This window comes from Sminthopsis crassicaudata, chromosome 1 (assembly GCF_048593235.1).
Source record: "Sminthopsis crassicaudata isolate SCR6 chromosome 1, ASM4859323v1, whole genome shotgun sequence".
NCBI classification, from domain to species: domain Eukaryota; kingdom Metazoa; phylum Chordata; class Mammalia; order Dasyuromorphia; family Dasyuridae; genus Sminthopsis; species Sminthopsis crassicaudata.
Window position 1 is genome coordinate 408,814,546 of NC_133617.1, and position 72,089 is coordinate 408,886,634.

General features: G+C 36.7%; 1 protein-coding gene across 1 annotated transcript; it reads left to right on the top strand.

Moving 5' to 3' along the window:
• The first annotated feature begins 2,934 nt into the window (after positions 1-2,934).
• PSAT1 (phosphoserine aminotransferase 1) lies at positions 2,935-52,332 on the top strand. Its single transcript, XM_074280112.1, has 9 exons — positions 2,935-3,141; positions 15,781-15,841; positions 16,008-16,077; positions 16,904-17,109; positions 18,004-18,176; positions 18,938-19,107; positions 35,328-35,456; positions 49,976-50,113; positions 50,881-52,332. Exons 1-9 carry the CDS (start codon positions 3,082-3,084, stop codon positions 50,984-50,986), a joined length of 1,113 nt encoding a protein of 370 aa, XP_074136213.1. The 5' UTR covers positions 2,935-3,081; the 3' UTR covers positions 50,987-52,332.
• Positions 52,333-72,089: the final 19,757 nt, after the last annotated feature.

A 72,089-nucleotide genomic window follows, 5' to 3' on the forward strand; every position in this document is an offset into this window, starting at 1 on the left:
GAGCACAGCATTTGGAATCAGGAAAATCTACATTCAAATGTGTGTCAAAAATGTGTCCACATTCAAATGTTTCAGAAGCTTACTAGCTGTTTAAGTCATTTTAGTTTTCTGGGGCCTTGATTCACTCATTTATAAAATAAGTTTAATAATATAACCTACCTCACAGGGTTGTTCCTCACAGAAGGATCAAATGAGATAATGTTTGCACTATAAAGAAATTAACTACTCTTATTAAGAATAGTGAAGAAAATTAAGAATTTTTTATTTCTTTATTAAGAAATTATAGTGTAAAGAAGATAATACTACCTAAATTAATCTATTTATTTAGTGCTATAACAATCAAACTCCCAAGAAACTATTTTACTGATCTAGAAAAAATAACAACAAAATTTATCTGGAAGAACAAAACATCAAGAATTTCAGGGGAACTAATAAAAAAAAAATCAAATAAAGGTGACCTAGCTGTACCAGATCTAAAACTGTATTATAAAGCAATGGTCATCAAAACCATTTGGCACTGGCTAAGAAATAGACTAGTTGATCAGTGGAATAGATTAGATTCATAGGACAAAATAGTCAATAACTATAGCAATCTAGTGTTTGACAATCCCAAAGACCCCAGTTTTTGGGATAAGAACTCACTATTTGACAAAAACTGCTGAGAAAATTGGAAACTAGTATGGCAGAAACTAAACATTAACCCGCACTTAATACCTTATACCAAGATAAGATCAAAATGGATTTATGATATAGACATAAAGAATGAAATTATAAACAAATTAGAAGAAAATAGGATAGTTTACCTCTAAGACCTGTGGAGAAGAAAGGAATTTGTGACCAAAGAAGAACTAGACATCATTATTGATTACAAAATAGATAATTTTAATTATATTAAGTTAAAAAGTTTTTGTACAAACAAAACTAATACAGACAAGATTAGAAGGGAAGCAATAAACTGGGAAAACATTTTTTACATTCAAAGGTTCTGAGAAAAGCTTCATTTCCAAAATATATAGAGAATTGACTCAAATTTATAAGAAATCAAGTCATTCTCCAATTGATAAATGGTCAAAGGATATGAGTAGACAATTTTCAGATGAAGAAATTGAAACTATTTGCAGTCATATGAAAGAGTGTTCCAAATCACTATTGATCAGAGAACAACTCTCAGATTGGCTAGGATGACAGGAAAAGATAACGCTGAATGTTAAAGGGGGTGTAGGAAAACTAGAACACTGATACATTGTTGGTGGAACTGTGAACGGATCTAACCATTCTGTACAGTAATTTGTAACTATGCTCAAAAAATTATCAAATTATGCATACCCTTTGATCCAGCAGTGTTACTACTGGGCTTATATTCCAAAGAGATCTTAAAGAAGGGAAAGGGACCTGTATGTGCAAAAATGTTTGTGGCAGCCCTTTTCATAGTGGCTAGAAACTGGAAATTGAGTGGATGCCCATCAGTTGGAGAATGGTTGGGTAAATTATGGTACATGAATGTTATGGAATATTATTGTTCTATAAGAAATGACCAGCAGGAAGATTTCAGAGACGCCTGGAGAGACTTACATGAACTGATGCTGAGTGAAATGAGCAGGACCAGGAGATCGTTGTACACAGCAACAATAAGACTATATGATGATCAGTTCTGATAGATGTGACTCTCTTCAACAATGAGATGATTCAGACCAGGTCCAATGATCTTGTGATGGAGAGAGCCATCTACACCACAGAGAGGACTGCAGGAACTGAGTATGGATCATAATATAACATTCTCACCCTTTTTGTGGTTCTTCATTTGCATTTTGTTTTCTTATTCATTTTCTTTCCTTTTTGATCTGATCTTTCTTGTGCAGCAAGATAATTTTACAAATATGTTTACACATATTGGATTTAACATATTAACATGTATAACATATTGGATTACTTGCCATCTAGGGGAGAGGGTGGGGGGAAGGAGGGGAAAATTTGGAATACTAAGCTGTGCAAGGATCAATGTTGAAAAATAATCAGTGCATATATTCTGAAAATAAAAGTTTTAATGATGATAATAATAATAATAAAGAAAAAGTCAATAATAAATAAGTATCTAAAAAAATTACAGTGAAATTAAAACGAGTTTACTTCCTGGGCTTCAAAGCAAGAATTTTAGAATTACTTTTCTTTTTATTAATTGCAAACGGAGCACCTTCCAGAAGACAAGTGTTTCTTTTAGGTTGTGTTGTCCTTCATCCATAGCCCTTCCATTCCGCCCCGCCCCCAATTTTTCCAAGAGTTGAGGGTTGAATCGAAGCAATAGAGGCTCTATTACTCCTTCCCCTAAATTCAAAAAGGTGCCGAATTTCTTTAAAAAAAAAGAATACAGACATAGCTCCAAGGTAAGTAAGAGCTTAATAAAGTTAGTTGTGTTATCTAACTATGGGTACAGATCGCTGCCAAAGATCCTGTGAATGCAGGGGAGTTCCCTCATCAACATGTAAACTTATCGGGGGAAAGAACTGTTTTTGCCTTTCCCCCAGCATTTAGCAAAGAGAATGACGTTTAACCAGCGCTTAATAAATGCGCCTTGCAGAGCGACTTATTGACAAACACAAGTTTATAACTCCCCAACCCCCAGAACACATTAAACAACAACAACCAGGGATTAGTTTGCAGCAGTCTGTTTCTCTCGGTTCTTTGGCACAAAGAAACAGTCTGGGAGCTTAAGACGGGAGAACGAGAACAGGACCGCCCCTAACCATGGTCTGATGGTGCAATCTCTAGCCAGCCTTGCACAGAAAAGACACTGGAAACTTAACCGAGGGAGCGGAGGCGATGAAAGCGATCACGCTGTCAGCTCGTGTCTCCTTAGCCAATGAAACGGCGAGCCGCCTCGGATCCCACCAATCCTCGGGAGGCTGTGGATGAGAGGAGCCAATGAAAAAGGAGGGCCGCCGGGGCTGAGCGCTAAGCTCGAGGGGCGCGGACTGGGCACTCGCAGCAGACAGTGAGGAACTCGGTGCCCACATCCTCGTGCGGCGCGCTTTCTCTTGCTGCTCCCTGACTCTCGTGCTTGCAGTTGCCGCTGCGCTCAGCACCATGGACACCCCGAGCCAGGTGGTCAACTTTGGCCCGGGCCCCGCCAAGCTGCCCCGTTCCGTAAGTGTCAGGCGCTCTTGCATGGGAGGAAGGACCGGGGAGGGCAGCTTTAAGCTTCGCTGGCATCTTCATTTGCAGTCGGGAGTCTCTAAAGCGGAGCTTCCCGCCACGTTGCCCCTATGCCCCCCTTTATCCCACGGAGCCCTTGCTCAGAGGAGCTCGAAATGCATAGGAGAGCTAGGCTGGCAGGTCAAGGCCATTGCCAATTCCCGATCGGCGCCGTAGCAGCTGGAGCGATGTTGCAGAACCGCCTCGCGGCCGCTGCTTAACCCGCTGCCCGGGCTCCCCGCCCGGCCGGGCGCGCATTCAGCGTCTGGTCGAGTTGTCTGCAGCCCCCTCCTCTCCCGCCCCCATCCCCCGCCCCCAAACTTCGCCCCCCCCAGGCTGATTTAGGATGGCCTTCAAGCTTCGTTCGCCTGCCTGTGTGAACTTGGGGGGTGGGGTGGCGCGGTACGGATGGTGGCTGAGGAGAGAAGGGGGGAGGACCCGAGAGGTGCGCCAGTGCGGGGCCGCGTGCGAGTGACAAGGGAGGCTCGGTGTAGTGCTGCTAAGGGCGGCGCACGATCGGGACTACTGAGCGTCCGCTTCTCCTCTTTCCCGTCCCGGGCTAGTCGGTTTTGAGCACTTATTAGTGCTGACATGCCTGGCGCTGTGCAGAGTTTGCAGCCGCAGCTCGGAGAGGGGAAGCCACGTGCAAACGGTACCTGTTACAATTGTTGCGAATCTCGGAGCGACTTCCTACCGTGTGCGCGTGGGACAATTCCGCCGCGCTTTGTTTGGATGTAATTTAAAGGGTCCGCAATTTGTTTGATCGAAGATTTCCAAAGGCAAATCTCTCTCTCCGTGAGACTGCCCCACGCCGGGAGGGACGGGTGTTCTCGTGGTCTGGAGGGGGGGTCACACTTGGGTTCCCTTTACCTTCTGAACCCCACTGCCCGGGCTGTTAAGAAAACTGCTTGTAGTTCTTCAGGTAAAGGCCCTGAAGACAAGCCGCTGCTCTTGATAGATTTTTATTATGATTTAAACCGGAGGAGCGGAGATGGGCCCCGAAGTTTGAAAGATTAGACTACGGCAGACTGGCTGGGCAGCTCTGAGAAACCAGAGTTGTTTTAGCAGCATTAGTGAGAGTGCTTCCCCCATTAAGTTGTGGAAATCACTGGTTCTCTCCCTACCTACCCCCACCCCTCACCCCCCCCCCAAAAAAAAAAAGAAGAAAGAAAAAAAGAACAAACGGTCTCTGATGGGCAATTTCTGGTGCGCACTAACGAGTCCCAATATTATTACAATTGGAACCTAGCCAGGTGCTGAGTCTGTTGTTGGGACAAAAACTCTTAACCTCTTGGAGGTGCAGACCAGCCTTTGCTGCGTCCATCTAAAAAACTAAGTGCCTTATTTTCAAACGCTCGCAGTGGTCTTCAGACTTTTTCACTGTTCCTGGGACGTTGGAGGGCCGGACTACAGTAAAAACAGACGCTCACACTCGGTCTCCGCCCCTCGGCCCATTTGCCATAACCCGGCGGGCCGTCATCGGCTGCCTGTGTTTGAGAACCCCTGCCCCAGAGGGTCTGTGATGTCTTCATCACTTGGAACATGAAACGCAGCTGCGCCCACCCATCCTAGCCTATGTAACTGTTCTCCAAGTTCATACTAAAAAAAAAAGCATAAAAACTAGGACACAAAAAAGGAAGGAATAATAGAATTTAAAACGACATTTTAGCAAATGCATGAGTTCTTTTGTGTTGAAGAAGAAAACAGCTAATTCTTTTGCAGTGTTTCAGTATATTAACTCATGTCCAATAGTTGATCATTGATAGTTCTTTTCATTGTTCAGTCTAAGCTTGAGGCCCTGGCTATGAAGCATTCCTCCCCTTTGAGCCACAAGATTTAAAACTATGACAGGTGAGACCCTAGCTTTGTAGTGTCCTCAATTTTGAAAGACCAGAGAATTTGACGCAGAGCGGTTCCTCCGAGGATGACGTCCCGCTAGTGAATGATAAACCCTCCCGGTGGCTAAGATAACAGGCTTTACTTTGTCCTTAGTTTTTACAGTACCTTCAGTGGCTCTGCCAGACTCATGTACTTATTAATTTTTATGTCGAAGTTTTTGCAACATTTTTGTTGAGTGGGACATGACTTCGTTCCAGGGCATTATTTGTATAACAAACTTAATATTTTACTTGTATAATTATTACCAGAATTGTAACCTTATATAAGAAAAAGGGCTTAGCTGCACATAGGAGCATAGAGTTAGAGCTATGAGCACAGATTCAAAGATTTGTGATTTAAATGTGATTTCCACAGATTTTCTTTACCCTATAAATTAGTGGATGGTGTGAGAGCTTGCTTATATCTGAAAAATTCATTCTTATGTGGTTCTGGTCTGTAGCCTCAGATAGGGTTTGGGGCTATACTGGAATACTTCCCAGCCTGGTAGGGCCTATCAGAATATCTGTTCTATCGGCATAGCTGTTTCAACAGTCCAGGGGTCACCCTCATCCCGTGAGGAAGCAAGAAAAATGCTGAATTTCAGAAATTAATAACTTCCTTCCTCAGATACTTAAGGTGCTGAGTATTAGAGTGGTGTGTGCCTCCTTGACCTGGTGAGTCAGAGGGATTACAGTGATGAGGGCTAGAGTAGACCTTAGACCTCACAATGTCCAGTCCACTTACATTGCAGATGAGAAAACTGAGGCTTAGAGAGATAAAAGTTACAAGGGCAAATAGTAGCAAATTTGGAACTTGAACCCCTGCTCTTCTCACCATGTTGTCTGAGTAAATGTTTTTATTTGAAGTTATTCGGTTGAGTTCCCACAGAAAGAAGTTAAACCTGTAAGGGGAGTTCTCTGTGCTTATGTGCATTTTGCACTCTTTATGAAGATAAATTCTAAGTATTGCTTCTAGTCACTTTGCTGCAGTTGGCTTTTTTGTTCTGGTCTTTTTTTCCCTCTAGATCTATGATTTTACCTACATGGGGAACTCTTGGTATGGAAACTCCTTTCCCTAATGTAAATGAAGTTAGAGGAGCAAGACACTTAATTCAGGGAAACTTACTAGTGACATTAATTAAGTGACCAAATCACTTGACATTGAATAGCTTGACTCTGACCATCCTGTCTCTACTTACTCTACTATTTACATCTTTAAAATGTATCAGGGTTACCGTGATAATTTTTAATTGGTCTCAGATATCAAAATAAATTAGTTTTTTGGGTCAAATACTCTGATTCAGAGTTAGAAGACCTCAGAGTTCAGTTCCCATCTTTTTTACATATTAGGTGTCCAAGACTACACAGGAATTTGAACCTATCTGTCTTTCTCTTCTTTCCAGTGTATCAAGTAATCAAGTGCTAGAAATGATGGGAGCTCACTTTGTACAATTGCCTTTTTATACAAATGAGTAAACTCCAGATTTCAGGCAGAGCATACAACTTGGGCAAAGTCACTCAGTAAATGCTCAAAGCTGTCACTTGCCCAAATCAAATTCAGCCACTTTTTTTTTTTTTTTTAAACAGACACAGAAACCACATTATAGTTGATTGGATGATTAGTTTTTAACTTTTGTTCTGGGAAAATTGTGGATTACTTTCCCATTTTAGAATGGGAAGTCTATCATTATATCCCAGTGAATAAAACTTGGGTTGCTTTAGGTTTTTTTTTTTTAAATAGCTTTTTATTTTCAAGATACATGCAAATATAGTTTTCAACATTCACCCTCCAAATTTTTCTTCCTCCCTCTGTCCGGTAGACAGCAAGTAATCTTATATAGGTTAAACATGTACAGTTCTTCTAAATATGTTTATATTTCCGCATTTATCATGCTGCACAAGAAAAATCAACTCAAAAAGTTAAAAAAAAATGAGGGGGAAAAAGCAAGTAAACAACAAAAAAAGAGGAAAAGACCATGTTATAATCCACATTCAGTTCCCAAAGTTCTCTTTCTGGTTCTCTCCATCACAAAACTATTGGAATTGGCCTAAATCACCTCATTGTTGAAAAGAGTTACATCCATCAGAGTTGATCACGTAATCTTGTTGTGTACAATGTTCTCTTGATTATACTCATTTCATTTAGCATCACTTCATGTAAGTTTTTTATAGAATGATAATATTCCATAACACTCATATACCATTACTTATTCAGTTATTCCCCAACTGATGGGCATCCACTTACTTTACTGTTCTTACCTCTACAAAAAGACCTATCAACAAATGTCTATGAGTTTTTTTGTTTTTTTTTTAAGTATTGGTGTCAGTTTGTTAAAAAAACAAAAAACAAAAAAACAATCCAATAAAACCATAGCTTATAGCTAAGTGAATTCATGTCTTTTTTTTATTATAGCTTTTTATTTACAAGAAATATGCATAGGTAATTTTACAACGTTGACAATTGCCAAACCTTTTGTTCCAACTTTTCCCCTCCTCCTCCCCCCCCCCCAGATGGCAGATTGACCAATACATGTTACATGTGTTAAAGTATAATTAATTAATGTGTTAAAGTATAATAATTAAATACAATATATGTATACATGTCCAAACAGTTATTTTGCTGTACAAAGAGAATTAGACTTTGAAATAGTGTACATTTAGCCTGTGAAAGAAATCCAAAATACAGGTGACAAAAATAGAGGAATTGGGAATTCGGTGTAGTGGTTCATAGTCATCTCCCAGAGTAGTGAATTCATGTCTTAAGAAAAATATAGCATCAATGTCATATGAGAATTAAAATGTCAACTTCAGGGTGAATTGTATAAGCAGAAATCAGAGCTAGTCTGCCTTTGGCCACCATGCCCCCATGATAGTTTAGTGTGGTCAGCACTTTTACCACCAGCCCATGTCTTTGTTCCCTGTATCATCAGATCATGTTATGTGGCAAATGAACTCTGGTGAACTCCAAAGTACAGGAGGCAGATACTGCATGTAAGTGATTAGGGAAGATTTTTTTGCTGAACAGGGGACTTTTTTGCTCCAAGTTTACCTGTCTATCAGTATTTTTGGAATGTAGTTCTAGTATTTAGTATTTAGTAGTTCTGTTTGCCTTAAAGAGTACCCTTCCCTACAATGTATAAAATAAAGTGTTAAATCTCTTTTAGTTTAACCGAAATTGTTCACTTTCTTTTTTTAGTGCCTCAGGAATTATTATAATAATTATTATAATAATTATAACATTTTTTGACAGTACATATGCATGGGTAATTTTTTACAACATTATCCCTTGCACTTACTTCTATTCAGATTTTTTCCCTTCCTCCCCCAACCCCCTCCCCCAGATGGCAAGCAGTCTTATATATGTTAAATATATTACAGTATAATTTAGATACAATATATGTGTGTAGAACCGAATTTCCCTTCTCTAGTAGTTCCTTGGGGTATAAGCCCAGTAGTAGTAGGTCAAAGGGTATGCACATTTTGATAACTTTTTGGGCATAATTCCAGATTGCTCTCCAGAATGGTTGGATTCTTTCACAACTCCACCAACAATGCATCAGTGTCCCAGTTTTCCCATAGCCCCTCCAACATTCATCGTTATTTGTTCCTGTCATCTTAGCCAATCTGACAGGTGTGTAATGATACCTCAGAGTTGTCTTAATTTGCATTTCTCTGATCAATAGTGATTTGGAACACTCTTTCATATGAGTGGAAATAGTTTTAATTTCATCATCTGAAAATTGTCTGTTCATATCCTTTGACCATTTATCAATTGGAGAATGGCTTGATTTCTTATAAATTAAAGTCAATTCTCTGTATATTTTGGAGATGAGGCCTTTATCATAACCTTTAACTGTAAAAATGTTTTCCCAATTTGTTACTTCCCTTCTAATCTTGTTTGCATTAGTTTTGTTTGTGCAGAAACTTTTTAATTTGGTGTAATCAAAATGTTCTATTTTGTGATCAATAATGGTCTCTAGTTCTCCCTTGGACACAAACTCCTTCCTCCTCCACAAGTCTGAGAGGTAAACCATCCCATGTTCCTCCAATTTATTTATGATTTCGTTCTTTATGCCTAAATCTTGGACCCATTTTGATCTAATCTTAGTATGTGGTGTTAAATGTGGGTCCAGGTCTAGTTTTTGCCATACTAATTTCCAGTTTTCCCAGCAGTTTTTGTCAAATAATGAATTCTTATCCCAAAATTTGGGATCTTTGGGTTTGTCAAAGATTAGATTGCTATTTTTATTCACTATCTTGTCCTGTGAACCTAACCTATGCCACTGATCAACTAGTCTATATCTTAGCCAATACCAAATGGTTTTGGTGACTGTTGCTTTATAATATAGCTTTAAATCAGGTACACTTAGACCACCTTCCTCTGACTTTTTTTTCATTAGTTCCCTTGCAATTCTCGACCTTTTATTCTTCCATATGAATTTTGTTGTTATTTTTTCTAGGTCATTAAAATAGTTTCTTGGGAGTCTGATTGGTATAGCACTAAATAAATAGATTAGTTTGGGGAGTATTGTCATCTTTATTATATTCGCTCGGCCTATCCAAGAACATTGAATGTCTTTCCAATTATTTAAATCTGACTTTATTTTTGTGGCAAGTGTTTTGTAATTTTGCTCATATAATTCCTGACTCTCCTTTGGTAGATATATTCCCAAATATTTGATACTATCGACTGTTATTTTGAATGGAATTTCTCTTTGTATCTCTTGCTGTTGGATTGTGTTGGTAATGTATAAAAATCCTGAGGATTTATGTGGATTTATTTTGTATCCTGCGACTTTGCTAAAATTCTGAATTATTTCTAATAGCTTTTTAGCAGAGTCTTTGGGGTTCTCTAAGTATACCATCATGTCAAGTGACAATTTGATTTCTTCATTTCCTACTCTAATTCCTTGGATCTCTTTCTCGGCTCTTATTGCCAAGGCTAGCGTTTCTAGTACTATATTGAATAGTAATGGTGATAGTGGGCAACCTTGTTTCACTCCTGATCTTACAGGGAAAGGTTCTAGTTTATCAGCATTACATATGATGTTTACTGAAGGTTTTAAATATATGCTCCTTATTATTTTAAGGAATAGTCCATTTATTCCTATACTCTCAAGCGTTTTTAGTAGGAATGGATGTTGGATTTTATCAAATGCCTTTTCTGCATCTATTGAGATGATCATATGGTTTTTATTAATTTGATTATTAATATGGTCAATTATACTAATAGTTTTCCTAATATTAAACCAGCCCTGCATTCCTGGTATAAATCCCACTTGGTCGTAGTGTATTATCCTGGGGATGATTTTCTGAAGTCTATTTGCTAATATCTTATTTAAGATTTTAGCATCAATATTCATTAAGGAAATTGGTCTATAGTTTTCTTTCTCAGTTTTCGATCTACCTGGTTTAGGTATCAGTACCATGTCTGTGTCATAGAAGGAATTTGGTAGGACTCCTTCAATCCCTATTTTTTCAAATAGTTTACATAGCATTGGAGTTAGTTGTTCTTTAAATGTTTGGTAGAATTCACCTGTAAATCCATCTGGTCCTGGGGACTTTTTCTTAGGAAGTTGGCTAATAGCTTGGTCTATTTCTTTTTCTGAGATGGGACTATTTAGACTACTTACTTCTTCCTCTGTTAATCTGGGCAAGCTATATTTTTGAAGGTATTCTTCCATTTCATTTAAGTTATCGAATTTATCGGCATAAAGTTGAGCAAAGTAGCTCCTAATTATTCTAATTTCCTCTTCATTAGTGGTGAGTTCACCCTTTTCATTTTCAAGACTATCAATTTGCTTTTTCTCTTTCCTTTTTTTAATCAGGTTTACTAAGGGTTTGTCTATTTTGTTGGTTTTTTCATAGAACCAACTCTTAGTTTTATTAATTAATTCAATAGTTTTTTTACTTTCAATTTTATTAATCTCACCTTTTATTTTTTGAATTTCAAGTTTTGTGTTCGTCTGGGGGTTTTTAATTTGTTCCTTTTCTAGCAATTTTAGTTGTAAACCCAATTCGTTGGCCCTCTCTTTCTCTCTTTTATGCAAGTAGGCCTGTAGAGATATAAAACTTCCCCTAATTACTGCTTTGGCTGTATCCCACACATTTTGGTATGATGTCTCATTATTGTCATTTTCTTGGGTGAAGTTATTAATTATGTCTATGGTTTGCTGTTTTACCCAATCATTCTTTAGTATAAGATTATTTAGTTTCCAATTATTTTTTGGTCTATTTTCCCCTGGCTTTTTATTAAATGTTATTTTGATTGCATTATGGTCCGAAAAGGATGCATTTACTATTTCTGCCTTACTGCATTTGATTTTGAGGTTTTTATGCCCTAGTATATGATCAATTTTTGTATAGGTTCCATGAACTGCTGAGAAGAAAGTATATTCCTTTCTGTCTCCATTTAGCTTTCGCCAAAGATCTATCATATTAAACTTTTCTAGTATTCTATTTACCTCTTTGACTTCTTTCTTATTTATTTTGTGGTTTGATTTATCTAATTCTGATAGTGCAAGGTTGAGATCTCCCGCTATTATAGTTTTGCTATCTATTTCCTCTTGCAGCTCTCTTAATTTCTCTTTTAAGAATTTAGATGCTGCACCACTTGGTGCATACATGTTTAATATTGATACTGCTTCACTATTGATGCTTCCCTTTATAATGCCCTTCCTTATCTCTTTTAATTAGATCAATATTTGTTTTTGCTTGATCTGAGATGAGGATGGCTACTCCTGCTTTTTTGGTTTTGCCTGAAGCATAATAGATTCTGCTCCACCCTTTTACTTTTAGTTTGAATGTCTCACCCTGTTTCAGGTGTGTTTCCTGTAAACAACATATAGTAGGATTCTGACTTTTAATCCAGTCTGCTAACTGCTTCCTCTTTATGAGGCAGTTTGCCCCATTCACATTTATGGTTAGAAGGACTAATTCTATATTGCTTGCCATCCTATTAACCCCTGCTTATGCTTTTCCCCTTTCCTTCCCTCTTACCCTCCTATCCAGTATTAAACTGGTAAACACCACTTGCTTTTCACAGCCCTCCCTTTTTAGGATCCCTCCCCCACCTTAAAGATCCTCCCCTTATTTTACCCCTTTTCCTCGAAATTTCTGTATTCCCTTCCCCTTAGCTTACTCCTTCCCTTTCACTTTTCAATGAAGTGGAAGAAGTTTCACCATAAATCGAATATGTCTATTGATACACGCTATGTTCATCTCCCTCCTTTCTTTCTCTCAGATATAATAGGTTACCTTTGCCTCTTCATGAGATGTAGTACCACCACTTTACACTTTTTTATGATATAATCTCCTTTCCACCTCTAGTTTCTAAGACAAATTGTACATATGTTCTTTACATATTTTTTTGACAGAAGTATAGTTCTCAAGATTTCTTTTTACCTTTTTTAGAAGTCTCTTGAGTTCTGTATTTGAAGATCAAACCTTTTATGTAGGTCTGGTTTTTTCATCAAAAATAGATGGAATTCATTTATTTCGTTAAATGTCCATCTTCTTCCCTGGAAAACGATGCTCATTCTTGCTGGGTAAGTTATTCTTGGCTGCATACCAAGTTCCTTAGCCTTTCGGAATATCATGTTCCAGGCCCTGCGTTCTTTTAATGTGGACGCTGCTAGATCCTGTGTTATCCTTATTGTGGATCCTCCATATCTGAATTGTTTTTTTCTAGCAGCTTCCAATATCTTTTCCTTTGTCTGATGGTTCTTGAACTTGGCCACTATATTTCTTGGCGTTTTGATTTTAGGGTCCCTTTCAGTAGGTGATTGATGAATTTTCTCAATGTCTATTTTACCCTCTGTTTCCAGAATGTCTGGGCAGTTCTCTTTGATAATTTCCTCGAAAATGGTGTCCAAGCTCTTTTTTTCCTCCCATTTTTCAGGGAGTCCGATTATTCTCAAATTGTCTCTCCTGGATCTGTTTTCCAGGTCTGTTGTCTTTCTGGTAAGGTACTTGACAGTCTTTTCAATTGTTTCATTTCTCTGGTTTTGCTTGACTCCCTCTTGGTTTCTCCTTGAGTCATTCATTTCCACTTGTTCCAGTCTCATTTTCAATGATGTATTTTCTTCACTCACTTTTTTTATATCTCTTTGTAATTGTCCAATTGAGTTTTTATCTTCTATGGAATTTTTTTCCATTTTATCCATTTTATTTTTTAGAGAGCTGATTTCTTTTTCCAGCTCTCTAATCCTGTTTTCCTTGGAGTTGTTTACCTTTTCCAGCTCACTAATCCTGTTTTCCTTGGAGTTGTTTACCTTTCCAGCTCACTAATCTTGTTTCTCAATGATTTGATTTCTTTATCCACTCTGTCTTTGAATGCATGGGATGACTTCTCCAGGCTCTCTTGCCAAGCTTCCCTTTCCTTTTCCCATGTCTCTTCCAGCTCTCTTGTGAGAGCCTTTTTGATTTCCTCTATGAGGTTCTTTTGTATTGAGGAGCAGCTTATATCCCTCCCAGGGGATACATCTGGGGACAGTCTGTTCCTAGTCTCCTCAGCATTTGAAGTCTGCTCCCTCTCCACACAGAAGCTGTCAATGGTTAGAGCCCTTTTGAATTTTTTGTTCATTTTGTCAGAGTAGGAATCAAAGAAAACAAACTGACAAGAGAAACAATTGGTCTGTTTTGCGGGGGATGGGGCTGGATGGTATTAATGGGCTTCCTCTACAGACTGGGGGTAGGGCAGCAGAGAGCCACTAACAGAACAGCAATGACTGTACTGAGTCTGCGCTCTGAGGCTCTGAGAACGCACCGAGTCAGTCCAGGTGGGGGTTGGGGGTGGCCGGGCTCTGAGAGACGCTGGCTTTCTGGGGTTTTAATCTTCACCTCCGGTGTTTACACCCTCTCCACCACTCCTGGCTTGCTGCCAAGACGGAGCATCCACACTGGGGCAAAAGCCCTTTCACAGAAATGGCAGAGATCGTACCCCTCCCCCTCCGGTCTGAGCTGTGTGAGCTGCCTGTCTTGCTCTGGCTGCCTGCCCTCAGTCTGCGCCCAGTCTGATTGACCCTCCCCCGAACAAACACAGACCTTTTCTGGCGACTTTCAAGGATGTCTTCTCTTGGTGATGATCTGTGGATTTCTTTCTGGGTCAAGCATTAAGTCAGAGGCTTGTCATGAAGTAAGTTCTGAGAGAAAACGAGGAGCTCAAGCAGCTGTCTGCCTCCACGCCGCCATCTTGGCCGGAAGTCCTGTTCACTTTCTTTAGGAAAGTTTTAAAGAATGATCTCCAAGCTTCTTTCTGGTTCTAAATCCTGTAAATTGAAAGGATAGTTCACATGCTGTTCACTTTTTATTGTTGTTTTTTTTAGTCTGTTTTTCCTTTTTCTGATTTTTCTCCTCTTTCAACATGATTCATTAAAAATGTGTATTTAAAAAGTTTATATACATGTATAATCAGAAAAAAAAACAATTAAACTTTAAAAAGGATAGTCAGGATAAAGTGGGAAGGGTTAGCTTCTGGATATTAAGACAAGCTTGGTTTATCCAAGAGTATCCTGGAGCCAACTCAGGCTAGAACAGATTGTTAAAATTTCAGTATGCTCATTTAAAGTCATTGTCCATGTTCAGTTGTTTTGTTGTGCCACAGTTCCCTTTTATTGCCCTGACTCAGTTTCCCTAATTGGTCCTGCCTCAGTTTCCTTAATTGTTCTGCCTCAATCCCCTAACCCTAACCCTCCATCCACTCCAGTTCATTAAGACTGATATAACTCAGGGCTACTTACTCTAAGGTTATAAATTGTCAATGTGTAAACTCAAGATAAGGGGGAGTCTCGACTTCTGGTTCTAAACTGGACACCTCCTTAACTCCCAGTTTGTTAGAATTTATGGTCCTATCCCCCCCCCCCCATCCTGTCATTGTTCTTCTTGGTCCCATCTTATCAGAATGTCCAGTGCCTCCCCCACCCTTTCAGAACCGGATTGATCGTCCCTTCCTGGTTTCAGTGCTCTGACTCCGTCCCTGCCTCAGTCTACCCCTGTAGCTGAGCCACATGTGTGTGTATATACTTCCTTGGAAGCACACGTTAGGTGCTGGCTGCTTTGGACATCAGGCCGGGGGGAAGGGGGGATGCAATCTCTCCCTTTCAAACAAGATATTAAGAATTCTCTAATCTCTGTCTTGCCTCAATTTCTCCGGCTTTACAGTTTTTCAGTGATGTCTGACCTTTAGTGATCCCAATTGGAGTTTTCATTGCTAATATATTGAAATGGTTTGCCATTTCCTTCTCCAGCTCATGTTACAGAGAGGAAACTGAGGCAAAGAAAGTTAAGTGATTGCTCGGAGTCAAACTGCTACTAAGTGTGTGAGGCCAGATTTGATTTCAGGAAGATGGAGTCCTCTTGACTCCAGTCCTGGTGTACTCTCAGCCACATTGAGAGATTGAGGGATAGTGATAATTTATATCTTAAGTGAATTCATGCCTTAAGAAAAAGGTAACATTAATCTCATCTGAAAATTAAAATTTTAACTTTTGGGTGAGTTGCAAAAGTAGAAATCAGCAAATGATATAGATAAGGGTTCTCCACCACTTACATACTATTTAGACACAATCCCTTCTGAGCTAAATGCTTCTTTATTTAAACCAGATATGTTAATATTTTGTATGTCTTCTACATGTGGGTCTTTGAGTCTGTTACTTGATTTAGAGATGTATACATACAGATGCCCTTATGAAGAAATTTTCCATTTTTCCTACAGGTATTGCTAGAAGCACAGAAAGAGTTATTAAACTACAAAGGACTTGGAATTAGTGTTCTTGGTAAGATTCCTCTATTTTTTGAGACTTTTCAGGTTTGGAAAATTGTTAAACTTGAATCCAATTAGGCACAATCTAATTTTTCCATAATTAAAGATGCATTATAGCTGGAATCTTTCATTTGTATGTATTTATCAAAATTTCTTCTGATTTTTTCTACTTTCCACAGAAATGAGCCATAGATCACCTGATTTTGCTAAAATTGTAAAAACAACAGAGAATCTGGCGCGAGAATTGCTGTAAGTTTTATTTTTAAACACTTAATTGTTATTATTTAATGCACTACACATACTTAGTGACTTCTTTTCCCTGTTCTTAACCTTATGAGGATTCTCCAGAGCTGTTTTTCATTTGAGAGAGCTGAGGTTGAACAATATTTTGTTTATTTTCAAATAGGGCCTTATATTTTATGAATTATATAGAATAATTAATAGTTTCACTTATAAAAGTCTTTCACTGTTTCTGGTGTTTTGAAGATTTCTGATGCCATGGAGATTTTTTGTCCTTCAGTAGATTGTTTGAAGAAAGATAATAATATGTATACATACAGTCATTGATTTTCTGGCATATTTTTAACCTGCCAAGATAAAGAGGAATGTTGTAATATTTTATGTAGTATACTGAAACCCCTTGTTTCTCTAGTGAATACAGGGAAATTTGCTTGATATATACACACACACACACACACACACACACACACACACACACACACACATATGTATGCAAGGAATACCTGATGAAATTGAGAATATAACCAAATTAATCACATGGAAGGTAATTTTACTATGCAGATTTTTTTATTCTATTTAATGTGATAAAGGAGAATGGGACCTTAGAAATACTCTCTTAGCTTCCTCATTTTTATAGAGGAAGAAACAGAGGAGAAGGAGCTTAGTGTCTCACAGCTATTTAATGTCACAGAAAGTAGAGTTTATTCTCTCAAATCCCAGTTCAGTGTCCTTTTTATTACATGCATCACACATAAACACTTTATAAGTAACTCAATAATAATCCCTTACCTGATGTTGCTTTGTATTAAATTTTATTACCTCTGCTTTGACACAGAAATATTCCTGACAACTACAAGGTGATTTTTGTGCAAGGAGGTGGATCTGGCCAGTTTAGTGCTGTACCCTTAAACTTGATTGGACTCAAAGAAGGAAGGTGTGCAGATTATGTAGTGACTGGAGCTTGGTCTGCCAAGGCAGCTGAAGAGGCCAAAAAGTTTGCTACTGTTAATATTGTTCATCCCAAACTTGAGAGATATACAAGTAAGTGATTGGGGTTGAGTTCAGGGCAGAAAAGTACAAAAAAACCCTTTACTTCACATGTTGTTTCTGGCCAGTGAATCTTTCATGTTTTAGGACAACCCAGGGATTTTTAATTACTTCTCCTTGTTATCAGATATATTTTCATTAAATTCTGATTGGTGAATGAACCTTTTAAGCTTCTTAAAGCATCTGCTTATTGAAAATTATTCTGTCCTGTAAAGGATGAGTGCAAAGTATTCTTTAGGATGGTGATTATTATTATTTAGGATAGAAATTATTTTAAAATATGAGTATCGTATAATTTGGGTATAGAATGTTTTGTAATAAGGTTCTGACTACATAAACATAAATGAATCCAGTGAAGAAAAATGGAGGTTCATTATTTTTTAAGGAACCAATATGCCTGCATAGGAAGCTCATTATCCAGGTCAGATTTTAAAAATAAATGTATGAAAAATGGAAAGAAGGTAACTAGGATGATTTCAAAAGATTAGAACATTCTTGTAGGAATGACAGGAATGCTAAAGTCTAAAATGAATTGAGCAAGCCCTTTGTATATGCTTGTTTATTCACATATTGTCTTCTCCATTGGAATATGAACTCCTTGAGGGCAGAAACTGTTTTTTGCCTTTCTTTATATCCCTTTTGTACATTTGCTTGTTTACAATATGATAGGTCGTGTACTTTGGAAGGGGTACTAGCTCTGGTTTCCCACCCTAGGGGAAGCATAAATGCTTATTGACTAAATAACACCCCTCATGTTGTAGGAGGTAGATTGACATATTTATACTTACTCTGCTGAAGGATTTGTGAATCTCTCCTTCACCAAAAAGGAAAAAATATGAGCCAATAAAGTAAAAATGGGACCCTATCTTTTTTTTCTTTTAATGTTAGAGATTCCTGATGCAAGTACCTGGAATCTCAACCCAGATGCATCTTATGTGTATTACTGTGCAAATGAAACTGTCCATGGTGTGGAGTTTGATTTTGTACCTGATGTCAAAGGAGCAGTCCTGGTCTGTGACATGTCTTCCAATTTCTTATCTAAACCAGTGGATGTTTCTAAGGTACAGTACCAAAAAATACCATTTTGGGAAGCCCAGTCTTAATGATTTTCTTCTTTTCTTTTTCCTTTTTTTTCTTTCCTCCCTTTATTTTTTCTTTCTTCCCTTTGTTGCTCTCTCTTTTCTTTTTTTCTTCCCTTCCTCCCCTTCGTCTTCCTCTTCTTAGACTAGAAATTCACTGACTATTCATGCTTGGTCCAATACTGATTACCATAAGAGTGTTAAACATCTCTGTTTCTGGCCTGGGCCACTTTAGCCTTAAGCATCCTGGTTGCATAGAACTAATGCTTTTTACACTTGTCTAAAGGGAACACAAAACACTTTTTCTATGAGGAGCAATAAGAAAACATATATAAGCAGAGGAAGGATATTAAAACATTATCAAAAGGAACAAGGCCTCTTTTTGATACTTTGAGGAAGCAGGAAGGTAACATAAAGATATATATTTATAATTAATCTGAGTTCACTTATATAGGTGCTTAGATTATTTGTTGAAAACAAAACACATAGGTCTCTGAAATTTGCTATACATTTACCTTCTGATAATTGGTCATATATAGATGTAATTTGGAAATAAAGGCATACCAATAAAAAGTGGGTTCAGAAATTTACTTAACTTCACAACTGAACAGGGAGAGGCCACCTTGATTTGGTAAATGGAGTGCCATACCATGGAATCAGAAGATCTAGATCAAAAACCTGCTTCAGATTCTTCCATTGCATCATTTCTTATAACTGTCTTTTTTTTTTTTTTTTTTTTAAAGTTTGGTGTGATTTTTGCTGGTGCTCAGAAGAACGTGGGCTCTGCAGGGGTCACCATAGTGATCGTGCGGGAGGACTTACTGGGATTTGCACTGAAAGAATGCCCATCTGTTTTGGACTACAAAGTGCAAGCTGGGAACAGCTCCTTATATAACACTCCTCCATGTTTCAGGTAACTGGTGACTTTGTTATTTAATAGAAGGGATTTAGGGGCAATATTTTAAAAAACAAACATGGAAATAACTTTTTTGAGGAGGGAAATATTTCTGTTGGCTAATGCCTTCTTAGCAACCTCAGATCCTTTTATTAATGACTGTTCCCCCAGTTCCTCTCATCTTCCCTTTCCTGCTCCTCCTGTTCTTTATTTGCCACTGACCAGCATTCACAATTAACTTGTAAATTGTTCAAGGCCTCACTGCTGTGACTTGCATTTAAAATAACCATTTCATTTCTTCCCCTTTCGAAATTACATTAATACATCTTTAGGGAATAAAGCAAACATTTCCACAACATAGTACAATAATAATAATAATAAAAGATTGTACATGAAACTACTAATCTATTATGCACAACTTGTTATTCCTTTTAAATATACAACAATTTTCAGGTAAAGTTGTTTTTTCCCTCCTTTTTTCTATTGTCCCCCGACTCCACTTAATCATTTTATTTTTATGAAGGACTTGAAAAGGATATGAGCCTCCTACCCCTTCCTTCTCTTCTCTACCACATTGAGCTTCTGAAAGCTGGCAGCTCTGTGGAATAAAATTGTTGGCTTCAGATTGCGATTTTACTTTTTTAGCTAAATCTGCAGGGGACCCTTCATCTAAGTGTCAAACTAGCTGAATGAGAGCTCACACAGTGGCACTGTTCAGCAGCAGTTTTTCAACTTTTCAACTCGGTGCTCAAGGGTTTCTCCTTATGGAAATCTCCCAGCACTCAGATTTATTAACTGCCCTCAAGTCTCCAGAAGGACTGGTGAGAGTAAAAGAAAGATTTAGGTCCTTAGTGTGTGGATGGCTGGATTTATCCTTTCATTCCGAGATGCTTTCACTTACTAATAAAATGGATACAATGTTGCCTTTCAGAGAAATGAAGAAGCAGTGAGAAGAAAGTTCCTTGGGGCAGATCTTAAAAGAATTCAGTTGTGGACATTACACTATGTCCTACTGTGTTGTAGACTCTACCTTAGTTGCTGAAGATATGAACACAATTACTTTGTATCCCTACTCATAATGAGCTTTCATTTTAATTAAGGGAATAGAGATAATATGCAGAATAAACATAAAGGTAATAAATGCAAAAAAAAAAAAAAGAAAGAAAAAAGAAAAAAGGTAATTTGGGAGAGAGATCACTCAGGAAAAATTTTAGCCAGAGTATGGCCAAAACAGTGAATAAAATCTCCTTTTATATTTGGCAGGAAGTAGAAGCAGTGTGGTGACCTCTTTGGGAGGATCTCCTCTACTCACTGGGATATTTCTTTTAAAAACAAATGATTATATATAGTGTCAAAGGGTAGATAGATAGAAGGAGGAAAGATTCTGCAAAATCTTAGCAATAGGAGTTTTGGCTTTATGGAACCAGTGACTGTTTTGTCTCAGCATAAACCCATTTTTGTAAAATAAATTCCCAGTGAACCATTTCTTCCTCCCCCTTCACAATGAGCCATCCTTTATAGCAAAAAAAGAAAAAAGAAAAACTTCTGCAAAACATTGAAAAAAGTTTGATATTATATGTAATATTTTATACCTATCTTCCTTATCTCCTTAAGGAACCTGTATTATATAGATGAACCTATCTATAAATGATTATACCTAGCCACCAAATATAGATATAGCTATGGATACACACACATATTGGTGACCAGGCTTAGTCATTACAACTTTACAGCATTCAATTTTGATTGTTATTTCTATTTCCATTGTTGTGATGTGATCTATGGTGTAGGGTTTGGCACTAATTGATGGTAGACATCAAAGTTGGGATTCAGTCATGTGAAGAATTCACAATGGCCATTCTCTTTGGCAAAAGATAGATTTATTTAGGGAAGAGGTTACAGACAAAATGAAGGGATACAATAGACACCAGGAATGTAAATATGAAATCGAGTGGGAGAGAGTATAAAAGACAAGTGTGGGTAGAACTCATAATTACCCAGTAGGAAGGGAGCACCCCAGGAGGCGGGTATGTCCTCCTCAGTTGGCAGGCTAAATCCTGAAAGGGACTTAGCACCCCAAAAGAGTTAGATAGCTGTAAGGGGAAGTGGGGTTGGGAAGCAGAGTGGAGGTAGGAGAGGTACCACAAGGCAAGTGCTGTGGTGGACTGACCTAAAGGAAGATCGTAGCAAAGCCATGGGCTGTAAGTTGTTTTATAGGGAAAATTTAGCCTAACTTGGATTTCTGACAGGATTACCTTTAGAGGGTGGGTCCACAGAACTAAACTGATCTCCATTAGTAGCTTTCTTCCTGCTTGCTTCAGGAATCAATTTTTATCAGTACCTCTGTCAACATAATGATATTGAAAGACGTCACTTCCTTGTGCAGCAGTTCTTTGTATTCATCATTTCCTACAGTGAATGTAATATAAGTGTACATATGTAAATATATAGAATACATAATATATGTACATATATCTGTATGTTGAAGAAAAAGACACCCCAACAACATTAGGGTCCCCCTGGTCGGTGTTGTGAGTTTAGCAAAAGAATTTGCACACTTATTTTCCAAGTTAAGGAGTGTATGAGACGGTGACTCTTACCCAAATTAAAATCAGACTTTCGAGGACCAGTCTCACAAGAAAGGGTAGCTCCCAGTAGACAAGGTGTCAGAGGAATATAAAGCACTAACTGCAAATTAAGATTAAATAGACCCTGAATCAGAAGCCTACTTCCCCTGGTTTTTTTTCCCCCTTGTCTGGAGGAGTCCAGGTTTACACTCTAAACAAAGAAGTGTATCCCAGAAACAAAAGAATTCTAGTAACAAACTCTTAATTTAAATTTCCTAGAGACCTGCTATACAAGCATTCTTGGATGAGAGAATTCTGTTACCTGAATTCCCAAAGCCATCCTTGCCTTTAAAAGAAGTGCTTAAATGCTAATTAAGAGGTAGGGAAAACAGGAGGAGAAATGCTCATCCAAGACAATCATACACCTGCAGCTTTTTTAGCTCTAGCTAAATTTATTTAGCTAGATCTCAAGGCCATATTCCCATGAGAGAGCTTTACTCAGTTTATCCCATACAATCCCTCCTCTTTATTTATTAACCTTTGTAGATCTCTCAACCATCTTATTCTCAGTCTCTGTTTCCTCTGGATCTGGTTTGTCCTTTTTCTTTATTGGAGCCCATCCTCGTCAGGAACCAAATAACCTGTTTTCAGTTTGATTCCTTGATCCCACTCTCTAAAGGTCCTGGACCTCCCTCTCCAAGTTGTTCGATCTTTTCCCTTGTGGAAATCTCGGCTTACAAAACTGATTTGTGGGCCATCCCATGGTTTCTGCCTTCCCTTGGGTCAGCCCACCATGGCATTCTGCCTTACAGTGTCTTTTCCCTTCCCCCATGCCATGTGGTGTCTCCCCCCACTTCAACATACTTCTCACCCCCATTTCTCCTCCTTTCAGCTAACTTTTTTAGGGTACTAAGTTCCTTTTGGGATTTAATCTGCCAGCTAAGGACATGCACCAACTCATGAGGTACTCCCTTTTTACTGTGTAATTGTGAATTCCACTGAGAAACTTGTCTTTCCTATGCTCTCCCAGCTCTATTTCATGTTTACCATCCCTTCATTTTGTCTGCAACCTGTTCCCCCAATTAAATCTACCTTTTGCTAAAGAGAAAGGCCATTGTGAATTCTTTACATGACTGAACCCTAAACTTTTGGGGACCAAACCCCACATCATAGATCACATCAGTGAGGACCAGGTCTGGAATAGGACATGGGCCAATTTTCTGATGTCTTTGGCAATTTCCTTCACTATCTGACCATTATCAACAATTTTCACACAGCAAAAATTTTATTTCCTACAAAACTCTTATCTTCTTCAGCCAATGAATGAGTAGTCTAATACCAATCTAGTCTGAATGGCCTGGTCTGCTAACAAATCCAGTGCCTTTGTCATCTGATTAATAATTATTTTTACTATGGCCTAAAGTCTAATGAGCCTATTCAGCATACAGATAGGGGTTCTGTACACCCAATTCCCATCTGGGGCCATCTGTCATCCCAACCATTTGTGTCTCTAGTAATTGAAGTAGATAATCTTTCACAAATAAAAATGCCTATCATGTAAGTCAGCAACAACAAAATGCTAAAAGAAACAGATATAAATGCATCTAGCAACAAATAAGATGATTAGGCTAAAAACTCATTTATTTAGGATATAATGACTACATATTTACAGATAGGAAACTGCAAGATGTTACATACTTGAACTGTGCTTATAATTTCTACTGAATACTTATCCTGATTATAGAAATTTGCTATAAGAAGAAAAAGCAGGGACATGATTATAATCAAAAACTGGTCCTTCAGGCCTCAGCCTGAGAGCACACATGACAGGATAAAACATCCTTAACTAATTGTATGCAATAACAATTCCACATTATGGCCAGACTCAGGAATAATCAGGTGTTATTCAAAGGAACACTACCGGGAAACTGAGTCAGAAGGATCTCATATTAAATGGAGGCCAAGGTTGTCCTCCCAACTCTTGCCCAGATACTAACCTTCATCTGTAACAATTCAGGATCACATTCCTCTGAATAGCATCTGGCATATTCCTTTCAGATGGTGGATTACTGGCTTAATTATCCATCAGACAATCATACTTAGATTCAAAACTCCAAATAATATCAGCTATAGTTTCATTAGTAAGTCTAATTAATCAAAGCTTCAGGTACATTTAACTCTCTAGGATCATGTATCCTAAATAAGTATTACTATAATCTTACATTGACAACAATAATATATTCATCCTAGAAAGTTCACATTTTTACATCTAAGTAGCTGGATTTTAAATTCAGCATTACACAAATCATTTTGCTTTAAGATGCTCAATAACCAATCTGTATCAAAACATGTTCACATATTAACCATGTTCAAAGTGACTACTGTTCTCAGAATCTCTTTAAGCAATGGGAACATCTTTAAAATGGCTCAATAAAATCAATTAAAACTCACATAGAATTTAGAATATTCTAATTTTACATTAAAGAACCCTATCAGAATTCTTCATCCTAAAAAAATGTTAATTCAACTTCCTCCAATCAAGGAGCCCCTCATTTCTAGAAATATAAATAACAGGTACAATACCAATATTAAAAATTCCTCTAAGCAAATTAATCTCCCCTCCAACAAAACATTCCTAATTGCAAAGGCAATGTTAGAGGTTATAAATTGTCCTTAACAGTCCATTCTTGAGGTTCCTCCACAGGTCCTTTAAGCCTGTTGTTCTCAGCCTCCAGACTGTAGTCTTAGTCATCTGTAACATCTGATAAGGTCCTTCCCACTCTGTTTCTTCTAGGACTTAATAAGCATCCATTCTCCTGGAGCTGCAAACTTCAACGGTGTTGTCTAGGTCATCAATCCTTACTTTCTAAGAGCTCAAAGGGATGAGGATGCTGCCAATACATAATTCCTTAAAAACTTATCCTTTTTCCTCCCAAGTAAAAGTAAACTAAACAGCATCTCTCATGGGGACAGTCTCAGAGCCCTTCTGGGGACAGTTCTAATTCTTTCACAAAGCAATAGGCAAACATTTGGTCCAAGGTAATTTAGCTTCTAACAATTTAGTAATCTGTTTCTTAAGAATCTGATTCATTCTTTCCACGTTCCCTGATGAGGGTAGATGCCTTGGTGTATGGAATTGCCACTCAATTTGCAATCTCTCCCCATTATTTCTTATAAAACTTTAGAAATAAAATGTGTTCCTTTATCAGAATTAATAGTCTCTACCAATCCATACTTAGGTGCAATTTGTTCCAATGTTATTCTATTAATCCCTCTTAAAGCAGCATATCCTCACTATATCTCAGTTTCCCCAATGGTATCATTTCATTAAAACCTAACTTGAATATTTTGGAGCCAGGCTCCCTCCCTTCAGAGGGACATCTCCTCATTATCTTTTTCTTTATCTTTATACACATTACACACTTTTCGGATAAAATTTATTTTGCAATTATACATGTTCCTGTATGTCAGATTTTCTAGCTTTTATTTCTTTGTTAAAGGGAGAAAACAAGATAAACTTTAAAAAATGTAAAGTGTATACCACATATCCAGCTGGGCTGACAAAATATTAAAATACAGCTCATACAATTTTTATAAATTACCCAATGTACAATTTAGAAAGCAACATGGTAGCTTAACTATATTTCATCTAATTAGGATATACAAAAATGTGACCTCTTTAGGTAAGTTACTAGAAAATCAGAAGTTGTAACAAAATTAAATGAAATGCAACTTTAAATTTCTAGTAGCAGTACTTTAATATCAATGCACATGTTTCTAAAATCTTGTACCAGAATAAACACATTTACAATTTTAGCATGTACTAGTTAATAGTAATTATATCATATAATTTCAGATTTTGAATTCCCAAAATTTAAGGTGGCAGAAAACTGCCCTTTCAAGTCCATCCACAAGATTTTAAGAAATTATCAGATTCCAGGTACCCGGGGAAGAGGTTGGAGACCCTCAGGTGCTGGCTGCAGGTCTGAGGCCTAGTAACTAGCCCACCCTTCATGCCAGAAATGCTGAGGGTAGGGGGGACATGTCAAAGATGTTGGGGTATCAGTGCAACCCTCAGAAGAGTTCAGGCCAGCTAAGGGCTCCAGTCTTCTCAGGACAGATTCCACAAGCCTTTTCAAGGAAAAATCCTAGAGAGGATTTTTTTTTTTTCCTCTTTTACAGTTTTTCTGAAAGTCTCAAGTTCAGGCCCTCAGAAGTCTTTTAAATTAGGCCTTCTTAAAAATACAATAGACTTAACTTAATTTAGTTGACTGAGAGATAGTGCCAAGCGACTTAAAACTTAGCCTCAAAAACCTCAAAATCTGCTAAAATGTTTTAGCAGTTCTGTAACTCTATTTCTGCAGACCCAAATTGGCCAGTTCTAAGTCCACAGAAAGGTCAGTTTTTACTTTTTGGTGTGACACTTAAAAACTTTCTCTATCTCAAAACTAGTCCTTCTCTATATCTAAAAGCTATTTGCACAAGTCCAATTATGTAAAAAACAAGCGTTTTAAAATCCCAAATAGCCAGATTTTTTTTCCTTTGTAATTTGGCTGACTGAGAAACAGAAGACAAAACACACAGGCTTGCACACACACACGCACACAGAGGGGGGTTCTGAAGCCAAGGCCTAAGGAGCCGGCCCAGGGTGTTGAAAATTCCTTTCGATTTACCCGCAACCCTCCAGGAGGGACAGTTCCTATAAAAGCAGAGCACCTCCCTAAACAAAACAATATTTAATCCCTATGCATTTTGGTACTTCATCCCAATTCTTTCCAAAGAGCTATCTTCCCAGATAGGTTTTCTTTTTAAAGCCAGCCGGATTGTGCCTTTCCCAAGGTTCACTTTATCTTGTACTCTTTTTTTTTTTAATTCATTTTTCCAAATTATCCCCTCCCTCCCTCCACTCCCTCCCCCTCCATGGCAGATAATCCTATACATTTTACATTTGTTACAATATAACCTAGATACAATATATGTGTGTAAATACCATTTTCTTGTTGCACATTAATTATTAGCTTCCGAAGATATAAGTAACCTGGGTAGATAGACAGTAGTGCTAACAATTTACATTCACTTCCCAGTGTTTCTTCTCTGGGTGTAGCTACCTCTGTCCATCATTGATCAACTGGAAGTGAGTTGGCTCTTCTTTATGTTGAAGATTTCCACTTCCATCAGAATACATCCTCATACAGTATCATTGTTGAAGTATATAGTGATCTTCTGGTTCTGCTCATTTCACTCAGCATCAGTTGATTTAAGTCTCTCCAAGCCTCTCTATATTCCTCCTGCTGGTCATTTCTTACAGAGCAATATTATTCCATAACCTTCATATACCACAATTTACCCAACCATTCTCCAATTGATGGACATCCATTCATCTTCCAGTTTCTAGCTACAACAAAAAGAGCTGCCACAAACATTTTGGCACATACAGGTCTCTTTCCACTCTTTAGTATTTCTTTGGGATATAATCCCAATAACAGCAATGCTGGGTCAAAGGGTATGCACAGTTTGATAACTTTTGGGGCATAGTTCCAGATTGCTCTCCAGAATGGTTGGATTCTTTCACAACTCCACCAACAATGTATCAGTGTCCCAGTTTTCCCACATCCCCTCCAACATTCATCATTATTTGTTCCTGTCATCTTAGCCAATTTGACAGGTGTGTAGTGGTATCTCAGAGTGGTCTTAATTTGCATTTCTCTGATCAGTAGTGATTTGGAACACTCTTTCATATGAGTGGAATAATTTCAATTTCATCATCTGAGAATTGTCTGTTCATATCCCTTGACCATTTATTGGAGAATGGTTTGGTTTCCTATAAATCAGGGTCAGTTCTCTATATATTTTGGAAATGAGACCTTTGTCAGAACCTTTCCTTTTAAAAATATTTTCCCAATTTGTTACTTCCCTTCTAATCTTGTTTGCATTAGTTATCTTGTACTCTTTATGGAGAACTTGCTCAAAGTTACTAAAGGAAAATAGGAGAATCTTTATGGAGAATTTTCCCAATAGCAAAGGGAAATTGCAACCTTTTATGGACTTTAACCACCTAAATTCTCCCAATCCCAGTTTCAGTCAATCACCCAGGTGGCTCACCTGTTCTTGGCAGAGGAAAGTATGGAGGGCTCTCCCGGTCTTACCAAGGTTCGTGGGCCTTTCCCAAGGTTCACAGTATCTTATCCACTTGCTTGCCCTCTCAGGATTGTTCCTCACCTGACTGATTTCAGACTTTTCTCAGCTGGCTTTTCTCCCAGACCAAATTAATCCTCTGTCTTTGCTAGCCTACTTCCAATTTTGCTTTCTCTGAGTCTCTCTTCAGGAGTTTACCTGATGGGAGTGAGCTCCTTTCCCCCTCTCAATAATATTTTATTTTTCCTGATACATGTGAAAGTAGTTTTCAGCATTCATTTTTGTTCCACATTTTTCTCCCTCTCTCATCTTTCTCCTTCCCAAGATAGCAAGCAATTTGATATAGGGTCTCAATCCTGTGACAGTTGATGTAAAAGGAGCTCAAATTGTGGATGCCCATCACTTGGGGAATTGCTGAATAAATTATGGTATATGAATGTAATGGAATATTTTTATAGAGCAATAGCTCTATAAAAATGATGAGCAGGCTGATTTCAGAAAAGCCTGGGAAGACTTAACATGAACTGATGCTGAGTGAAGTGAGCAGAACTAAGAGAACATTATTTGATGATCAACTGTGATGGACTTGGCTCTTTTCAACAATGCAGTGATCTGAGGCAATTCCAATAGACTTGGGATGGAAAGTGCACCTCAATCCTGTGAGAGAACTATGGAGACTGAATATTGATCAAAGCATAGTATTTTCACCAATGAGGCAATTTAGAGGTCTTAGTTTTTTTTTTTTTTTTTTTTTTTGTACCCTTTGGCGAAGTTCTTCTCAAACCACTATTTTGAAATACATAAAATATAAGAAAACCAATTTAACTGAAGTATAGTTATCAATGTGTTTTAAAAAAAAAAAAAAATCATGGCCTCCAGGTTAAGAGTACTTCATGTAGCCTGATCTCTTTATTTTACTAATAGGGAAACAGGCACAAAGAGGGGTGTGACTTGATGAAGGTCCCATAGGAAATAAACAGAACTGCTAGTATCCCTTAATCATTTTGGGATTTCAGTTTTCTCTTAATCATGTTTCTTCCACTCTTTAAGAATTAAGATTATTTTGCTTTATGGAGATGATAAAGAAAAAAATAGTAAATATTTTGCATTTTATGTCCTTTTATCTGTTATTAATATTCCTTTTTTTTTTTTTTTTTTTTTTTTTTTTTTTTACCAAGCAGTATATCTCTTTTTTACTTTTCTTATAAGAAAGCTTTTATTATTGTTGTTGTTATTCTGACCTCCTTCTTCTCTTAGTCTCTGCCACTATTCTTAAGATCTTTGCCACTAAGAAGTACTCATTCATGCTTATGGGTCTCTCTCATCTTTTTGTACATGTCCTTTAAAAGTCTAGCCCACTAGATTTTTAAGCATTGTTAAAATTTAGTGGCTTATGTTATTTTCTCTTAGATTCATTGGTGGTTATATCATCAGAATTTCATTTCTGAGAGTCTGCCATCTATCCCTCTTAAGTCCCTATTTCCTTGAGACATCTATTCTTTAAAAATTCTTAGCTTGATAGTCATTAACAAAAACAAAATTTAATCTAAAATAAAGCATGACTGAAAATATTTTTTACAAGTTTTAAAAAAAATATGTAACAACTTTAACAAAACAGTAATGAAAATGTTTCCTTTCCCTACCTCTTCATTCTTTTCTAATTTTTCAAATTTTATTGCTTTTTTATTTTATGCAGCTCTGGTCCAAGCCAATTTTTATAATATTTTTATTTTAAAAGTTTTATTTAGAACCCTCCCCAATCTGAGTTTTTTCCATATAAATCTGCTTTTATTCAATTTATTAATTATAATTTACTAAAGATATTTTTATTTAGTAAAGTAATGATTTTGCCTTTTTCTTCATATGTATTTTATCATTCGTAATTGTCATTTTAGGGTGCAATAATTTTCCATTATATTCATAGACAGCTTGCTTAGCCATTCACCAAAGTTTGACATCCTAGGTTTTTTCCTTTTGCAATTAAAAAAGACAAGCTTTATGGATATTTTTGTATTAATAGTTCTCAAATTCCTTTCCCAACATTTTAAATAAAGTTCTAGCTATAGGATTCCTAAATAAAAGGACATTATTGGTTTTGGAACACTTATTAACCTGTAGTAACATGACTTTCCCCAAAGGTAGTACCATTCTTTTCATTTCATAAACTTTTTGAATTCGAGTCTAAGATATGTATCTGATGTTATCGAATTCCTTGAAAATTACAGATTTCTTATAAATTCCTTAGAGATTACAGGTTTCCTGCGGTTGCTAGAAGGGTCATAATTTAAATGCATAGTAACAGTTCTTTTATATCCATTTCCTCTACCTTGATAGACATTTAAACTTTTTGGTATATTTCCCAAGGGCAAACTCCTTGGGGGAAATCACTTCTGATGAGATCAATTTTTATTTTATTTATGTTTATTACATATTTTAATACTTATTTTAATGAATATTTAAAATTTTTTTGATGGAATGAAGTATGGACCTTTTTCTACAAATGTAGATGGACAATTCATCAAAAGTTTAGATAATTTCAGAGTTTGCCAGGGTCAGATCAATGAGAAACTATTTGCCAAAGGAAGCACTTGAGCTTTCATCCTCCTGACTAGGAGGCTGATTCTTTATCTCCTAAGATAGGCTGAATTTCTTAATTTATTTTTTAAAACTGATTTTTTTTTCTTGGTTGAGTATAATCTAGTCAGTATTTCTGGAAGATTTCTTCAGTGTTTTCATGATATTAAAACAATTGGGATAATACCATATAACTTTGAAACATTTGGATTTTGGAATGTTTTAATTTTTAAAAATTTACATAACTAATGTTATCAAGTTAACCCCTTTGAGTTTTTAGAAAAATGTTTCTAAAATGTGTAAGGATCCTTTCTTGTTTTAGAGAATATAGTGTAGCAAACATAATTAGATTTTTACCAAATGGGACTATCAAATCTAACAAGCATCTGAATTGACAGCTGTTTTTTTGTCATTAGTGATAATCTTACGTAAGAGTTTGGACTGGTTAAACCAGTTTTTTAGGACATCCTCTGAAAGTTGCTTTTTCTTTGTTTTCCCCTTCTGAAAGTAGAATACAGGAAAATTATGTTCTGGTTAGTTGACTTTTTCTACTATAATTCACTTGAAATATCTAGAAGAATATTTTAGTTATTCACATTTAGAAAGTTAAAAGTTATATTATTCACATTTAAAAAGTGAATAGATGAAAATGGAGAAAGGGATGCATCACTAGGTATTATTCCCTCATCATTTTGAGGTAAGTTGTTATTATAAACCTGGAAATTAGAGAACATTCTGTATCATCACATAAAACAGTGTTGTCCTTGAAAATCCACCATTTTGAAAAGATGTAAGGCCTTGGTTAGTTTGCTGTTTTGATAATCAAAACTGAATTTTTAGAAAACTTTGAATACACACATATACACATAGATATGAGTATGTATCTTAATGTTGCAGTGGATATGTGGCTTTCAAATAGTTGATCTATGCATGTTATGTTGCAGTGGATAAGTGGCTGTTATGGTATATATATGGTATACATAGCCATGGTAAATGAATGGATTTTCATTCCATAAGTCTGGGTTCTGGGTTAGAATAAAGAGCCTTATTCTGATATTATTTAACCCATTAGTACTCAGATCTAGGCTCTGCTTTAAATCTACATCCCCAAAGAAATCTTAGGTTGAAAGGTATAATGTTTTAATTTGGGAAATTGATGAATAGAATTGAAGTTGTTAAAAATTTCTCCTCCAAATTCATAACATAATTACTCTAGAGAATTACCCTAGATGAGAATTGGACCCAAACAATGTTTCTGCTGAGACAAATCCAAAGATTTTATTATTTTACCATACTTTTCACAGAAATAAAGACAGATGTAAACAATTGGAGAAATATTGTTTATGGGTAGGCTGAGCCAATATAATAATAATAATTATTATATAATAAATGAATAATAATAAAAATAACCTAAGTTAATTTACTCATTCTGTGCCATACTGATCAAGCTACTAAAGAATTTTCTTATAGAGCAAGAAAAAAATCCTAAGCAATTTTAGGGCAATTAATTTAGCAATTAGGGAGTTGATTTGCAAATGGAATTTTAAGATTGATTACTTAATATGTGTAAAGAGAAAATAATGAACTTTGTAGTTAATAATAATTATCTCTTAAACTTTTTATATTTATCTTGGAGCTTCATGGTAGTCTTCTGACACGGGTAGGGCCAGCATGATTATTCTTGGTTTTACTGATTAGGAAATTGAGGAATTAAATGTTTTGTGTAAGGTTCAATAATTGGCAAGTTGTGAATCTGACCCTCAAACCCAAGCTCTGTGTCCCATGTGCTACTAATTAGACTAAGAAATGTTGAAATGTATTAGGGAGATTTGGGGTCAGATTATAGGACAGTTTAGACATTTTGGGACTATGTAGTACAAGACTTTGTCTTCCCTTGACCCTAAAATATGAAACTGTATATGGCCCTAAGTGGTGTGTGTAGCCCTGGAATATTTTTAAAAATTGTTTGTGTGATGCTCAGAAATTAGGAAAGCCTCAGGAGTAGGGTTGCCGAGACTAGAATTGCTCCTTGAGGATCTTATCTTTATTACACTGTAATCCTCTGGTTCTCAGAGGATACTGCCTCTTGTTCAAGTTGCAAAGAGGCTCAGGTCCCCTAAGAAAGCTGGCGGGGATTATACGGTGGTTTTTAAATATGGAAGCACCTGAAATTCAGATCATCTTCTTCTGTTCTTACTATCTTTTTTCTGCAAGGGGCTGGTCCGGCCCATCTGCTTGTAAAACTCATTTCTTACTCTCGTCTTTGACTCTGAGAACCTCAGTTTCTTTTCAGAGTTTAATCAAAGGCGTCTTCCCTTTTACATGAAGCCTTTTCCTCCAACTCCTAATTCTTTTCCGACTATACTTTTTATATGTATGTATGTATGTATGTGGTAAGCATATACACACATATCCACGTATATACATGTGTGTATGTATTATATATATATGTATATGTAGTGTGCATGTATATATTATCTACATAAATATATGTGTATGTGTGTGTATATATATGTATAATCTATATATGTAGATTTGCATATATACATGATGTGTATTATTTCCCTCTATAGAATGAAAGCCCCTTGGTGTCAAGGAGAGTTTCACTTTTTGACTTTGTACCCTCTGTGTTTGCTACTTAATAAGTTCTTAATAAATGCTCATTGATTGATTGATTAGCAAACCAGTTAGGAGATATAGAACTCCTACTAAAGCTTTCAGAGGGAAGTATCCAAAGGATACTACTAGGAGGAGAATGAGTTGAGATGGGAGGGTGTGTTTACATGTAGCCAGGTTTTATCTTCTAAACATCTAAAAATATCATTGTTAATGGATGATAATAGAAATATCTCATTTATCTAACTTTATTTTATTTTCCCCCAGTTGCACATCAAGAACATTTTTATTTTAGCCTTCATTTTTATAAGATTTTGAGTTACAAAATTTTCTCTCTCTCTTCCTCCTCTCCCCTCTTCCTAAAATGGTAGGCAATTTGGTATAATTCATAATGTGCTATCATGTAAAATGTGTTTCCATATTAGTCACTTGTGAAAGAAGCTTGTCAAAAGGAAAAAAAAATGATAGAGAAAGTGGGAAAAAATTATGCTTTGATTTGCATTCATAGTCCATCAGTTTTTTTTTTCAACTAAAGCTTTATTTTCAAAACATATGCATAGATAATTTTTCAACATTAACCCTTGCAAAACCTTGTGTTTCAGTTTTCCCCCCTTCCCCTAGATAGCAATATATGTTAAACATGGTAGGACTGTGTTAAATCCAATACATGCATACATATTTCCACAATTATCATGCTGCACACGAAAAATCAAATCAATCAGGAAAAAATGAGAAAAAATAAAATGCAATAAATAACAACAAAAAGTGAAAATATTATGGTGTGGTCCACACTCAGTTCCTACAGTCCTTTCTCTGGGTACAGATGGCTCTCTTCATCACAAGATCATTGGAATCCATCAATTTTTAAAATGGATGTAGATAGCATTTTTCTTTGTGAGACCTGTGAGTCCTTTGTACTTGTCTTGGATCATTGTGTTGCTGAGAAGAGCCAAGTGTCTCACGATATTTCTGATAACTATATATAATGTTGTCTTAGTTCTGTTCATTTCACTTTACCTCAGTTACCTCAGTCTAATTTTTTTCTGAAATCTGCCTGTTCATATTTCTTATTGTACAGTAGTATTCCATTACATCTATTTACCACAGTTTGTTGTAGAGCTACTAAAGAGAATGTGCTTGCAAATGCCTGGACTTCACTGCATCCCTACTCTGTTTTTTTCCCTAAAACAAGTTGGTGTTTTACCATTGTCTTTAAGGACAAATAGCAAAAATGTGCCATCTCTCTCTTTAAAAAAACAAAAAACAAACAAACAAAAAACCACCAGAGCTTTTCAAGATTAGAGTGGGTCCCTGGAGATATTTATTCAATCAATTCATAAATGTTCGAAATAGTGTTGCTTTTGTTTCCTATTCTATAAAATTCCCTTTCCTACCAGGAAATGCCTAAAACTAAGAGACCTGGGTATGAATCTTGTCTCCAAAACCCCCAGATGGGTAACCAATGATAAGCCTCAATTTTTATATCTGTAAACTGGGAACAATAGTATTTGTGTTGTCTACTACAGGAATGTTACAAGAAAGATCTTTGTAAATCTTTGAGTTCCATAAGGCTCAAATTATTATTATTATTATTATTATTATTATTATTTATCAGTAGTTATGATAGCAATAATATAGCAATAATGGTAGGGTAGTAGTAATAGTGGGAGTAATAGTAATAGTGGTTATGGTGTGTTAATAGTGGTGGAAGTAGTAATAATAGTGATACAAGTATGGTAGTAGTAATAGTGGTAGTGGTAGTAGAAACAGGAGTAATGGAATAGTAGTAATAATAGTAGTGATAGAAATGTGGTAGTAGTAGTAGTAGAAATAGTGGGAATAATAGAGTAATGGTAGTAAAAGTAGTATTGTAGTAAATTGATTTATTTTTAATACACATTGCTTTATCAATCATATTGGAAGGGAAAATCAGAGCAAAAGGAAAAAAACATGGGAGAGATAAAAAAACAACAAAAAAAAAAACAGAAAAAAGTGAACATAGCATGTATTGATTTACATTCAGTCTCCTTAGTTCTTTTTCTGGATGTAGATGGTGTTTTCTGTCCAAAGCTTATTGGGATTGCTTTGAATCACTGAACCACTGAGAAGAACCAAGCCTTTCATAGTTGACCATCGCACTTTCTTGCTGTTATTGTGTACACTGTGTTCCTGGTTCTGCTTATTTCGCTCAGCATCAGTTCATGTAAATCTTTCCAAAGTAGGAGTAATAGTAGGGATGGTAATAATATTTTTAGGACTTTCAGGCAGTGGAAAGTAAATATGTATTTTTAATCCTTTTTTGCTTGTAAGAACTAAACTAATTAACTTCTTTTGTCATTATTTCAGCATCTATATCATGGGTTTGGTCCTGGAATGGATTAAAAACAATGGTGGTGCTGCAGCTATGGAGGAACTGAGCCGAATCAAATCTCAAATGATTTATGATATCATTGATGAATCCCAAGGATTCTATGTGTAAGTTGATATGATCTTATTTTGTGTCTGTTAATTTAAAAGTCCGTGTATGTGATACCACATCGTTTATTTGATATTAATGTCACCACTAGCATCAATGACAAACATTTTTTAATTAAGTGCTCACAATCCTTTGGGGAAAAAGAATTAATCCTTTCCTTCCTTGACTTCCTGAGATATTAGAAAATCATCCTTGTCAAGTTGTTTAGCTCTATTGCCACTTAAAACTAATTTTTTTTTTTTTTACCAGAAGTGAGCATTAAAATTTGTTCTGTTTTTCTGTATTCATAGGATTTTTTCCCTTAAAGTTAAAAGAAATCATTAAATTCTCATACCCACAGTAATGTCTGTGATTGATAGAAAATGTCACTTATTTGTAAATAAGTGATCTTGTGTAAATCGCCATTCATATTAAGGAAAGAGAAGGGGAGAAAGTCTCATGGACAAAACTTAATTCAAATGAGATTTATTGAATGATATTTTTTCCAGCCAATAGCCCTGTGCCAGGATGGCTGGAGATAGTTGTTGTTAAGTCATATCCAGCCCTTAGTGACTCTTTTGGGGGTTTTCTTGGTGAAAATACTGAAGCAGTTTTTCAATTTCTTCTCTAGTGGATTAAAACAGAGATTAAGTGACTGCACTGTCACAAAGCCAGTCAGTATCTGAGGCTGGATTTGAACTCAGATCTTCCTTACTCCAGCATTCTGGCCACTGGGCTGCCTAACTCACTGCCTATCTAGGTTGGAGAGAGAAGGTACTGTCAGTCTTCATGTCTGTGTCAGACCAACATATGGAAAAGAAAGTTGAAGGGCAGAGAAGGCAGGAGCTCCAAAAATGGTTTCCCAGCTTTCCCTCTGTTGTGCAGGAAAGATCACATATTCTCATGTGTATTACTGGTGTAGTGTGTTACCAGTTTTTCTAAACTGAGAGAAAAATCTGTGTTTTGTGAAACTTTTCCAGCCCCCAGAAGCTTGTTTTTAGACATTGATGGCTAAGATGATATGACAAAACCAGATAGGAGAGAAGCATATCCCAGATATCCCTAGGGTATGGATAGCTAATAATAAGGCACAGGAAAAATGTGTTCTGTTTGGGGCAAAATAGGCCAGTTTACGTGAAGAGGATTAATGAACAATGACCTGAAAAGGTAAGCTGGAACCAGGGTCAGAAAGGACTTTAAATGTGACCCCAGGGAAGTTTCTTATTATACTGTAATGGAAGGAGACTAACATTCTCACATTTTCTTCAGCTGTAGCATCAAACAGGAAGCCTCACCTATTTAAGAGTAAAATATCACCAAAATTTTTTGAAAGGAAGATTATGAAAATTAAATTGATAATGACGTTTGAACACCTAACTTGTCATTTTAACACATTTTCTTATGCTCCATTGCCAGTGAGCAAAAGTAATCAGCCAACAGATACTTGTTAACATACCAGCAAATGAATTTTTTTTTCCTGGTTATCACCAACTACTATACTTGGATTGGATTAAAGGGCATTTTTCATAGAAAAATTTCTCTTTCCTTCATCACTAATTCTACACTGCTTTCAAGTACTTGAAGTAATAATGAATAAATAAATACATGAAGAAGTATTTATTAAGGACTTACTATTTGTCAAAAAACTATATTCCAAGCACTTGGGATACAAATAGAAAAAGTGAGACAATTTTCTTTCAAGGAGCTCATTCTTTAATTGGGAGAGATAACATATAAAAAGGGATTCACGGTCAGGGTTAATGTTATGGATCAGCCAGTAAGATGGCAGTGCCCAGTAGTTAGAAGGGCATATCACAACACCAGGGCACATGAAGGACCTTATGATAAAGCAATTGGCAGGCTGGTCATTTTCTTTCTTTTTTTCCCCCTGAGGCTGGGGTTAAGTGACTTGCCCAGGGTCACACAGCTAGGAAGTGTTAAGTGTCTGAGACCAGATTTGAACTCAGGTCCTCCTGAATTCAAGGTTGGTGCTCTATCCACTGCGCCACCTGGCTGCCCCTCAAGGCTGGTCATTTTCCATTTTACCAGAAGGATTATTCCTAGCTTGGCATTAGCCACCATGTCACTTTTCTTGCCCAACTGCCCTAGTTGGGTCTTGGTGACCCCGGGGATAAAGGGATGGGGACTGGGAGGAGATATCGGTTTCATTTGTATGATATACTGTTGTTATATAGAATATCCTCTTTGCCATTATTGTATTCAAATGGATCTGTGATCTCATTAATATAGGTGTTACTACCAATAATATAGATTACATTCCATCCATTCTTGACCCTCCCAAGCTACTCTTGCCAAGCCCTCTCTTTAGTTCATTACAGGTCTTGCCAAGCCCTCTCTTTAGTTCATTACAGGGCATATACTCAAGGACATGTATCTTAATTGTCTTTGGATGGTGATGATTTATGGTAATTGAAGCCATAATTAATTTACCAACTTTGTATAATGCTTTATGATTAATTCATGCATGGGTTTTCCAATTTGTAATAACATTATACAATTTTTGGCACTTTAAAATTTATAAAACTCTTTTAATATAACACTATCATGAGGTGGTTAATTCAAATATAATTGTTCCTTCTTTGAACTTGGGGTGGCTGAAGCCCCGAGGTTAAGGGGCATATCTGCACTTCCATGGCTGGTAAGAATTAGAACCAGAAATTCTGAGGCAGCATAAGTGCTCTTTCCCATTATGCTCTGATTTTATAGATTATCTATAGCAGATTTTTAATCTGAGTTTGACATCTTCTACTGCTGGAATGTCTTTGGGCTGTTGTTACCTCATGTGCATCCAGAGAAGTGCAGATGAATTTAGCAGTTAGTCAAATTAAAAACAGTGATGCATTCTGAAACCCGTTTCTTTTGGGGGCAGGGAGGATGGGAGGAAATCACCTGTACCAAAGCTACTCTTCTTGCCTTTAGCTCATATAATCATTTGTTGTAAAAGAAAACCTTAATCAGTCTTAAAGAAAACTTGTGGGTTTCCATTGGCAAAGGGTAAAGTCAATAACATTTATTTGAAGAGGTAACAAAATTGTGTTCTATTCCTTTTGCCATCTGCCTAACATCTTCATAATGGTCCGGTCACAGAGCAACTTGCACAAAGTGGGAATTCAGAAAGGAATAGAAAAAAGCAGATAGGAAGAAAAGGCATGGGAAAGAACTAAGATAGAAGAGAAAGGATAAAAGGAAAAGGTGTAAACAAACTCCAAGGAAGTTGAGCTTGTAAGTTCAGAAGACAAGATGTCTCTTACCATTGAAAAAAACTAAACAAAAGAACTTTCTTTTTCCCTTTAAAATAGGGGTCTAAGAATTTTTGTTTTTAAATATTTTGAAATAAGTTTCAATATATTTGAAAACCTCATTCTGAGAAGAGGTTTCACCAGACTGCCCAAGGGGTCCAGGACACAAAAAGAGAAGGTTTGCTCTCCAGAATCCACCCCATTCTATGTGGATAGACTTTTATGTTCTTATGCTGGAGATATCTATCAGAAGCACCTGTTTCATTATTTAGGCTTTAATTGCCACTCTTGGGATACCTTTTACCTGATATTTGCTCCTTAAGAGAGTAAACTGCTTTCTGTATCACAAGATGGAGTGTAACTTTCCTCACATTAACTCTGTTAACTTTGTTTTGGGGACAAATTAGGTATCTGCAGCCAATTATTTATGAAATCAAATACTCAATTAAACGATATATTTTCACTGACCTTTATTTAAATGCCCATCACTTTGCTGGTGCTGCAGAGGAATCATGAGATTGAATTACTGCCCTTAAAAGGTTTATAGTTATAAATTATATATTTACATTTAGGAGGGACCTTAAAGGTCATCTGTTCCAATCCCCTCATTTTACAGAAAACCCAGGGCTAGAAAATGGCAGAGCCATTTAATCATCCAGTATCTATAAATCTAGCATTCCCCCGCACTGTGTCAGCTTAACAAGCCCATTATTAGACATTGGAATTTGTGGAACTTATTTAGGAGTTTAAAGTTAGGGGAAAATTGTATTGTCTTGGAGCAAACAGAAAATTTTGTGGTGGAGATGGAAAATGAACTGGGTCTTGATGGATAAGTAGGATGTGTATAGTGAAGAGGATGGTTGGGGGATTCCAAGAAGATAAATCTAAAGAAGTAGGAATACTAAATCTAGCACACATTGGGGTCAGAAGGTTGTAGACCTAATTAAGTGGAGACTTCATGATGGGTATTGTAATAGGTTAAAATGATAAGGTCTCTAGCCCACCAGTACTCTTATTTCTACCTTCCCTAGGGCCTGATGTTGAGTGACCATCCTAGACATTCATTAACCTGGACCTGTTTCTCCAAAAGCTATTAGACAAATATAGTTACTATAAAGCTTTTAGTGACAAAGCAAAATTAGAAGCAGGAATTTGACCCTGATCTTTATTACCTGTTTATATATCTATAGCTTTACTCTAAGTGGGAAAATGTGGGCTCTTGGAATGATACAGTCGCTAATTTTACCCTCATTATATCCTGAGACCTTTTTAGATTTTTGCATTCTTTGCAACAAAAGTCTAAGAAAATCATTTGGGAATATAAAAGTTTAATCCACTTACCCTTGAATTTACCTTCTGCTGATGGGTAGTGACCAATTGTAAAGGGTACAGTGCTCATGATGATAATTGAACCATTGATTTACTCCAAGCATGCTTAATTCCCTGAAACTTTCTCATGGCTCTTACCTTGAAAACCTAATTCACTCTTGTCTCCCAATCTCTTTGAAATTCTACCTCCCCAACATGTTCTCCCCCTACCCAACACATACACACACACACACACACACACACACACACACACACACACACACACACACACACACTCACTCACTCACTTTTTTCCCCTTAAGACCTTTTCTCCCAGAATAAAAATGTTACTAGAATGGTTCTTCCAAATGCTCATTTTAGAAGCCCCTAATTTCATTCAAACAATGCCATTAAACTTTTTTTGTCTTAAAACACTTTGCTTTTTTGCAGAAAGCAAACTTTTTTCTATTGGCAATACTTTGTTCTCCCCTCTTCTCTGCTGTCATGTTGGACTTCCTTTAATGTATTATTTTTAAAGAAATAGACAATTAAAGGGAAAAGACAACATGTTTTTCTAAAAACAGCATATGGAAAAAAAATATGTAAAGGACTAGGGAATGATTCTGGAAAAGGCCGATATTTTGGGAAAAGGTAGAAAAAATGAAATTTAAAAAGAATAGATGGATTGTAGAGGGAGGGAAATCTGAGCACCGTTTTTTCCATTAGGTACCTTAACAGACTACAGTTAAGATTTTCATTCTTTGGTAGGCAGCTATCAATTTAAGGAACAATTTTGTCCTGAGACCTTTGTCTCCTTAGGATATCACCATCCATTCAGGTTTCTGTACCTATATACAATGTTATTCTACAATTCATTTCATCTTATATAAGATAAACTATAAGCATTTTTTTTCAATTTCTAAGCACTTCTGTCTCATAACATTAATAATGAATAACAGTTGACATTTGTCTAGCACTTTAAAGTTGGTAAAGCACTTTACATCCTTTAAATCATTGTAATATCACAAAAATCCTGTGATATGTGTTGCCATTTTACAAATGGGCAAATAGACCAAAAAGTTAAGGAACTTGCCCAGAGTTACTCAATTTGTAAGTATAAGTAGGATTCAAACATAGATTTTTCTGAATGCAATTTACCAATCCATCTCCTATGTCATACTCTACTCAAAATATTCTTGAAAAAGTATTCTTGTGACAAAAATAGATTGCTATTGTTGATGTCACCTTAAAGTGACCAGTGCTTAAGTTCCTGGAAACTCCAGTGTTTCCCTGAATTTACCTAGAGCTGCTTTGAAATGTCACTGTTTTCTCTCTATGTAGGAGACAATACAGATAATCTAACCCCTAAGAGAGATATGAACAAATATGCTCCAACCAAGAGATAGATTTTTGGATGCCAGGTGCAATCAGCACCCCCTTCTTGCTATTGACTTTTTAATTAGGAAAGAGAGACTACAGTCCATTTCAGTGACCAGGGATGGATGTTGACTGGGAAGCCCAGTTCTCAGGGAGTTCATCAAGAACAAGAATCCCCAGTTAGGCCATTATTTCTAGATTATATAGTAACCTTAGTAGTAGTTCATGGACTAGAATGGAGGCTCATTTCTATATCCATGATGTCCTTGTGTTTTTTCTACTGTCCAGTTCAAATAGCCCAAACTTCCAAGCCATTTTTATAGTAATTTTGAAATCTCTTTAATATCTTTTTAAAAAAATTAAAATAAAAAATTAAGACAAAAATGGCAAAATAAAAAATAGTACAAAACTGTGACATATATAATGTCAGATTTTTTTCCTTCTCTATGTATATGAGACATAGAATATATAGTGAAATGTATAACACACAAAGATCGTTGTAGTTTGTCCTTTATTCTGGAAAAGGACCATGACATCACAGAGGTGATTCCATGACATGCAAGTCAGTTGGATTTCACGGAGGGAGGGTTGTACAAGGTCCCCTGCTTCACTTTTCCCTCCAGAACCATCTGGGTCCAGGGGCAAGATAATGATCAGGACAACTGGAGATGGCCCTGGATGAAATGAGAGACCTTGGTCTTTTCAAGCTAAGGCCTTCAAGTCTCAGTTTGATTGAGGACTCACCCATTGAGTGATTAAGATTAGATAGGACATTGAGAATATACACATATACATAAATGTAATTTATATACATATATAATATGTGTGCAATATAGGATATTAATATCCTATACTCATAATCTCCCACCTCTGCAAAAAAAGTGGGACAAAGTACCTTCTTGTATTCAGAGATCAAGGAAAGAAACCACAAATGTTCATCCCCCAGAAGAGGAGACTTGAAGGTAATTGTGGTTTTCAAATATTTAAAAGGTTTTCATATGGAAAAGGAATTAGCTTTATTCTTCTTGTACCCAGAGGGTAGAAGTGGAACTAAGAAAGGATGAATGATGTCACCTCAGTATTAGAAAGAATTTAACAATCAGAGTAATCCAGAATTGGAATTGACTATCTTGGTAGGTGGTTAACTCCCCATTACTGATAGCGTTCAGGTTAGCCTTAGATGACCATTTCTTGATGATATTCTCGAGGATTCCCATTTTTGGAAAATGAATCCCCAGGTCATTTCTAAATTTTATATTCTTTGAACTCAGGATTCATTCTGGTACCTGTTTTTGCTTCTTGGATATTCTTCCCTTAGAATGGAAATTAGCATGGATGGATGCACTTACCACAGACCCCTTGGAAAGTATTTTTCTGTGTACTTTCTTACATAATTCTGAGGGAGCTTCATAGAGGAAAAGGATTTCCAGTAGGACCATTATTTGTAGATTCCCAGTGAACTTGGCAATAGTTGTTAGTATGAGGGAATAATGTGCTCTCACGTGCATGATTCCCATGAGTTCACCCCACTGCCTTGTTCAAATAGTCCAAAATGGTCCCAAGCCCTTAGAGAAATGCTGAGTCCCAAATTTCCCATTTTCCGATTCTCACCTTCTTGAGTCAGTACAAATCCTGTAATTCTTCTGCTTTTTCACCTACAAGTTCCCCTGGGATGCTGCTTTCTCTTTACACCTTCCTCCTACTGATTTCACTTTGATATTCCAGGGAGTTTAAGCACATTATTCAGAGATGAATGGAACTCCGCGGCATCAACTCTTAGGAGTTTTATGAGACACAAACACACCAGTGCCAGCCAGTTAGGAAACTACATAACACCCATGGAAAAGTTACTGAAGGGGTAACTTAGGGAAGCTGAGAGAAGGAGGCAGATCCTCCCATTGTTGGGCTGCCCTTTTTCCTTCTGTTTTTGCTGCTCACACCTAAAGGACAGTTCCTGAGTCCAGCGCTCTCTTTTAGTTTGGATTTTAAGCTAGAATGACCTTAGAGGTCATTACCTCCAATCGCCTCATTTTCCAGATGAGAAAGCTGGGGTTTAGAGCTTTTCAGAGACTTGCCTGGTTTTACATGGCTAATAGACATGAATAAGTCCCAAGCCTTCTGTTTTGGTCTTTACAAGGAAAGAAATGGTATCAAGTAGGGTCTGTGCTTAGAATTTTTGTGAAGGCTCTCAAACCTCCCTCCCCCCACCTCAATCTAGTATGTACTTCTGCTTCTTGAGTCCATTATACCTCTGCCAGGAAGTGTAGGTAGTGTCTTTCCTCATAAAGCCTCTGGAGCCTTGCTTGGTCTTAGATTGACCAATCAAGGTACTTAAATCTTCCAAAGTTAATTCCAGGATTGTTGCTGCATAAGAGTCTCCTGGTTCTGCTCACTTTACTCTGCATCAGTTCATAAAGGTCTATGTCATTTTTCATGGTGGCTGCAGTAGTATTCACCTACATTAATGTACCATAATTTTTTTTTAGCTATTCTCCAATTTCTGGGCATCTTGTTAACTTTCCAATTTTTTGCTACCTAGAAAAAGAACTATTATAATTTTTTTGTACATACAAGTCATTTTCTCTCTTTAGAGCATAGTCTTTCATAGTTGAATTTTTGGGCATAGTTCCATGATGTCTGGACTATTTCACAGCTTCATCCACAGTGCACTAGTTTTTTTTTTTGTTTTGTTTTGTTTTTTTTTTTTTGTTTGTTTGTTTGTTTTCCAGAGGCAATTGAGGTTAAGTGACTTGCCCAGGGTCACACAGCCAGGAAGCCTTAAGTGTCTGAGGTCACATTTGAACTTGGGTCCTCCTGACTCCAAGACTGGTGCTCTATCCACTGCGCCACCTAGCTTCCCCAGTGTACTAGTTTTAAAGTGGTCAGTTTTAAAGCTAAAAGCTCAAAGGCTTTGGAAAATAACAGAAAATATTGTCTGGTTAAATCCAAAGGAACTCTGGTTAATTTCTGCTATTACATGATTTTTCTAATTTTGCTTATCTAGAAATGAATCTCAGAATCTCTCATTTCTTAATCTCAATATCCAAGGGAGTTTGGATGTCTCTTGTTGCTTTGGGAGTCCTGCCTAGAGAGCAGACTGATCTTTAGTTTTCTGAAGCAGATCACACTATTTCTCCCTCCTCTCTTTCTCTGGGTCATGTCTATAGTCCAGAAATATTCCCCCCACGTGCATCAGCATGGCAGTTAAGTACACAATTTGGAGCTGCCTGGAAAAGCTACCTAAGTCAGAGATCCCTGACTTAGTGTGGATATTCTTATCAGTATAGATCAAGACATCTTAATCCATGACTTCATGAGTTAGTTACTATAGCCTCTGCCTCCCAGAGTTGTCATTGGGAAAAAATGAGAATATTTATAAAGTGCTTTGTACATCTTAAAGTAGCAGATAAATGTTGCTGTTATTATTTAGTCATTATAAAAGCAACTGGGCGGCAGAGTGGACTTAGACTGTGTTCAGATCCTGCCCCAGATACTTATTAGCTGTGTGACCTCAGACAAGTATGTTACTTAACCTCGATATGCCTCTGCTTTTTCATTTGTAAAATGGGGATAATAGCGCTTACCTTCCAGGGTTGAGAGGATCAAATGAGGTAATATTAATAAAATGTTTTACAAATCTTAAAATGCTATTTAAATGCTAGCTATTTATCACCATCATCATCATCACTACCCAGAAAATTCACTCTCTAGTAGCTAGATTCTATCAATAAGCTTCATGAATGTCGCCAGTTTGGATTGGGGATGGCAATTCATTTCCTGGCTCATGCCCTAGGGCTTTTCCAGCTATATAGGACCTGCCATAACTCAAACTTATTGATGCATCCTCTAAGAGCCCTGGGCTGACTTTCATGCAATGGTCATAGCTCAGTGTCGTACTATGGTAGTGTTACATCCCCTTTGCTAGGCTAGAATGTGCAATAGTGATTGGTAACTTTTTTTTTTTTTTATACTGGGACCCTTTGTAACTTTCTTTGGATCCCATTGTCTTTCAATGTATGTGGCCACTTTAAAAAAAAAAAAGTTTATTGGTGTTTTCTGCTATTTTGTTCCAGTAATTTCCCTAAATACCCCTTTTTTGACTGAACTCAGTCAGTTGGGAGTAAAGGAGTAAAAGAAAAAACAAACCTAGTCCGTTCTGATAGCAAATGTAGCCTTCTCCATTCCCAGTTCCTCATCTATAAAATGAACTGGAGAAGAAAATGGCAAACTACTCTTCTAGCATCTTTGCCAAGAAAACTCCAAAAGGAGTCACAAAGATTCAGCCACAACTGAATACCACTAAATAAATAAGAAAACATCTACATAGCTCTTGCAGGTTTGCAAAATGATTTACATGGGCTGTCTCAATTGATCTTCACAGCAGCTCCATGAGGAAACTAAGGCTGAGAAGAGTTAAATGCTTGCCTAGGATCACACATTTAGTAAGTGTGTGGTTGCACTGTACCTCCTGGCTCTCATAAGTGAAGTTTAGGAGAACTTGAACCGCATTTCTGAAGACTAAACTTCAAGGTCGAATTTATTATTTTTAGTCCTTGGCATTTTCCACCTATCTGAGTTGTTTTGAATATGGTTTGGCCTGGATCCATGGAGACAGTTCAATGGGCTTTTAAAATTCTTTCCTTCATTATGTGCTCTTCAAGTTTTCATTTTCATAGAAATCTTGTAGACTCTTGGTATTAGAACAGGTTTTAAGGATCATCTAATCCAGGGCTTCTTAAACTTTTTCTACTTGCAACCCCATTTTCACCTGAGAAATTTTTACATAATCCCAGATATATAGGTATGTAAAATAAGTATACAAATTGAACATTTACTAATAATAATAAATCATAATTTTACAATCACCACATTCAATTACAAGGGTCTTAAAACACAATTTAAGAAGCTTGGGGGGATCTAATCCACCTCCTTCATTTGGCATATAAAAGAATTGACGGCTAAACAAGTGAAGTGACTTTTTCAAAGTCATACAGTAGGCCAGTAATAGTTCTACTTAAATGATGTCTTATGTTCCTTCATAATAACTAAGATTTAACTAGCATTTGAAAAGGTTTGCAAAGCCCTTCGCATATGTTTTCTGGCTCAATCCTTATAATCATTCTGTAAAGTACATGATATTATTCCCATTTTTACAGATGAGAAAACTGAGGCAGAAAGCTGTTAAGGGTCTTCCCCAGGATCACACTGCTAACGTTTCTGAAGCGGGATTTGAACTCAGATTTTCCTGAATTAAAAAACTAGTACTTTTTATCCATTATGCCACTTATACTACTATAGAAAGAATGAATTTTGGGGGAGAAAAGCCTTAAATACCAATTTTCCACATGGTAGCTGTTCCTTTTTTCTAAATAAGATGTGCATTTAATTGCTGAACATCAAGACCAGAATCAGTACATTGCATTTTCCCAGCAGTAGAATGTCTAAACAGCATAGCTGTGGTGTTTTTAATTTAAATGTCAGCTATGAAATAACCTAACATCTCATGGAAAAGAAGGGACTGCAATTCAAGTCCAAAGCCCCGTTACAAAGTATTTGGCTATTCCCCTTCGTATCTATTCTGCCTTGAAGGTGTACGCTTGACTCCTATTAACTTTCATAGGAATTATGTATGTGCCTCTAGGGGAGAGTATAACTTTTAATGGGAACTTCCCTTCCACTGCTTTTATTTGCAGTTTAATTTTAATGAATCCCACCTAGCAGAGACTTCAAATAAAATGGAATGTGTTTCTGCTTAAAAATAAATAAGAAAATGAATGATTGCATGATATATCTAGATTTTGTTTTCCTGGAACACGACTTTAGTTCTCTCATTTCTCTTAGACCATGCTGGATAGATGGGGGGGGGGGGCGGGGAGATACCATTTAGATTCTGGCTGCTATTACTTGCCCCTCACTAATAACGTTCAACTATCTGCACTCACAGAATTTTATGGCGATGCATCAGATTTCTCTAAGAGATATTTCCTGCCTTGCCTGCCAAGTCATTGGTCCTCTCCACACTTGGGCATGAATTCAGATGAAGCAGAAAAGTTTCGGACTGTAGTAGCAAGGACATAGGGACGGACACACCCGTCTGCCTCATAGTGTCTCTCCTATTTTCCTTGATCCTTTAACTTCTCAACAGTGGCTCAGCGATCATACTGACCGGTTCTCAGGGCCAGAAGATGTGTCTTATTTGGGTCAGGGGAACAAGAGTCATCAAAGACTTTCTTCCTTCTTACTACAGTTCCCTATTAGTCAGTTTTGCTCTGTTATTTCTAATGTGAAAAATCATTTTCCTTCAGGAGAAAATAAAAACAAAATAACAATTAAACACCACCAAGCAGAGGTCCTATCCCTTTCTTCGGCCTTCTTTTTCTTCTCCCAATCTAGCTTAAAAACATGACTCTTTTTGTTGTACTGAGCTTTCTAAAATAAGCTTTGACTTAGTTTGCACTTCTTCATTACTGACAGTATTTTTATGATTCATGTCACGCTCCTATTAACACTATGTTACATGGTTCTGCTTCCATCATCTCTCAGTTTTTCTTAAAAATTCTAAGTCGGCTAGGGAGTTTCTGTGCATCCACTTGTGTAGGGGAAGGCTAATCAGGGAAGGAACCAAGGCTCAGTGGGTGGAGTCATAAGGAAGGTGGGTAGCTCTAATGAGTAATCAGTGAAAGTAAGGATAGTATTAACTTAATTACTGCGCCCACAGCAAGGGGATTCTGTGAGACCTGATCCTCCTGCGGGGCAGATGGCAAAATGACCCAAAGTATATGGGTAGATGGGATGGGGAGGGTATGATTTAATTTGCAGGTAGCTAGACAGAGTGGGCCCTATTCTGCTTCACCATGGCACTTTTCTTAAATGAAATGCTGAAACTCATATATTATAGGAATTCTTAAAGAAATGGATCTTTATTACTTTTAAGTACCTACAGTAACTGCTGACAAAGTGCCCCCTGCTGGGCCTACTATACCAAAGTGCCCCCTATTGGGCCTGCTATAATGAATAGATGAAGTTGGTGATAATTAGCATTATTTGCATTTAAACAGTTTTGTATGCTGAAGCCTTGAAAAACAGTTTGTTCTCTCCAGTAGATTAATCATGCTCCCTATAATCTCATTTACATTATTCATTTACTTCCCACACCCTTTCTTCACAGATTGTGCAAAGAGAAACCTCAGCTCAGCCCATATCTAATTATAAGGGATTTTAAGTTAGTGGAGTCCAAAATTATGATGCTTTGCTTTATTACATAACATCTTAAGAAAGTCTGAAAGCTTTTCACTTGTACAATTCTCAAATCTTTTCTAATTTTTTTTTCCTCTGAGGAGATCAGGGTTAAGTGACTTGCCCAGTCACATAGCAAGGGAGTGTTAAGTGTCTGAGACCAGATTTGAACTCAGGTCCTTCTGACTTGAAGGCTGGAGCTCTATCCACTGCACCACCTAGCTGCCCCTCCCCCTCTTTTAATTTAGATGTTCTTTGAGAGGGCTGAAAATGCCCTCATCCTTAGCCAGCTTTGTATTGAGATTCTCTGAACTTATTTAGACTGGTCCCTAAACAAAAGGAAGATAGTACCTATTACTGGATCCATACTCAGTGCCTTTCCTTGGACTAGCATCTGTCAGAGCTGAGACTGACTAGGTATAGCCTTCAAGGACCCAGAGTTATTCTGCCTGTAGTTGAGGAAGTATATATATTGGATTAGGACTGTCATGCAAGTCTATATCACTTAATCAGCAAACACTTATTAAGCACCTACTATATACCAAATACTCTTACTAATACTAAAGATACAAAGACAAAAATGAAATCGTCTCTTGCCCAGGGAGTTTACCTTCCATTGGAACAGGTAACATATACATAATTATTTACCAAATAAATACAAGGTAGTTTTTCCTTGGAGAGAGTGGGGGAAATGGAAGCATACTAAATAATAAAACTATAGATAATATTAAAAATACAGTAAATAATATAAAACATAAACAAATAACAAGTAGATAATAAAATATAATATAGATAAAATAATAAATCTATAGATAAGTAAAGGGAAAGAGGGGAAGAAAGAAGAAGGGAAAAGAAGGAAAAATGGAAAGAGGAAGGAAGGAGAGAAAAAAGAGATGAGAGACGGAGAGGAAAAAAGGAAGAAAAAAAAGTTGAAGAGAGAAAGAAAGAGACAGTTCAATTCTTAACAATATTTTGTTATTCATTATTAAAAGTTAGTATCCCCTTCTTCAGCCTGTTGAAATTATTTCAGTTCCATAAGGCTCAAGTCCCATTTCCTCCTCTTTCCTCCTCTTCCTTTTCCTTGCAACCCTTACTGTTTTCCCTTTGGGAGCAGGAACTGTTTTCATTTTGCCTTTCTTTCTGTGGCCAGTAAGTAGGTGCTTAGTAAATGCTAGTTGATGGACAGATTTGCTCCCCTTGCATTACTTTTTCTTGTCTTTCTGCCACCTCTTCCTAAATTGATTGTTGAATATCTCAGGAACAATACCTTATGTATAGTAAGATTTCAAAGCATAATTTATCGATTATAATCTACTCATTCCAGAGTGGATACTTTAACCAATGCAATGTGTTTTCAGGTGCCCGGTGGAGAAACAGAACAGAAGTAAAATGAACATCCCTTTCCGTATCGGTTGTGCTAAGGGAGATGAGAATTTGGAAAAGAAATTTCTGGAAAAAGCTCTTGACCTTAATATGATTTCTTTGAAAGGGCATAGGTAAGTATGATGACTCAAAAATTTGAAGGAGAGATTTGGCGTAACCTTTGCAGGAAAAAGTAAACATTAATTGAGTTATATGACCATGTCTAGAGTACCAACTATATCATTTGATGAGAAAGAACCATCATCACAGAAATGATCTATTCCCATTTTTATTTTCTTATGGAATGTGGATTTGACGTCACTTTTTGAAATATGTGTAAAATGAGTGTTGTAGCCTGGAATTATGGTTACAAAATCAAACAATTTTAGCTGTGCTGTATTTCCCCCTCCCCACTATATCCCTACTTCCCTATAATATTAGTGCCATTAGACAGTCTAAATCCATGATTATTGTGGAACCGAATGGCTGAGTGTGCCCAGAGCTCACTATTGTCATAAGCTGGGGGTGAAAAGACTTAAGGAAGAGGGAGTTTTATTAGAGAGGGGATTAGACTTTTATTGCTCCAGAGGTCACAATTTTTGACCAGTGAGATGGAACTGATAGGGAGACATATTTCTTTAATTAGAACCGTCTCATAATGGAAGCGGCTGTCTCATTACATAGCGAGTTCATCATCACTAAACGTGAAGGCTAGATGACCATGAAGAATGTTGCCTTTTCTATATTGGTTAAAAAGGCTGGACTTGATAACCTTGAAAGGCCTTTTCATACTCTGATTCCAGTTTTGAAAATGTCCTTCAGAGAAGCAAATGGAAATTAGTGTATTCAGTAAGTTTCTTTTGTCTGTGATTGTCAAACATTTTCCCTTTGGTTTCTCCAGGTCCGTTGGAGGGATTCGTGCTTCTCTGTATAATGCAGTCACCACGGAGGATGTTCAGAAGCTGGCCGCATTTATGAAGACTTTTATGGAAATGCATAGGCTGTGAATGCGTGGGTGCCAGTTATATACTGCCTTTTTAAAAACAGGCAGCCTATTAAAATAACTGTGGCATACGTAGCTATAAACACTTAACAAACTAAGTTATTTTCCTGATAAACAAGCCTCCTGCAACTAAAAAAATAACAAAACTGTTACAAGATAGTTTGCTACTGCAAAGCCAATGCCAGCCTCCAATCTTTTCTCTGACTAGTACTGTAAGATTTGTACTTCCTGTGTTTTATTCGAGGTTCCTTTCCTGTTGCTCTTTTTTTCTTGCTAAATCTCAGTATGCATATTTGACTGTGCTTAACTCAGCTGCTTGAATATACTGGCTTCCATAGTCATATACATTAGTGGTAGAAGGGACCATAGACTGCCTGGAATGCCAAGAATATTCTTGACCAAAACTTCTTAAACGGTGGGTTGTGACTCCATGGGATTGATTGTATAACTCACTGTGGGGGGGGTCATAAAATTGTGATTTATATCAGTAAATGTTGGATTTGCACACCTATTTTCTATACCTATCTACCCAGAATCCCATAAAAATTTCTCAGGCAAAAAGGGTTGCATGTGGAAAAAGTTTTAAGAAGCCCTTATCTAGAGCAGGATCAGCAAACTATAGCCAGATGTGACCTTCTCCCTGTTTTTGCACAGCAGGCTAGCTAAAAAACGATTTTTATAATTTTAAATTCAGTAAAACTTTATTTTAAAATAGATGAGCTATTCTTTGCTTATAGGCTGAAAAAACTAACAAAAAGGCCGGCAGGTCTGGGCTACACTTATGGACTGACTGCTTTCATTCATTTAGGCCCAAGTTTGATCACTGGTTGCAAGCTCAGAGACCCAAGACATCAGCAAACTTTGGATCTTCCTTTGTACTGTATATTCTTTTAAAGAGACAAAACTAATAAGACTTTCTATTTTTAATATCACATACTATTTTCTATGCATTTATATTTCAAGCAACAGTTCTTTGTAGTTATACATCAATAATGTACACTGTTTAGTGTATAGTTGTTATGCAAGAAACCTTATTCAGTACATTAACAAAGGCTGTGGTGTGGGCTTTTTTCCCCCCTGCTTCTCTTTACAGATAGGAAGATTTGCTTCCCCTACAACACCCTCTGCTACCTGTTAAGTTCAAACTAGAGCCTTCATTAAAATACCCTAAAGCTTTATTCCCTTGTCTGATGCTTTCTGCTTGATGGGTCAGCACTTGGGCTTCTGGGGAGATGCTTGGTGAAGAACCCTTTTCCCATTTTTTTGTCTGCATCGATCAGTATGTGATACTGCACACATTAAACCACATTTAAAGTTGTTCCTCTAATAAAAGTGTCTCATTTCCTGTTTTATATGAGTACTGGCTGTTCTTTATACATTTTTCCCCCCACTGAGGCTAGGGGTAAGTGACTTGCCCAGAGTCACACAGGTAGGAAGTGTTAAGTGTCTGGGACCAGATTTGAACTCGGGTCCTCCTGAATTCAGGGCTGGTGCTCTCTCCACTGCCCCACCTAGCTGCCCCTTTTTATAGATTTTGGTTAGAGAAAGTAGATAAAATATACACATCTGAGCATAGTATTTCGGAATCAGAAAGTCTTGAATTCAGATCCAGCCTGAAACACTAGCTCTGTGACTCTGGGCAAATCACGTAACCCTGTTTATCTTAGTTTCCTCATCTGTAAAATGGGTATCATAAACCTCCAAGGGTTGTCATAAGGATCCAGTGAGATAAGATCCTGAAGTGCTTTTGCAAACCTCAGAGCATTGTATAAAAGCTAGTCATAATGTCATATCCACTAAAGGTAAGTTGGTCTTTCTAGTTTTATATCATAATCATTTTCAGTTATTTTCTTGTCTTTATCACCCAGAAAACTTTCCTTTATGACAAAAAAAAAGTAGCTAGGTGGATTAGTGGATAGTGTTGGATTTAGAGATAGGAAGACTTGGATTCAGATTCTGCAAGAATCTAGCTGTGTGATCCTGGACAAAACCTTAATTTCTTAGCCTTAGTTTTCTCACCTGTATAAGGAGGAAAATAGCATTTTGCTTCCAGGTTTGTTGTGAGGATCAGCATGTGTGTTATAAATTCTACATAAAGGGGAGCTATTATTCTTAGCTAAGCAAAGCCCTTTGTACACAGTGACTTTGAAGCCGTATTTCACACCCATTAGTTGAAAGCATTTCCTTAGGCTGGTTATATACATGAATGAATACCGCCCCAGGCTGTTTAGCAGGAGATATGGAATGTGGGGCTACCCTGAATTCTAGGTTTGCTTCATGGCAGACCCAAGAATAGATTTGTCTTGGGATGCGTGTACTTTTTCACTGTATTCCAGCCCCAACTTTACCCCAGATAGAAGTTTTAAAGGATTTTTAAAACTGCTATCTTTGGGTTTTGTATCACTCAAATTTCCCTGTCTCATTTCTCTTCCCTGAGAGCCACACACACCTTTTAACAATTTTTCAAAAGAAGAAGAAAAACGTTAGCAAAGTCTGTTAGTATGTTTAAAAAAACACTGAATTATGAAATACTTTATACCCACAGCCCGCTTTCTTCTCCAAAGGAGTGTGTGGTGGTGGGGGGTGGAGAATATCTCAGATCTCATCTTTGTGGCCAACCTTATTCCTCATAATTTTGTCACATTCATTTCCACTTGTTTTGTGGTTATTGTTCTTTCCATTTTTTGATCGTCATTACATGTATTGTTCTCTTGATTCTGCTTATCTCACTTTGCATCAGTTCCCAGAAGTATTCATAGATATTTTTGTTTATCATATTGATAGGCACTATCATTTTAATTTTACAGATGAAGAAACTGAGGCAGATAGAGCTTGAGGGGTCCAGGGTCACATGGCGTGTGTGTGTGAAGGATTTTCTAACCCCAAGATTAGCATTCTATTCAGAAAATCGCCCATTATCACCATCCACTAATCAGCTTTTAGCATCCATGTGCTAGGTGTTAAAAATAAAAAGCCAATATGAATAATCCTGCCCTCAGAGAGCTCGTATTTTATCAGTGGGAAGTAACACACATAAGCATATGTAAAGTATGTATGAAGTAAAATACAAGGTAATTTTGTGGTGTGGAAAGTGTTAATATCTGCGAATAACAGGAAAGGCCTTGGAAATCAGGAGGGAGAATATTCCACTCCCTCTCCATCGGAAACAATATGTGTAAAAAAGAAAAAGAGAAGATAGAATGTTGTTGGTGAGACACCAGCAAACACATCTGTTTGACTCCTTCACAGTGTGTATGGATGTGGTAACTGATAGGGCTAAAAAGGGAGGTTGTCTCAAGGTGGTAAAGGACTTAAATGCCAAAGAGAGGCTTATATTAAATAGTAAATTTTACTGATATTATTTTATAAATAATAAATTTATAATTTAGATTAATTTATAAAACATTTATATTAAATATTAAAAATATATATATAAGTCACTGGAGTATATCTAAAAGGGAAGCAGAAAAAAATCATTTTAGATAAATATTGTAAATCGACATTTGTTAAGAAGAAAACAATCATATTTCGTGTTCTCCAGAACCAGGAGAGTTGGAAGAATTTGTATTTTCTTACCATTTTGGCAGAGGAGAAGTTGACTTTTAAAAAATCAATGATTAAAATAAAATAGGCAGAATAAACTAAACCAAATGTATCTCTCACTTCCCACTGCTCATTTATCAAAAACTACCACAAGTAGCAAGTAAGTAGTCACAAAGTAAACTTATTTGATTTTGGACTTCAGGGAAACGAGTTTCCATGTAGGTCCTTCCACTAATATAGTCTTATGGAAAAAAGACTGGAGTTGGATCTACTTTGAATCACAGATATTTATTACTAAGATAACTAGATTTCTGGACTTCAGTGTCTTCATTTACAAAATGAGAGATATGGATAGGCTATCCGCTAAGCTCCCAACTCTGGGTCCTATAAACTTGTGACATTTAGTAAAAGTGTTCTTTTTAAAACTGACTTCTGGATATGTGATAACTAAAAAAAAAAAAAAAAAAAAAAAAAAAATCACCAAAAAATACTCATATGAAGGGAATTAAGGAATATTAGAGCCAGTAGGGCTTGAGGAGGAAGAGGATTCAAATTGAAATTCAAATTGCAAGTTGGCAATGCCAAAGGATACCCTACTTGACAAAAAATAAGTCAACAAGCATTTATTAAGTGCTTGCTCTGCACTGGTCACTATATGAAGGACTAGAGATACACAGAGCAAAATAGTCCCTGCCGTCAGAAAACTTGCATTCTAATAGGGAAAACTGTAAATAAGTGGGTACATACAAAATATAAAAATATAAAATATATGATATTGAATATACAGAGGAGACATGGAAGATAAGACTTTTAAATGATCTCTTTGTAAGGGCATGGATAGGTCCTTTTTAGGACATCTGGCTTTGCATTTTCGTGAGTGAAAGTTAAGAGGGCTAGTCTCATTTTCATTTTGTTGTGAAATGTGGAATTTATGGTGTGTCTCTTGCTAAAATGTGCATAAAATTGTCTGAATTTTGGAAAAAAAAATATTTTACCTGGTAATGCTCTGTACTACACTTTTTTCTACCTTTCCCCACCAAAATCCCAATTTCCTGTAAATATTAATGACATTAGAAAATCTTACTCTAAACTTACAATGAAAGATGAAAAAAACTAACTTGTTTGCTATCACAAAATGTCCAAGGAACAATTAGATATGTTACTTATTTCTCTAGAGGACCACAAGACCAATTGGTGGAAGGTATAGGAAAGTATGTTCAGATTCATTAAGGAAGACCTTTCTAATAATTAAACCTGTCTAACAATGGAATTGGTTGTCTCATTAAGAAGTGGGTTCTTTTATCACTAGAAGTAAAGGCTAGACCATCTGTCAAAGATATTACAATCACTATCAGGTGAGGTTTAGATCTGATGACCTTAAAAGGTTTCTTCCATCTTTAATAGTCAGTGATTCTAACCTTATTGTCTGTGTTTCAGTCTGCTTGTTTTAGGAACAAGTAAATTGAAGCCCATAGTGGAAAAGTGAATAGGAAAAAAAAAATACTTGATTACCATTATATGTCTAGGTTTATGCATTTTCAAACAGTTCTTGCAGTGCTATAATTCTGCACTTAAACCCTAGTATGAGAAATAGAACTAGATTTCACCTTTGACTCTTTTCTGTGCTTTTTAAGAAAAATTAATATAATTTGATTACCCTGTGTTTTGCCCTCACCCAGAAAAGCTTTGGAATTTAAAAATAAGTGAATTGCTTTATGTGGCAAATTATTCTTCCCCCATTCTTATGTTACTACTGTTAATATTTTAGAGTAATCATTAGTAGAAGAAACCATGGACATCTATAAAAAATGGGCAGGACACTTTAATAGATTGAATATTGTCCAATTATGCTGAAAGCATTATCAGGTCTGGCATCGTATCAGTATATGATTAATGTTTGTTGTATTTCACTCTTTGAATGGAAAATAAAATGAGGAAGAATCTTCTCACATTTGATCAGAGTGAGCATAATTAAAAAGTGAAATGCTACTGGGTCTTCTATGAAATCAATCACTTTAATTGGAAAGAAGGATCCCTTACTTCTGTTGGTAATTGGGCTCTTGATAATTTAAAATTGGAATTCATGACAGTTTGTGATAAATTGGCTCCTTTTAGGCTAAGAAGCTAAGAAGTTATAATTACCCATGGATTACTTCTGAATGGTTGGGGAAGTATGATCAAAGAGATATTGAGAAATATGTAGAAAAACTAGTAGCTTGCAGAGATATATTGGATTTTTAAAGAAGAAAATTGTTCATTTGATGTGGTAAAAACAAAAGCTCCATGGTATTTGAAATTCTAGATATACAAAATTAGATTTTATAGGAAAATACAGTATAGGGAAAGAGAAAATTGAATATACTGATGGAATGAAATCATATATTCTCAAAGAATATATGAAGGGATCATCATAAGACATGAGGGTCATTTTAAGTAAGACAATCAATATGACCCTCATATACTTTTGTTGATGTATTTGTGTTGAAAATGAATACTGGGGATCAGCTAAGTGGCGCAGTGGATAGAGCACCAGCCCTGAATTCAGGAGGACCCGAGTTCAAATCTGGTCTCAGACACTTAACTCTTCCTGGCTGTGTGACCCTGGGCAAGTCACTTAACCTCAATTGCCTCAGGAAAAAAAAGAAAAAAAAATGAAGACTGACACAACTAATTCCCAAAAAATAGAATGGTAGGAAAGAACAATGAGCAAATTGAACACGTCAGAAAATCTTGCTTGAGTTTGGGTCTTAATTATATACAAAATGCACAAAATTTAGACATGCTTGTGAAAATGAAAGTATGCTCCTAGTTACTGACAAGCACTAATGAGTTTAATGAGATTGGACTGGCTTAGTTCAAACTAGGAAATTATTAGAATTGATTATGGATGTATAATAAACAGAGTCTCATATATGAATTTTCTAACTTTTTTTTTTCCTGCTAAAGAAAAAATGACAAATTTAGCCTTGAAACATATTTTTATTAGGTGGGGAAATGATCTAGTTTTTAATAAAGACAAGTTGTTGGAAGGTGACAAGTTAGGCACTAGAATATTCTAGATGGTTAAAATTTATAATACATCTGTCTAGGTTGAATAAGGGTCCATGCCAGATATAAGGATGGGTGTATAGAATTCCTTTTTAGGTTTTTATTGATTTTTTTAAAGCTTTAAGTTAGTTCCCAATAGCTGTTCTATTCTTTATATTGAAGTCTCTTCTTTAATAAAGGAAAAAAGCAAGCAAACAAACAAACAAAAAAACCTAATTTCAATAACTAAAGAAAACTCATTGACCAAGCAACCATTTTTGATATCACAATGCAACTTTTTCCCCCGTTGTCCCTACCTCTTTATTGGAGGTGGGGCATCTGTTCTCTTGTCTGTTTCCTAGCTTTAAGATTTCTCTTTAAATTTAGCAGAGTTCAGCTACTTTTAGGTTGTTTTCATTTACATTATAGAAATCATTGTTCTTCTGATTCTGCTTTCTTCTCTCTTCATCGGTTCATTTTCTGAATTCCTAAAAGGTTTTTCTTTTGATACAACAATATTTTATTGCATTAATAGACCTCAATTGGTTCAGTCATTGTCTAATTTTATAGGCATCCAATTTGTTCCCAAATTTTGTAATTCCTTTTCACATATATACCATTATATTAATTAATATTTTAATCATGCATTTCAGAAACCTAGAGTTTCACACACCAAAAATTTCAGTCTAGTTAACCAGATTCCTAAAGAATAGTATGTACACACTTCCAAAAGAAACTTCATTAAAATATCTGATAACGGGCAGCTAGGTGACACAGTGGATAAAACACCAGCCCTGAAGTTAGGAGGATCTGAGTTCAAATCCAGTCTCAGACACTTAACGCTTCCTAGCTGTGTGACCCTGGGCAAGTCACTTAACTCTAATTGCCTCAGCAAAAATAAATAAATAAAAATTAAAAAAAAATATTTGATTTTAAAGTTGTCTCTAATGACTTTTTAAAAACAGAACAAATCTCAACTAGATAAACAAATCCTTTTCACCAAACTTCATCCACCTAGGAAGCATAAAGCTTTATAAGTCCCTACAAAATAATAGTTTCAAAATAAAATTGGATTAGAACTACAAGAAGTTATATATCTGGTACTGAAAGAAAAACAATGGGACAGATGTAAAAGTAGTCAGTGGTTTAAATACATGTTTGAAGTTTTCTCTTCCTTTCTTACCCTGCAGAATAAACTTAAATTATAGGTTGAATCCTTTTAACTCCTTTTGATTTCGGAGCTGAATTCTTTAGAAGATGGAAACAGAAAGCAAAGGATAGTAGATTAGGTACTCCTGATAACAAAGTTTTTATTCTAGTGGCTCGATAACTGAGATGTTTCTCTATTTCAGTGTTAAGTATCAGTTATTCATATAGTATTCTATCTTTCCTTAGATGACATGTTGGAAACCTACTGAACAGAATGTCAGAGATAAGGTCCTGCTTTCAGGGTTACTTGGCAAAGCTCCAATACCATTCAGGCTAGATTTAGAAGAGCAAATATTTTATCCATGGATTAGAGATCCTTGATAACACTCTTAAGTATTAATAAAATCTATCTGTGTGAGAGAACTTGAAGAAAGTTCACCTTGGAAACAGGTAGATTTAGTATTCTTTCTGTTAATATCATTTATTTTCCTTTAAGTAGAAAGTTTCATGCTGATTGTAAGTAAGATCATCATCTGCTATCTTGTATTATATATGCTCTGTTAAGTTTCATGTTCTCTATTTGCCACCAACATGAGAGGCAAACAATAAAGATCTCTCACATGAAAGTTGTCCTTGGGTTCTGACCTTTCTTCACCTTTTCTTGCTTTTTCCAGTGGTAATAAAATTGTCCCCATTCCCCAACCCTCTCTTAAAAACTACTATCCAGCAGACAGAGTCCTTAGTAGGCCTCTTAACTTTTCATATATTCATACGGTTCATTGGATGAATCTGTCATCTTTATCCAGTAGTCCTGAGTGGGTTGCCCTTTTAGTCTTTTGAAGAATAAAAGACATTTCTTTTTTGTGTCCCATAACTGAACTGTTAGGCTTTTGGTTGGAAAGCTTTCCAGTGCTGCTACCTCCATCACCAATGTAAATTTTTTTTGTTTATATCCATTAATTCAAGAATCTATATTCCATTTCCCCCCTCGTTCTCTACAGCTCTCTCTAATCATTTTTAATTCTCCTGCATCCCCCCAAATCCTTCCTCTTTCCTATAAGTTCACAAACACATTCTTTAGAATCTTTACTCTATTGTTCTACTTGTTTCCTAATTCAGTACATCATCTTTGCAATTTCATCATCTTGTCCCCTTTTATAACATTTATAGTACTTTCATTCCAGTATTCATAATTCACATTTGCATGCTTAAGAAAGCCCCCTTGGATTAGTATTTGTGCTGTTACTGCCACCAAAGTGATTTGTATAACATAGCTCTGATGATGATGACATGTCATCCCTTACCCAACCTTCCCCACTCTATAAATTCCAGTGGGTCCCTGTTTTCTTCCGAGTCCAATCCTTTCCAATATCTTGTATATCTCCATGAATTCTAGTCCAGCCATTTAGGTCTACCTACTGTACTTCAGTCATAATAGTCCATCTCCTATCTTTGTGATTTTTCCCTGGCTTTCTTTATGCCTAGACTGTTCTTTCTCCTCAAATCTCCCTCTGGGAATTCCTAATTTCATTCAAGACTCAGTTCAAGTGCCGATTTCTTCCTGGTTTTCCCAGTTTCTAAGTGCCTTCCTTTCTAAGATTATTTTGTATTTTTTTCATAAGTTTCCTGTCTGTCTGTCTGCATATCCTATGTGTCTGTCCTATATATATACATCTATCTATCTATCCATCCATCCATCTAATCTATCATCTGTATCTATCTTTCTGTCTTCATATTCTTTCCTCTCTATCTGACTGCATATTGTATCCTCTTTATCTGTTCTATTTATCTATCTTTCTGCATATCCTATCCTATATATCTTTATGACTATCCTAACTATTGTCTGTTTGTCTATCTATTGATCTAGCTAATCTATTATCTTTCTCTGGGTCTCTGTGTCTTCATATCCTATCCTATCTCTCTCTATCTGACTGCATATCCTATCCTATTTATCTATTGTATCTATCTTTCTGTATATACTATCCTATCTGTATGTCTATCATAATTACTATCTATTTGTCCATCTATCATCCATCTATCTATCTATCCTGTGTACGTATGTATGCATGTATGTATGTATGCATCTATTTGTCTATATATTGTTTTTTCCACTAGGTTGTAAACTGCATGAGTCAGGAATTGCTTTACTCTTGTCTTTGAGTCCCAAGTTATTATCACAGAGCATGCAATAAGTGCTAAGTGCTAAGTGATAGGGATACAAAGAAAGACAAAAAATAATCTGTGTCCTCAAGGAGCTAGCAATCTAATGGGAGAGACAACATATACAAACATGTGCAAATAAGCTATCTGCAGTATAAATAGGAAATAATCAATAAAAGGAAAGCACTATAACTATTCTACGATGCCTCATTGACACCAATGTGTTAAAGTCCAGGAAACCACCCCACAAATTGTGACCAATTTGAATAATTGTATAAAAGTCCTAAGGACAACAACAATTTATAGTAGAATATCTTTCACCTAAGACTATCTTTTATCAGGTTAAAGGTAGTAAAAGAAAGAAAGAAACAAATCTCTGGACTTTTCATTTTCTTGCTCTCTAGAAACTCAGATTTTCATTCCTCAAAATGAGTCTGGAAAATACCTTTTATTACCAAGGGCACATAAGCTGCCAGTAAAATTCTTAAAACAGAAATTTCAGTTATAAGAAATCATCCTCTGAAGGATAGATGTGCTCCAGTCCATTTTCAGAAAAGTATAACATAAATGCCTAAAAATTGTACCAAGGAAGAAAATCCTTATGTGATCCTCATACTACTTCTTCCCCCTCTTAAACCAAACCAAACCAAACCACAAACCAAAAAATTTAAACCCTAAGAAAAATAAACATATGATACTATATTAAATTTAAAACTAGAGAAGAACAGAGGTAAAACAGAGTTTGCATAGACTCTTGGATTGTCCTGGTATTTTTTGTCTTAACATCTATCTATCTATATTTATCTATCCATCTGTATCTCTCTATCTATCATCTATCTACTCTATATTGATTGATCAATCGATCTATTATCGATCTATCTGTCTGTCTGTCTGCATATTCTATCCTATCTCTGTCTAATCTATTTTGCTATCTATCTAATCTATTTTCTGTCTGCATATCCTATCCTATCTATCTGTCTACCTGTCTATCTATGCCTGTTTGTTTATTTATTTAGCATTTATTAAGTTCCCACTAAGTGCTAGAGGGTACAGAGGAAAACAAAACAATTCATGTTCTCTAGTAACTCACAGTCTGATGGGGAAACAACATACAAAAGATTATGTACAAATGATATACAAGTTAAGTTGGAGATAATCTTAGAGGAAAGGCACTGATGTTAAGGAGGAATGGGGAAAGGTTTCTTGAGGAAGGTGAGACTTGAAAGAAGGCAGGAGATAGAGAGGAAAATGGGAGAATTCTAAGTAGGAGGGACAGCCAGTGAAAATGATAGAATTTCTTTTGTGTGAGGAACAGCATGGAGACCAGTGTCATTGGATCACATTGCTCATGGAGGAGAATAAGTGAAGGTGACTGGAAGGGTAGGAAGCAACAAGGTTATGAAGGACTTTAAAAGCTAAGCAGAGAATGAGAATTTTTATTTGATTCTGGAGGGAATAGGGAGCCACTGAAATTTATTGACTATTGGAGTGACACAGTCAGACCTGTACTTTAGGAAGACCAATTCAATAGCTGAGTGGACTTGGACAATGGGCTGGAGTGAGAAGAGACTGGAGGTGGGCAGATCAATCAGCAAGCTGTTGCAATATTCCAGATATAAGGTGATAGGGCTTGCTAGCAGTGTCAGAGGAGAGAAAAGGTAGCATGTAACAGATAGATAGAAGGTAAAATCAACTTGATTGGCAACTGATTTGGTGTGGGAATGAGACCTTAAATATTGTGTACCTGGGTGACTGGAAAGATAATGAAGCCTTTAATAATAAGAGTAAATTTTGAAAAGATAGGTCTAAAATAAATTAATACAGTTTTAGACATGTCAGATTAATATTTCCTTAGCAGTTGGAGGTATGGGATAGGAGGTCAAGAGAGAGGTTAGAAATGGCTAAATAAATATAACAGTTATCTGCAAAGAGACCATAATTAAATACATTGGAACTGATTAATTCACCAAGAGAAATAGTGTAGAGGGAGAAGAGAAGAGAGCCCAGGACAGAGCCTTAATTGGTGAGCACAACTTGGACGAAGTTTCAGGAAATGACTTTGAAAAGGTTTAGTCAGTGAGGCAGGAAGAGAACTAAAGAGAATAGTTTCTCAAAAACTTGTCTCAAGGTGAAGAGAGAGATCCATTGTTGAGATTCTAAGTTACCAGGGCAACTCATTTACTGGGATAAAGTCAAATGTACCAAGACATGGTCTTTAAATACGTCATGAATTTTAGGGGTAGGTAATATCTTGGGATGGAAGGCCCTTGCTTCTGTATTGGTGTTTTCCTTTAGGACTGCATTTTAATCACCAGAGGAAGATAGTTACCTTTACTAAATTAAAAAAAAAAAGAACTTGCACATAACTCCATAATTATAATCAGTCTTCACTTTAAACTTATTTTTTTTTTTTTTTTGCAGAGGAGGTATAGGAATGTAGTCTGGCTTGGCCCAATGACTTCTAAGCATAGGGAACTTGGGTCCACAGTGATCTCATTTATGTAGAAGTTTGCCCACTGTTGGGAACAAGAAAATGCAAACCATACCAATTTAATTAAAATGTCAAGCTGACCCAAAATATGGGAACCAGAAGAGGTCAGAGAGAAATGTGACTTCAGGTCCCTATTCTAAGAATAGTTAACATTTTAATAGAGCTTTCAGGTTTGCCAAGTTGTTCTTTGTGAGAGTCAGTATGATGTGGGAATAGAGAGATTTCCTCAGAGCCAGGCAGGCCTGCGATTACACCCAGTCTCTGACATGTGCCAACTGTGGGATCCTGTGGGATCAGAACAAGTTCCTAAAACTTTTGAAGGTGCTGCCCTGGATTAGCAGTGAGAGTTTCCTTATCCTGGATATTAAAGAAAGTTTTAATCCTTATTTCTAAAGTTCTTTATCATTGTGAACAATTTGGTTCCAGGCTAGGAGAAAAGGCAACTATAGGCAGTTTCATTATATAGAGTTTCATTAAATTAGCTTAGCTGCCTATAGACACATAGACGGCAGAAGTCAGGAAGACTCATTTTCCTGGATACAAATCCTGCCTTAAACATTCACTAGCTATATGATCCCGGAAAAGTCATTTAATCCTGTTTTCCACAGTTTTCCCCTCTGTAAAATAAGCTGAAGAAGGAAACGACAAACCATTCCATTACCTTTTCTAAGAAAACCCCCAATTGGATCACTAAGAGTCGGACACAATTGAAAATTGAATGACAAGTAGGCAGAAGGAAACATGCATTTTTAAAGCTCCCACTATGTGCTAGGCATTATACTAAGTGCTTTACAAATATTGTCATATTGATCATCACAGAAACCTGGGAGGTAGATGCTGTTACTATCCTATTTTACTATTGAGGAAACTGAGGCTGTCAAATGCTTAAATGACTTGCCCACGATCACACAGTTAAGAAGTGTTTGAGACTGGATTTGCACTTAATATTCTTGACTCAAAGGCCAGATTTTTCCTGCCGAACCAACTAGCTGCTCAAGGAGAAGAGCATGTGCCCTATATCTTTTTAGATTGTAAGACAAACACATGCTTGTAAACTGCTGACTTCCTCTTAAAACAATATAGGTAGAACATGAGAGAAATCAACTTTGTGGATATTCTACAAATAAAGTAGAAGAAATTCTCTTTTTCATCTGGATCAAAAACAGCTGGAAAAAAGGACTGTCGGAGGAGACTGGGGAGAGTATGGCCATGGGTACAAGCCCTTGGGTGGAGTGGGGGTGGATATGGGGGGTGATCTTCACTCAAGCAGGAATTGGGGAGGGAAAGGGGAGACCTAGAGGTTAGGACCATGGGAGGGGCATAGGGGTGATCATGATTGGAACAGGAGAGAAGCATCCCTCTATTTCCCTGCCCCAAAATGTCAGTGACTGCAGGCAAAACCCTACTTGCAGTATGCTAATTGAGTCTCTGGGAACAAATAGCACAATATGCTAGGATATACTTGTTTCCTGTAAATGTGGCCACAGAGAAAGAAGTGAATATTTCCTGTGACCATTTGCTCAGTCCATCTGGTCTCAACCCTTTGGTATTTTTCCCCTAATCTTTTGGAAGATTTACTTTCCACTGCAAAAAACCTCCAAACAAATAAAACAACAAAACAGCCAAACCTGGATGCATTGAAACAAATAATTTAGTAACTTCATGGTTTTAAAAATAGAAGCAACTTGGTGACTCCAAGAGAGAAGCCATTTCAGGATGTGCATTAATTGGCTGTTAGTGCACTTATTGGGTGGTGGAAGTCACTCGGCCTTTGGCTTTGTACCAGGCCAGGAGCCCATGGCATACATTAATAGCCCATTAGTGCACACCCTGTCATATTCTTATTTCTTAATTAATATTGCCTGCTTTAGGGAAAAGAAAATGATGCTATAAATTGGATTTATCTATTGCTTCAGCAATGAGGGTGAAAAAAAAAAGTTATTAGCACCTCATGCTTGTCATACATTAATGGCTAGACTAGGAAACTAGAATAATGTGCTTGGATTTATTTCTTTTTTACCTTCCAGTGCCAAAGGAAAAAAAAGAGAGAAGCAAATCAACCCAAATCTATTATTTAATTACTAAAGTGTCAATTTGGATGATATCCTCAGTTTGTGGGACTTTTACATAATTTCAAAAGGTTAACATATAAGAAGGCAGAGGCCAAAAAGTTAAGAAAATTAGCTTAAATTTCTAGTTGGCCCAAAGAGAATATCTTGGACCCTTTCCCTGCATGTGACTGAAAAATTAGCCTTCCTTTTTTCAGTGTATTTTGTTTTCTATTCATGCCAACTGATTACTTGGAGATGGAATTGTCTTTAAAGTGAGAGGGATTGTGTTTCCTTGTTGCATCTTCCAGGAAAATGATGCTGAAGGACATAGTCCTCCAGGAGCCCAGCTCCTGTTATTGGGTCCATTGCTTGAATGCCCTGGGTCACAAAGTCTTCTGAGGCACCATTCATCTGTTTATTTGCTTAGAATGTTCAATATTTTTGTTATTCAAACCATGGCATCTGGCAGAGATAGAGGGATGTATAAAACATAATCCCTGTCTTCAAAGAGTTTATAGTCTAGTAGCCCAACTAGGGAGTGCATAAGTGTCCCTTTCTGACAAAGGAGTTCTCAGACCAGTACATAAAGGAACTCCTTGTCTAGTTGTTGCTAATCTACTATCTAAGGGAGAATGTTTGGTATGGTGTGTGGAAGGGAATTAGATGAGCAAAAATCATTAGTAAGAAGGAGGAGGATAATTAATTGCTAAATAAGCAAGAGTTGACTATAGGACTCCACTTCATTTCTAAATCTGGCCTCTCTAATTAAGAGAATCATTTAATCCTATTTTCTGTATCTACAAAATAGAAATCTCAGGCTTTGCTCAGGTTTTCATTAAGCCTTCATGAAGAACAATGCTAATTTCCACGGGGCAGGATGTCCGTAGCTAAAAGCTTTATGGGATGCCTTCCTGGATGGTTTTTTTTTTTTGTTTGTTTGTTTTTTGTTTGTTTTTTTAAATTCCTTTTAATATCATTTTCATTTTTTCCCCTCAATCATCCCATTTAATTTCTTCCTCTCCCAGATGCCTAAATATGAGCCTGTGTAAGCTCTATCTCTGAATTCAGGAAGCATTGTAATTGTGTTCTTTATATCTACACATATTCCTGCAAAATGTGTGCAACAGATGACTGCAGAGTTCTCGTGCTTGTCTCGAAGTGGTAGTGTGAGCTGGTCCAATCAATAGACATTACAGTCTTCTCAGGGGCTTAGTGCAAAAACCTATAGATCACTTTGCTGAAGGCACTGACTAATTGAGTAACAGAAACTAAGTGACAGCCCACATCAACTAGAAGGAATCCCTCCAAAAGTCAACAAATTCAGGTGAGGCTGTCTGAAGCATGATGGCTGATTAGAAACGGGCTTGTATCTCAGACAATAAACTCTATTTATGATAGTCTCCGGTCATTAAGTATCTCTGCTGTAAGGGAAAACTGGGGCTATTAACTTTACCAGATTGAACTGGAGGGGGAAAACGATAATTTCTTTTACAAGCAGAAGGGAAGGTTCTGCTCAATAAAGATCAATTAAACATCTCTGTTAAAAGGCTGCTTGGGAGCTGGTGCCAATAGAAATGGAAATGGATTGAGTTCACATCCCTTAACCACCTCTCCCCTAGCATTCTATACTTGTCATTTGGTGATTTTTTTTTAAATGGCTTTGGGCATTGTTCCTTCTGTAAGGTACAGGTTGGGCAGAAAAAAACTATTCAGGCTTTGGCTGACTGAGTCTTTTGATCTTAAGTTACTTTTCTACAAATCAGCATTGGTAGGTCCGAAGGATGGGAAGGTAAATCAAAGGCTTTCCTGGACTGGTTCATGGCATCTGGAGCATCATGTACCTGGAGAGTAGAAAGAATCCAGGGCAGATGGTTCAGAAGGGGGTGGGACATGGCTCTCTGCAGGTGCATCCCTTTTCAATGCCAGAAATATGGTGGGAAGAGCCAGAGCATCTGGTTCAACTATAGGTTTGGCTATTTACTAAATCCAATCTTGGGCAATCCTCTCGTGACCTCAGCTTTGTCTTCTGCAAGATGAGGGGGTTGAACTCAGTGATACATGATGGTGATTAACTCCTTTATCTTGGGCAAATCATAATACATTTCAGTCTTGGTATCTCAATCTATAAAATGGAACTATTCAAACTAGCCTGTTTCACACAAGTATTCAAGTAACGGTTTGTTTTAAAAAGGGGGGGAGGGGGATATAATTCATAGTACTTAGCATCTCTTCTATGTACCTATCACTTTCTGCTCTGTATTAGTTATGTGTGTTAACCTACTTGAGAATGATTGAGTCTTGCTATGAATACTAAGGACAACAGTAGCTGTTATGTTATATTGCGTGTGTCTATTTATTTATATGTTGTCTTTCCATTTAGAATGTAAAGTCCTTGAGAGTAGAAACTATTTTTGACTTTTTTGTATCCCCCCAAACTTGGCTTATAGGAAGTGCTTAATTGATTGACTAATTGATTATAATTTTAGGGATCTATACTATCTTTTAGTCTCCCAAGGACCCAGCACAGCCTTTTAGAATATATTACATAAAGTTTGCTAAAATGAATCAATTGCCATGTGATAGGTTCATAAACTTGGTAACGTGTGAGCTTTAGAAACACTACTAACAATTGAGACATCAAAGCCTTAGCTGGTATGTGACTAGTCTGTCTACTTCTGCTCCCACTCTCTGGGTTGAAAGTCCAATCTGTCCACATGTTCCTGACCTAATGTACCATCTTATGACCTGATAGCAGGACAGGGAACAGTGGGTAAGTACAGAGTGACATGGTTGAGAATCTGCTTCTACTTCAAAAGCCATACACCCTGAGACTAAATGATCTCTAAGTTCTCTTTCTACTTTAGACTCCTGAGATTCACATGATAGATTGAGCAGGCAGAGTCTGACCCAGTCACTTGGAAATAAATGGTGCTCTCTGCTCCTCACTATTTTTCCCATCTCTCTCAGAGCTTCCTGGAATCATTACTGGGACAGCAGAAAGCAAGAAATAATGTCTCCTCATTTGGTGTTACAAAAGTTCCCAGGCATGTCTCTCTGAAGGATAAGGGGGTATGTTTTTAAAAATGAGGCTCTTTATTTACAGCAGAAGATTGCAGTAGCTTCATCTCTCAGAAGCAAGCTTAAGTTTTAAGGATGTTCAGCTTAATTCATTTCATAAAGCATTTATTAAGCAACTGTTTTGTGCCAGACATCATATTTGATTCTAGGAAAACAAAGACAAAAAAATGAAACATTCTTAGCTTCCCAGGAGTTTATATTTTACTAAGAACATGTCCACAGCTAAGTAAATAAAACTATATACAAGGAATATTCAAAATGTTTTTTTCCCAGACTGGGTTAGGAACAATCCTAACAATGACGAAAACTTAAAAAACTCTTTACATAAAGTTGGCATTGGAACTGAGTCTTGAATGGAACTAAGATTTCCAAGGGCAGGAGGCAGAGGAGGCAGAGCATTTCAGCCTTGGGGCCAAGCTAGTGTAAAGGCATAGGAGATCATGCTTTTTGTTGTGGTTCAGTCATTGCCAGTCATGTCTAACTCTTTGTGATCCCATTTGGGGTTTTCTTGCCAAAGATATTGGGATGGTTTGTCATTTTTTTTTCCGGCTTATTTTATAGATGAGGAAACTGAGGCAAATAAGATTAGCTGACTTGGCCCATGGTAAAGTATCTAAGGCCAGATTTGAACTCAAGAAGAGGATTCTTCAGAACTCTATCCACCTATTTGCCCTCATATCATGTCTAGGGAAGAGCAAGTATTGGTTGGAATGTAGAATATGTGAGTAGGGGTCAGGTGAAATAGAGATTTTGAAGAGATTTAAATAATAAACAAAGGAGCTAGGATTTTATCCTACTCATAAGAAGGAGCCACTAAAGCTTCTTTATCAGAGACATTTATTTTAGGGACAAAGTGGGAGGAAACATTACATTCCTGTATTCTCTTGTGTTTTCAGCCCTTTCTTTTAGTTGTTCTTAGAAACATGTTCTTGGTATACAGTGGGTTCTTAGCAAATAATTGCTGATCAAATAATTGATTCTACCAAATAACAACTCACATTTATAATGGTATTTTAAGATTTTCAAAGTGCTTCCTTTCCAACAAATATGGGAGATAGGTAGTATAAATAATATTAACCCATTTATCAGATGAAGAAACTGATGTTTCATAGAAGTTAACTGATATATTTAAGTTCATCTAGTAAATACTAGAAGACAACATTTCCTATATTTCTCCAGACTCCAAATTTAATCCTCTTTCTAATTACAAGTGGAGTCAGCTCCATAATAGAAGAGATCAAAGATGGCATAGGGCCACTAAGAATATAACTTTCTTTGTAGATTGCATTTTAAAGAAAATGATAATTGAATAGTTTAGGATTTAGCTGAGTTTGCAGGAGTATATTTAATTCTCCAATTGCCAACTCTGGTGCTTGGGCTGAATTTTTTCCCCAAGGTTAATGCATTTTAAAAAAAACCATTGCTCAATACGATCATGCAAATCCAGATGTCTATATAAGCTATTGAAAGAAGAATTTTAAATAAATTACTCTATTTTTACAGCTTAAACCTTTGTGAAGTACAGAATTCAAAGATGACTTCAGTTTACCAAGGAGTTTCATATTTTGCTAAAATGGGGGGGTGGTTGTGGGAAATCAATCTTGACTGAGCTCAGTGATCAGAGAACTCTTGCATTGATTTTGCTCAGGTGGGTTTGCAATTTATTCTGATCTGATCTTATCTGATTTGAACTTTACTTTTACTGGGAAAGTATTAATTTGAGTGTTATCTGTACAACACTACAATACTGTACCCTCTTTAAGATCACTTTACACAGCTTGTGTAAACATCAAGGGATTCAGTTCTTTCTCCAGGTTTCTTCAAGTTTAAATTCAGGTTTGTTCAGTGCTATTCGTAGTTTGAGCAGGAGAGGGAGACAAAAGCTTGGCTAACTAAGAGCAATTCTTGAAGGCGAGCCAGCCTCCTTGTTCAAAGGAAAAACACAGGAATACTTGGAACAGGATTTGTCTTCTGGGTATAATTTAGACTTCCCAAACAAAATGCAGCTAACAAACAATATGCATGTTTTCTCTCTTTATTTTTTCTTCTCTAAATCACCAGTTGGGTGCCACCCTGCCCACATTAGGAAAGCAGAAATCTCTCTAGTTTTATTCAGTGCAATAGTCTGTGGGTGTGTTTCCTACATTAACGCCACAAGCATCTATTAAGTGTCAGCTATCTGGCAGGCACTGAGTTAGGTGCTGTAGATACAGAGATAAAAACAGTCCCTGCTCTCGTGAAGCTTCTGTCCTAGCTAAAGTGAAATATGTGCACAAATAAGTAAATATGAAATGTATGAAAGGGAGGACATCAGGAAAAATCTCATGCAGGAGGTGATGTTCGAGTTGAGACTTGAAGGGAGTTAAGAACTTCAAGAATCAAAGATGAGGAGAGGGAGTATTCTGGGCATAGGAAACAGTGAATATTCTAATCTAATTGTAGGATTATAGATTTGGAGTGGAGGGGACCCAGAAGTCATCTAGTCTTATCCTTTTATTTTACAGTTGCCCCAGGCCACACAGCTAATCAGGAGCAGAAAGGGAAAGTGGACCTTGACTCTTCTAGCATTCTTTTTACTGCAGCATATTGGGTAGATTAGGAAAATCTCTGGCACTCTTAGACATTAGGGAGAGTTTCTGAAGGCGTTTGGACACAAAGCCTCCTTCTCCTTCCCTGTTCCTCACCTCCCTTCATTACTTACCCCATGAGCTTGTTGTCTTGTTGGGCAACAGTTATTTATAAAGCACTATGCTTGATGCTGGGAATATAGTGCAGTAAAGTGGGAAAAAATGTTGTACTTGTATAAAAAAAAAAGTATTAAAAAATACTACTTTGAAGTGACTTAAGACTAGCTTGAACCTCACTTTCCTGATCTGCAAAATGGTGGTAATAAAGCCTGCCTCACAGATATATTATGAAGCTTGAATGAGATACTATCGGTAAAATGCCTGCAAACTTTATAAATGTCTATTATTATGAAACCAAAAGATGAAATGCAAATGTAATTTTTTTTTTTTTACAGTTTCTTTTGACAAAGATGTTTCAACTACTTGAAGGTAGTTACATTTCTGAGAATTGGTTTTTTTCCCCCCATAGGCTGCAAGAAGCTGACAACTTTCAAGTGATCTCAGCATTCTTGAATGATGATGAATGAGAAAGAGGTTTACAATTTACCAGAAACACAATCCTTTGGGCTGGATCAGTCCCTTCCCTGTAGATCAGAGAGCTGCCATTTTTGCTCAATGAAGAATTCAGATTTCCCCTTATGTCCTTGTTCTGTCTTTTCAGGGACAAGAAGAGAAGAGATAGTACTCTCTTCTTGCCTGAACATTTTCAGAGTGTGTTTTTTTTTTTCCCACCTTGGGCAATATTTTACAGAGGTAAGCAGACTAATCCTCACACCGTAGCTCAGATCTGGAGTCAGGAGAGTTGGACTCAAGTCCAAGAGCAAATCAATTAACCTCTCTGAGTCTGAGGTTTCTCAACTGTGACATGAGAATACTAATTAATGCTTGCCTTTCCTTCCTTGTAGGATGGTTGTGAGAGATCCATCTTATAAACCATATAACAATAAGAGTAAATATAATATACAGCATAATCATATATAA

Bases quoted from the DNA above. Each gene is read 5' to 3' on its own strand.
- PSAT1 (XM_074280112.1), top strand. From the start codon at position 3,082: ATGGACACCCCGAGCCAGGTGGTCAACTTTGGCCCGGGCCCCGCCAAG. The intron at 15,842-16,007 runs GTAAGATTCCTC...TACTTTCCACAG, and splicing joins ACTTGGAATTAGTGTTCTTG to AAATGAGCCATAGATCACCT. The intron at 18,177-18,937 runs GTACAGTACCAA...TTTTTTTTAAAG, and splicing joins AACCAGTGGATGTTTCTAAG to TTTGGTGTGATTTTTGCTGG.